The 72,089-nt window shown below is 36.4% G+C and overlaps 5 protein-coding genes across 5 annotated transcripts; 3 read left to right on the forward strand and 2 right to left on the reverse strand.

The window, feature by feature from the left end:
• Positions 1–7,682: 7,682 nt before the first annotated feature.
• Positions 7,683–8,918, reverse strand: LOC140876455 (uncharacterized). The gene is made up of 2 exons (XM_073280424.1): positions 8,802–8,918; positions 7,683–8,396 (listed from the first exon to the last, which is right to left on the reverse strand). The coding sequence occupies exons 1-2, from the start codon at positions 8,914–8,916 to the stop codon at positions 7,855–7,857; spliced, it is 657 nt and encodes a 218-aa protein (XP_073136525.1). The 5' UTR covers positions 8,917–8,918; the 3' UTR covers positions 7,683–7,854.
• An 11,923-nt stretch (positions 8,919–20,841) lies between these two features.
• LOC140890508 (butanoate--CoA ligase AAE1) lies at positions 20,842–24,902 on the forward strand. Its single transcript, XM_073298359.1, has 2 exons — positions 20,842–21,229; positions 23,302–24,902. Exons 1-2 carry the CDS (start codon positions 21,023–21,025, stop codon positions 24,766–24,768), a joined length of 1,674 nt encoding a protein of 557 aa, XP_073154460.1. The 5' UTR covers positions 20,842–21,022; the 3' UTR covers positions 24,769–24,902.
• Positions 24,903–25,851: 949 nt separating this feature from the next.
• LOC140876488 (protein GIGANTEA) lies at positions 25,852–44,668 on the reverse strand. The gene is made up of 16 exons (XM_073280470.1): positions 44,452–44,668; positions 43,867–43,909; positions 43,670–43,760; positions 41,980–42,051; positions 41,747–41,801; positions 41,496–41,638; positions 41,058–41,320; positions 38,015–38,070; positions 31,962–32,199; positions 31,738–31,888; positions 30,351–30,557; positions 28,740–30,269; positions 27,514–27,582; positions 27,087–27,305; positions 26,897–26,989; positions 25,852–26,526 (listed from the first exon to the last, which is right to left on the reverse strand). The coding sequence occupies exons 3-16, from the start codon at positions 43,754–43,756 to the stop codon at positions 26,233–26,235; spliced, it is 3,477 nt and encodes a 1,158-aa protein (XP_073136571.1). The 5' UTR covers positions 43,757–43,760; positions 43,867–43,909; positions 44,452–44,668; the 3' UTR covers positions 25,852–26,232.
• A 2,965-nt stretch (positions 44,669–47,633) lies between these two features.
• LOC140865131 (uncharacterized) lies at positions 47,634–48,864 on the forward strand. Its single transcript, XM_073269656.1, has 3 exons — positions 47,634–47,977; positions 48,082–48,358; positions 48,574–48,864. Exons 1-3 carry the CDS (start codon positions 47,634–47,636, stop codon positions 48,862–48,864), a joined length of 912 nt encoding a protein of 303 aa, XP_073125757.1.
• Positions 48,865–48,882: 18 nt separating this feature from the next.
• Positions 48,883–51,484, forward strand: LOC140865141 (uncharacterized). Its single transcript, XM_073269668.1, has 5 exons — positions 48,883–49,620; positions 49,821–50,330; positions 50,409–50,555; positions 50,946–51,037; positions 51,121–51,484. The coding sequence occupies exons 1-5, from the start codon at positions 48,883–48,885 to the stop codon at positions 51,482–51,484; spliced, it is 1,851 nt and encodes a 616-aa protein (XP_073125769.1).
• Positions 51,485–72,089: the final 20,605 nt, after the last annotated feature.

Consider the following 72,089-nt stretch of genomic DNA (forward strand, 5'->3'; position numbering starts at 1 on the left):
GGGTCCGTGCATGTCGCAGAATAAGAAAAAATAGAATTTTTGGGAATTAAAACTTTCAAGTTTCCGGGCTTTATTTCTTGGGCTTTCAAAGACATATAAATAGGAGATTGTCAGACGTGAAAGGGGGTTGGAATCGCATAAGAGAGACGGCGGCTAGGAGGCTTGGAGATTGAAGAACGCTCCATTCGAGTTTTTTTTCTTTTCTTCTTTAGATTATTAAACTTTTGTTTGAACTATATTTTCATTTATTGATTAGTTTTCTTCAACCAAGACCGCGAAATTGGGCCAGACAGTTTTATGTTTAATATTTGGATGTTTATTTAGGATTTTTGGATTTTTGTTAATATTATTGATTGTTGGATTTAAATTCTGTCTTGTGAATAACCTGATCAACTATTTAATTGTTTGTTAATTGATTTCAAGTCGACAGAGAAGGAATTGATTTCGATCACTCCAATAATTGACATATGGTTAAACCGACTAGAAATAGTATTCGGTTTCAATATGCGGCTTTAGGTAAAAACTGAATTATCACAAATATTGAATGCATTCATGTTTGATTAGAATTATGAAAATTAATCCGTCATAACTTGAATAGGTTTAACATGTTCTAGAAATAGACTGTTAAACAAGATAGGATAATTCGCCGTGATTTAAGATTAAATCTGGATCCTGGATTTGCCACTTGTTTGCATGATTTGTTTGGTACCCGCGTGTGTCTTGGTTGTCTCTATTTAATTGAATTTATTCTTCTTCTAGTTTAATTCTTATTTTATTTTAGTAATTAAATTTTAGTTAATTCTTAGCACTTGTTTTATTATTTTGTCTAGATTAAGTAAAATAATTAATTCTTGAGAATTGACAACAGTCCCTGTGGGATCGATACTTGGACTCTCTGTCCACTTTACTATTACTTGACCTAGTGCACTTACTAGTTGATACCGAATTAAGCGGTCAAGTTTTTGGAGCCGTTGCCGGGGACTGTTTAGTTAATATTAGGATAGATTATTTGCTTGAGACTAGATATTTTTTTTCTTGCATTATTTTTTTATTTTTAATTATTAATTATTTTTTTCTTACTTGTGAGGTACTTGGAGATGGATCATCGACAGGTGTTCACAAGGTTTGGACAACAATACTCGGAGCCCTTCTATGCTGCTTGGGGGAGATTCAATGATTTGGCTAACAGGTTTAGAGGTCATGATTTTTCGAACTACACTTTAGTTCAAATTTTTTATGGTTGTTTGGATGAGCTAACAAGATGTTGGGTAGATTATGGAACTTTGGCCACTGGCAGTCACTTGTTCAGCAGAGATGAAAATAGTGCGATGCACTTGTTAAATGATATGACAGATTTCGACTACCATTGGCATTGTGATCCTTCACTGCAGGGTTGGAGTCACCAATATCCTCCAGATATCGACTCTAAAATTTTTTCGAACCAACCACCGGAGCGTCAAGAAGAGTGTGTAGGGTATTTTGAGGATCATGTGGCTCAGTTGGAGAATCTTTTGCGGCAACAGACAGAGACAAATCAATTCTTAGAAAGCCGTATCAAGTCTTGAGGTTTTTTGGATGAACAGATTGCGCTTCTTAGAGAACCAAATTTGGAGATCTGCCAAGAGAGTGAAGTAACTGAGCCAGCACATGAAGAAATAATTTTTGAGGAATTTTCTTGTGAAGAAGAGCCAATAGTGGACTTGGAGGAGGAAGAAACATACAAGGCTACATATTTTACCTCGTCAATGGTCGTTCCATGTACACCGTTAGAAGATTTTTTCTTGCCATTGACGCCACCTCCAGCATATTCCATCCTCTATGAGCTTCAGCCTAGATTCGGAGTCTCCTTCCAAAAGAAAAATTTCAGACCAAGTGTTGTTGGACCGACGAGCTTACAAAATATATATCACGAGGGCGAAGGAAATCAAGACCCATACGTAGAGTCGTATGATTCTTACTATGGGTGGCAGCCGCTCTTTGATGGTGGCTTCTGCATAGTCGGGCTATAGACTATAAATTTAGCGCTGAATGGGAGGCAACCCAGTGTTTTTGTTTTTGTTTTTGCTTTTTATTTTGTTTTTGTTTTGTTTTTATTTGATTTTTGTTTCTTTCCAATGCCAGTTTGCCGTGCCCGCCGATAAATCTAGACTGCTGATACCGTCCCAGCGGATACTGTCAAGAAGGAAGAGGATGAATAAAAAATCAGGGGAGTGTTATTTTTGTTTTCATTGTGTTTTTGTTTGTCTTGCATTCTGTTTATTGTTCTGGAGCATTGAGGGCAATGTTTTGGATAAGTAGGGGGGGTGTTAGATTAGTTATTGCATTATTATCTATGTTTTTGTGTTGCATCTGTCATGTTTCGTGTTTGTTTTTGTTCGTTTGTGTTGTCTTGCATGAGTTGGATGAGTCATAATAGCCAATGATGATGAAGTTTATTTGAAAAAAAAAATGGTTTTTTGAAAATTTTTGCTCTTGACTGGACATGAGAAACTGTAGGTTGAACCGTGAATATTTTTAAGCACTAATGTTAGACCAGTGAAGTGTTGCAAAAGATTTGATGAAGTTTCTGTCTGTTTGACCATTGCACGACAATATGTGGTTTGTGGATCTTAATTGTGTTCTATGAATTTTGATGAGGTTCTAGTAAGACACTTATGATCTTGGGCGCACCTAGAAAAAAAAATTATTCAATTCCATCCGGGCCTTGAAAGGATTAAAATCCTATAAAAAATTAAATTTAAGGCTAAGTATGCTGGTTAAATGGGATTGATGCTCCATCCGGGCTATAGACGAGGGGATTATAAAGAAAAAATAGAATGATTTTTCGTATCCTAGCAAGTTATAGCTAAGTCAGCGGGTAATTATTGGGGCTAAAGCAATACCGGGTGCAAAATCCGAAGGTGTGTAATTCATTATCTCAAGGGAGGTGGGTTTAGTCTAGAGGTCTTTGGAAGGAATGGACCCTAGATTGTGATACTTGCACTGATTTGTCATAGGTCCCTAAATAGATTTGAGACGAATTCGATCTAAGTTGCATGAAACCGAAATGACATTTCACACACACACGTTCATGTTAAACCGAAAGCGTATTATGAAAAGTTGAGAGCATGTCTGTGTTTTTGGTTTTGTGATTGAACTTCTCGGAGGCTGTGCACATTTATGAATCATCCTTACTTATGTTTTTGTTTGCATATTATTTTTGCATGTCTTGCTCGAGGGCGAGCAAGATTTAAGTATGGGGGTGTTGATGAGTGCATTTTTTATGCATTAGTTTGTGATATTTTTAAATCTATTTTGTGTGCATTCATATTATTTTTTTGTGTTTTTATGTGTTTTAGTGCATGTGTGTGTATTTCACTCTCTCGGTTAATTTTGTAGGAAAATAAATTTTTGAAGAATAAATTACAGAGCAGCCTTTGTCAAAAATTAATTTTTAATTTTATAGAGCTCCAAATCCAATCTTTACCGTTCAAATGAAGTTCCAGATGTTTTGAAGCTGCTTTCCAAATTTCAGCTCGATCTGATGGCTAGAACTGAAGATATGAATTTTTCAAGAAAACTGCGCGCAGTCAAGGATGTATGAACGGACCCCGTGCATGGGTCCGGATAAGGGTCCGTGCATCCTCGTAAAAAAATCGGCATTTTCAGTTTAATGCACGGACCTAGACACGGACCCTTATCCAGGGTCCGTTCATGTCGCAGAATAAGAAAAAATAGAATTTTCGGGAATTAAAAATTTCAAGTTTCCGGGCTTTATTTCTTGGGCTTTCAAAGACATATAAATAGGAGATTGTCAGACGTGAAAGGGGGTTGGAATTGCATAAGAGAGACGGCGGCTAGGAGGCTTGGAGATTGAAGAACGCTCCATTCGAGTTTTTCTTCTTTTCTTCTTTAGATTATTAAACTTTTGTTTGAACTATATTTCCGTTTATTGATTAGTTTTTCTTCAACCAAGACCGCGAGATTGGGCCAGATAGTTTTATGTTTAATATTTGGATGTTTATTTAGGATTTTTGGATTTTTGTTAATATTATTGATTGTTGGATTTAAATTCTGTCTTGTGAATAACCTGATCAACTATTTACTTACTTGTTAATTGATTCCAAGTCGACAGAGGAGGAATTGATTTCGATCACTCCAATAATTGACATATGGTTAAACCAACTAGAAATAGTATTCGGTTTCAATATGCGGCTTTAGGTGAAAACTGAATTATCACAAATATTGAATGCATTCATGTTTGATTAGAATTATGAAAATTAATCCGTCATAACTTGAATAAGTTTAACATGTTCTAGAAATAGACTGTTAAACAAGATAGGATAATTCGCCGTGATTTAAGATTAAATCTGGATCCTAGATTTGCCACTTGTTTGCATAATTTGTTTGGTACCTGCGTGTGTCTTGGTTACCTCTATTTAATTGAATTTATTCTTCTTCTAGTTTAATTCTTATTTTATTTTAGTAATTAAATTTTAGTTAATTCTTAGCACTTGTTTTATTATTTTATCTAGATTAAGTAAAATAATTAATTCTTGAGAATTGACAACAGTCCCTGTGGGATCGATACTTGGACTCTCTGTCCACTTTACTATTACTTGACCTAGTGCACTTGCTAGTTGATACCGAATTAAGCGGTCATGGACCCTGATGGAGAATAGCCCCTGTGTGAGGATCCTTCACCTGAAAATCAGAGGAAGAGAAAACAACAATGACATCATTAGTTTTACAAAGTTGAGACACAGATAACATATTTTTGTTAATTGAAGGAACGCATAGAGCGTGTGAAAACAAAAGCTTAGAGGAACTAGAGGGTGATATGAGATAACCTGTGTGAGTGATGGGGATACCACTGCCATCACCAACAACAACTCCATCAGAGCCAACATACGGAGTGTGGAGAGATAGGTTGGAGAGAACGGTGGTGACATGATGTGTGGCGCCAGAGTCTAGGAGCCAGTCAGATGACGCAGGTAAGGCAGCAATATAAGCGGCGGCCGAGGAAAATGGCGAACCCGAGGCAGCACGTGGTTGACCACCATGAGGCGTAGAAGACGGAGCTGGCGTGAATTGAAAGTCGGGACATCGCCGAGCAAAGTGACTCTGACGGCTGCAGAGCTGACAGCAGCCCAGATACGGGCGCGAGAAACGCTGGCCTTGCGCTTGGGCGGGCTGGTGGAATGCAGGCCATGGGTTCTAGGCATCGTCGTGACGAGGCTGGGTGGTGGAGGCGCCGACAACATTAGCAGGTGGCGGGCGACGGCCTTGATGGTTGGATCGCTGGGTCGAGTGGGCTGTTGCCGAAAGGGTAAAAAGAGAGCCCCGTCGAGCAACAAGATGAGCCTCATGATTGAGAAGATTTTCATGGAGCTTCTCAAACGAGATGACAGTGTCACGGGCTTGAATGGCGTGAGCAAGCTCCTTATAATCATCATCAAGGCCATGCAGAACTTTGAGTGTAAGATCCTTGCCTTTTTTGAAACTCGTGGCCTGATTGTGGAACATATATTGGACTGAATTTGACAGTTCTTCATAGGGATGACAACGGGGCGGGTTCAGGGCGGGCTTGGGTAAACCCAAGATCCGTCCCGCCTCGCCCCGTGAACCCTGCGGGTCCAATCCGGGTTAGACCCGCTAGACCGGTCAAATTTTTTATAATTAAAATTTTATTAAATAAAAAATTTAAATTAGTTAAAAAATTAACAAAACATTATTAAATTTATTTTTCAAATTTATATTAATAATATTTAGGATAAAAAATATTCTCATAAATTAAAATGTATCATTTTTATTTAATTAATAATTAATAACAAAATAAAAATTATAATAATATATTTTCATATTAAAAATATCATAATATATTAAAATCATTCAATCCAAAAATATTATAAACTCAAGTTATGGATAAAATATTGATTATTTAATATAAAAAATATAATTATATATTATTAATATATATACATATATATATATATATATTTATATTAACATATATATTTTTGACGGGACAGGTCCAACCAAACCCGAGACCCGCCTCAGACCCGCGTGTGGACCCGTTTGGCTGGGTCTAGACCCGCTCCGTCGGGCCGGGTTCAATGCTTTCCATCCCTAATTCTCCACACATGTTATTGAAAATAATTGTGGGGTATGCTCTGGGGGTTGGGTCATGTTACTCTCTCCTTCAGATCCCACTGCTCGTGCACATTCCTCGATTTAACCTCCGCATGAGCCAATAAGCTTTTGACTCATATGGAATAGAGTATCCTTCGGGGTCAACCATTTTGACAAAAAAAAATTTATAAGTACTCTTGTATTCTTTATATGCCTTCATTATCAAATCCTCGTCACTCCATCTGTTGGGTCGATCAATGTATGATTTGCTGTAGATTTTATTGTATCTATTCACAATCTTTTTTACCGAACCCCTATGTGTTTTTGCTTTTTTTAGCACTTTTCTGTTTAGCTCTTTTTTTCTCTCGATTGGTATTGTAATATGCTATAACATATAGGGAAGAACATTATATCGGTTAAACCGAATTAATCGACCGAACCAAATGAATTCAAAATTTCGGTTCTATTAATTTGGAAATTCGATTAAAGTATTAGAAAATTTCAGTTGAATCGATGAATTCGATTCGGTTATCAATTTGCGTAAAAAAAAAAAAAGGCTAACCGAATTATAACCGAGATATCCGATGCTAGTGAAAGCAAGTGACATAGTTATTGTAAAAAGGGAAGGCACGTTGTGATTGACCATATCAATGCTGCTAAAAGCAAAAGGCATGCATAGCCGCTCGATAATTAAATTTTGAATTTTTTTAATTAGGTTTTACATATAACTTATAACATTTGCTTAATAATAATAACAATAATAGTAACCCTCCAAATGTCCCTTATTGTGGATGTTATTATAAAAAAAACTCTTATTTTTATGGGTCATTTTAGTGAGATAAATATATAATTTTTTTTATCTTACTTGATTTATAAAAATATTATTCATGCACAATAACTTTTATGAGACAATTTCACGTATCAATTTTTAAGATGAATCTATAATCCGGTCCGACTTGGTCACTATAAAATAAGTTAAGACGTCGAAAGAAAACCATAATTATGTGTGTATGTGCTCTATTCTGTTCGGAGCTGTAGATGTCCAAACTCTGATTTGATCATTTTTATCTTTAAAATACTAGCGTGCTCATTGAATTGACAATTCACGCTTTTTACTTTGAGATCACGAGGAGCTAAAAGAACCTAGTTAGCTCGATAACTCGGTAAATGAATCATAGAATGATGTATTTATTATCCTTACCGCAAATTCAATATCTATCATTGATCCAAACATTAGATGTTTATGTTTGACCACACGTAAAATAGTTTTGAAACAATGGTGGGTCACCGATGTTAGCGATCAACCGATCAACTCGAGAACTTTGGGGGGATTAGAACTTTATGCATTATGTATCTATGTAATGCATAGATAGTAGTAGCACCATATTTTTTGACAATGAATATACGGTAAAATCTATCCATTTCCAAATAAATTAGCTTTGTATTTGGGCTCCTGGGCATAAAAAATTGAGATCCATTAATAAAAACAAATAAAAAATTTAACATATCAACATGAAAGAACAATAATCAAAATTCAACAACAGAATTTCTACTACTCCCCCTCCCTTCATTGAACACATTCATTACTCGATTCCAAACCAAATCCTTCCTCACCAGAAATTGCAATCACACACATTCATGTCTTTTGATCTATTTCAAAAGGTATCTAAATTTATGGAATGTAAACACATATAAGCGAACAGAAGATCCCCAAAAGCTACACATTTAAGTGTCAGCAGTGCACTAATGCTTTCTACTCCCAACTTTTCTCGTAGTAATCCCAACTGATTTCTCAAAGCTTGCTATAGGCAATGGAGGTTTCTTCTTGTTCTCTTTTCTAGTACTACTCCTTAACGAATACCTTGGCGTCGGCGCCTCCCTGCGCTCCGCCAGAGGCGTGGTGTCTGCCGCCATTGCTAAGGCCTTTCGCCGGCTGTCGAACTTGTTGGCCGACGCCCTTGTCTTTTCTGATTCAACTCGAACACCAAGATCATAAGAAGGCTTCTTGCCACAAGTGTACCCCTCCATTTCACATTTCTTTCTCTTTAGTCTCTCGTTTCTTCTGGCAGAATACACTTCATAGAGTCTTCCCCTCTCAAACAATGGGCTGGTTTTCACGCCGAAAGCGCCACAGTCAGTGGAACTATTGTCAATGGTTTTCAGTTCTTGGTGAACCATTTTGGTCAACGTCCTTAATTCGCAAGAAATTGTGTGGTATTCGGGCCGAAGCTCGGGTTGTTCCGCGTCCCTAGGGCGATTTGGTATCTTAGATTTCGTCAATGAACCTGTATACTCAAATTAACAGAGGAAAGATGAGATAACAAAAAAAATTCAAATTTCCGTATAACGAACCAAGGAAATAAGAAACGTAATCACGAAAAAATGCTATAACAACCAAAACCAAGAAAGTGTGAATTTTTTGGGTCACTGCAATTCAAATAACCTGTTTTGCTCAATCGGATTCAAGAAACAACAAATTTTGACCATGAAGCCACAACAAATCACAACAAAAACAAACATTAAAAACGTTATTTTGAAATTCTCTTTTCCATTATACCGAGCTTGCATTGCTAAATCTTACAAATTTAAACACGATGAATCTTAAATCTCGATAAAAATGAAAAATAAAGCAATCCCACACACACGAAGACATGGAACAAGATCAATTCGCCGTCGAATCATGAAAATACCTGGTGGAGTGCGAATGATATTATCAGTAAGAGTGGGCTGAAGGGCGGCGCCCCGCCGCGGCCGGAGCCGAGTGGGAGATTTGGCGAGAGGGGGTTTGCCTTTGGATCTTAACATCATTCTTCAGGGATTTTGGGACTAATTAGGGCAAATGAGATTTATTTTATTTGAAAATCTTTGAATTTTTGCGTTTGAATTTGCAAAGAGAGGAGCCTCTCCACAACGGTCAGATTCAAATTAAAGTGATTTTTAAGTTTTTATATTATATTATTATATTGTATTTTATGTGGGGTATTGATGAGTAAGATTCTATTAATTAATTACTGTAAAATATAGAAATCAATTATTATTATGATTTTTCATTTTTTAACGTAATACCATGACAATTAACAATATCTCGACATTATAAATTTTAACGTATTTATTTGGAGAAAATCAATTATGATATGTTTGCTAATAGTATATCTTAATCGAAAATGCTTAAAAACATTATTTCACAAATTTTATTGATGGTAATTTATCTATAAATTATAAATTGGAAAAAAACACACTAATTTTGGTGGAAATTATTAATTTAAAATTAATATAAAACAAATGAAATATTACATGGAGAAGTCATTTAGCTTTTGTCAAAAATTGAAAGCCACTTTTTGAAATGGACACAAATATATCAAGCCTAAAGTTGAAAACATCCAATTTAGTTTCTACCTTTCCTTCCCTCCTCCCTCCCTTTTATTATCAAAATTATATTTTAGTCATGTTAATTTGTTTTGTGTTGATTTTAACCTTATTTCGTAGAAATACTGGTGTGGAGCCGGCAGGCCGAACACATCAATTTTTCGATGCTATGTTAGAGTATGTTAAAGGGTGTAATGAAGTTGATGTAGTGAAGTTGATAATCTGATCGCATGATGATGTCAATGTTGGTAACTTCATTGTATGTGTTTTACAGTGAAGTGATGATGTTGTAGTGATAATGTTGAAATATTAATTTTTTGGGTAATGCTACATATACACTGAGGGTTACACGTTGAGTTACACACTTACACATTACACTTGAAATTACATTATTATCCTACATGCATTTTTGAAAGATTTTTTTCAAATAAAGTGCAAAGGTTATCATGTAATTTCAAGTGCAATGTGTAACCCAACGTGTAGCCCTCCGTGTACATGTAGCATTACCCTTTTTTTTTTATTCAACTCAATAACTTTGTATTTTTAAATTAAAAAATAGTAAAATTACACATAATTGAGAAAAAAAACAATTAAACATAATTAAATATTAAGACTTACACTTAATTTTTAAAAACATAACATAATTGAATTAAAAAAACACACATAATTAAAAATGACATATAATTAAAAAAAATACAAATAATTAAAAATGAAATGTTGGTAATTTTTTAATATATTTTTAAAAAATTTATACAATTTTTTTCAAGTTTTTGATATTTTTAATTTAAATTATTTTAAATAATATTTATAACGCTTAATGTGGTTGTTCATGATTTATTTTTCTAAAAAAATAAAAATTAAGAGATGGTGGGCTTCACCGCGAGACCCACCAACTTTATTTCACACGAAAACTTTCGCGTGCAGTTTTCTCGTCCATTGGAGGGGGCGAGGATAATATATATGGGACAAGGGAGTTGAGTTTCCTCGCCCATTGTACGTGTTCTTAGTATTTGACTATTTTCTAGTGTACTTCAATGAAATTGGATTGAAAATCAACAAAACTCAAAGATATAGGACTAAAACATAATTTTACAAGTTAGACCAAAAAAAACATGACAAAAAACTTGAAAATTTATATTGATGGGTTTAATATCATATTTAGAGTCAAATCTATATTAACATAGGCTTATATTTGTTTGTTAATTTTGTTTATAGTTTTATCGTGTTGAATCTACATTAGCCCAATGAGTTTTAGTTTATTTGGAAACGTCGATAAACTTCTGAAAAAAAATTCATTGAGCTAAACAATTATGTGGTAGTATTTTTAGGTAAAAATAAAATTTTATAAATCACCAAAAGAAGTGTTTACAAGCCAAGTAGGAAAGACAACTTCAATCCAAGACATCGAATACCGCTAACAAACACAGCTCGAACAAATCCTTCATGGTCCCTAACCACTGCATCGACACCTAAAGCGACCGAGTACTTCATCAAAACCTAAAGCGACTAAAGCAAGACGCGAGAGGGGTAAGTTGGCCATCTGAGTTTTACGGAATTCCTCCAAAAAGGGACAAATCAATCAATATTAAGAGGTAATTGACAAGACGAATGAGAATAATGCTTCCATCGACAAATCTCCTTTCAAATAGCCCAAACATACATAGCAAAGTCCTCAAACTAAAGGTTTAGTTAATAATTAAAGCAGCCAACCTAATCCCACAATCCAAGAAAGACATCTCACGATATGTGATGGTTCGTTAGAACTCATACACTATAGATATTAATTAATTTATCTTCCTACATATATTTAAATTAGAGCACAATAAAATGATAAATTTTATCACAATTTAATTTTCAGTATCATTAATAGGGAGATTACATTCAAAAAGAAAAATAACACACAAAAGATATTGAAATGTTGGTATATAAATTAATAGAATAAAATATTAATATAAAAATATGAGATTTTTAATTACCTATTTTTTTTATCAACGAATAATTTCACCTAAAATTTAGCTACCTAAACTCGTAAGTTTGGTTCCGTCCCTATTTATATTGTGTCCTGACTCCTGATCAAAATATTTAATTTAGTAGGACTGATTTAATTTGAAAATTGATATATCTTATTATTATATTATTATAATAGAGATTATTTTATTAATCAATTTTCAATCAATTAGTGAAACTTAAGATAAAATTACGATTATATCTAACTTAATTTACAGTAAAACCAAAATGATAAGGAAAATTAGTCATTGTAATATTGGTTCCCCCAAGAATGGCTCCTCCGTGTATACAAAAGCATCTGACTCGTCGTCCACACAATTGAGTTCAGCAATAATTGGTGTGAATATATATTGGTGTGAATATATATGCCTATGATTACTCTAGGTGTGGATTTATACTGCGATTGGATGAGTCCTTCAAATATCAGGAGATTAATATTAGCATACGCCAAATATCATGACTTTTTACCTTGTTTGGAAGCTTCATTTTCCACATCTTGCGTAGGTAATATTTGAGAGAGTTGTTGGTCCTAGATGCGGCATCACGAGATAGAAACTATGGATATTAAAGAATAAAATAGACCAAGATTTACGTAAAAAACCCTCAAAAAATTATTAGGGTAAAAACCACGGGTAAGACCAAAAGATTCCACTATAATATTTGAAAAATTACAACCTCTCTCTGTGTTTCCAAAGAGACACTCACTCTCTTAATGCATGAGAAAACCTATCTTACAAATATATATAGAAATACACTCAAAATATTTGAATGTTTAAAACGAGAGAAAAAAACTGAAGATGGGATGGATTATTCTGATGGAGGAATAGAGCTCCCTCTGCTCGTAAACATGAGAATGAAAATTCTCAATAGAATTTTCTTTTGTTGTCATACGTACAAGTGTAATGAGTGTTGTCTCATTTTCCAACACTTGCTGCCACCCATCAATTAATTCTGTCAGCTTACCCCATTTGACAATTCAAACCAACATTTCTCCCACTTGGAGATTTGATTGAGAATCAAACAAATCTCCACACATTCTTTCAATCTTGTCATTTCCGCTACTTACGTTCCTGCTAGGCCACTTGAGGATCTACATCATTCGAACTTGTCTGTGCTCACTGGCTTGGTCAGAATATCAGCTATGTTATCCTTTGTATGGATTTTCAGTATGTCCACACTTCCTTCCTCTACTACTTTCCGAACAAAGTAAAATTGTACTCCAATGTGTTTAGTCCTCGAATGAAAGGCTGGATTTCTTGCAATGTGTAAGGCACTCTCACTGTCACAAAACAGAGGAATCTTTTCTTGTTTGTGCCCAAACTCTTCCAATAACCTTTTAATCCATATTGTCTTTTTGCAAGCTTGAGTAGATGCCATGTATTCTGTCTCAATTGTAGATAATGCCACAACTGTTTGCAGTTTTGAAACCCAACTGACTGCACCTCCTGCAACTGTAAACACATTACCAGTAGTAGATTTTTTTTATCTGGATCACCCGCATAATCTGAATCCATATAGCCCCTGAGTGTAAAATCTGATCCTCCAAAATATAATGCAGCATCCGAGGTACCCTTAATGTGTTTAAGGATCCTCTTAACTGTGCTCCAATGCTCTTGTCCAGGATTCGCCATATACCGATGACTGCTCCCACTGCTTGTTCAATGTTTGATCTTGTACAAATCATGGCGAACATCAAACTCCCCACTGCTGATGCATACGGAACTCGAGACATCTCCATCTTCTCTGCTTCACTGCTAGGACACATCTCAGAAGATAACTTGAAGTTAATAGGAAGAGGGGTTGACACTGGCTTACTATCTTGCATGTTGAAGCGCTGCAAGATTTTTTTCAAATAATTTTTTTGGGAAAACCAAATCTTTCTATTACTTCTGTCTCGGTGAACTTGTATCCCTAAAATCTTGTTTGCTGTTCCCAAGTCCTTCATATCAAATTCCCTAGCCAACTGTGCCTTAAATTCTTGGATCTGATCTTTGTTGGGGCTTGCTACCAACATGTCGTCCGCTACAACAGCAAAATAATATAATTATCATCACCAGACCTTCTGAAATACGTACAAGGGTCTGCACTGAGTCTGTTGTACCCAAGGCTCATGATATAGGAATCAAATCTCTTTTACCAACACCTCGGCGCCTGTTTGAGAATGTACAGAGATTTGTTCAACCTGCAAACCAAGTTCTATTTGCTTTTCTCTGCAAAACCTTTTGGCTGGAGCATATAGATTTCTTCTTCAAGTTCGCAATGAAAAAATGCCGTTTTCACATCTAACTGTTCCAGATGTAGGTCAAACACCGCACACAATACCAATACTACTCTGACTGTTGAAAGTCGAACCACAAGAAAAAATATCTCATTGAAGTCAATACCTTCTTTATAAGCGTACCCTTTGACAACTAATCTTGCACGATACTGCTCCACTTGGTTATTGCCATCACGCTTGATCTTATAGACCCATCTGTTACCGATAGATTTTCTCCCTCGTGGTAGTGTAACAAGATCTCAAGTCTTGTTCCTGTCCAGTGCTTCCAATTCTTACTGGATCGCTGTCATCAACAGGGATACATCCGAGCTTTGAGTAGCCTCATGGAAACTCGATGGCTCATCATCCTCTGTTAATAGACAATATGCAATGTTGCTTTCAGTGACATAATCTGAAAGCCAACCTGGTGGTCTTCTCTCTCGAGTTGACTGCCTCACTTTGGAAACCTCTGAATCAACTGGTTCTTGTATCTCGTGTTCTGGTACTGCTTCACAAGAAACTTGATCTTCGTCTGTATTATTTTCCACTTGAATGATAGTAGTTTTTGAATTCAGTGTGCTTTTGTCTCTCTTCACTTTATCTTTCTCGAAGATAACATCTCTGCTGATGATAAGCTTGTGGACAGTAGGATCCCACAAGCGAAACACCTTTACTCCATCAGCATAGCCTAAGAAGATACATTTTTTGGATTTGAATCCAACTTCGATCTTTCTTGTTCATTGTACATAACGTACACCGAACTTCCAAATGTATGTAACCGAGAATAATCAGTTGGCTTGCCAGTCCACACCTCCATCGGAGTCTTCAAATCAATCGCCATTGAAGGAGAATGATTGATGATATAAAAAGCGGTTTTGACTGCTTTTGCCCAAAACGACTTGGCTAGACCTGCAATACTCAACATGACCCTTGTTCTGTCCAACAAAGTTCTGTTCATCCGCTCTGCCACTCCATTTTGCTGAGGCGTGTAAGCCGTCATGAACTGTCTTTTGATGTCCTCATGCTGACAGAATGCATCAAATTCATCACTGGTATATTCTTCTCTATTGTCAGTCCTCAGACACTTGATTTTTTTGTCAGAATCAAGTTCAACCCGCGCTTTGAAAACTTTGTAGACTTTTAAAACATCTGACTTTTTTTTTATTGGATACACCCAACATCTTCTAGAGAAATCATCAATAAACGAGACAAAATATATCGCTCCTCCTAGGGATACCACCGGTGCTTGCCAAACATCAAAATGAATCAGCTCCAATATGCCTTTGCTTTTGGCAGTAGATGTGCCAAACTTTAATCTGTGTTGTTTACTGGTAAAACAATGCTCACAAAAGGGTAGAGTCACTTTTGTAAGCCCCGACAACAGCTTCCGTTCTGAAAGAATCTTCATTCCTTGTCCTGACATATGCCCGAGCTTTCTATGCTACAACACTGTTGATTCTTCTTCCGAACCAATTGATGCAACAACTAGTTCTTCCTCTTTGTGTGTTTCTCTCAACAGTACATACAGATTTGCAGCAACCTTTTCCGCATTCATAACCACAAGCGCGCTTTCACAATCTTCATGATCTCGTTATCGACACGAGTTTTGCATCCAATATCATCCAATTGCCCCAAAAACAAAAGATTCTTTGTCAGGCCTTTCACATATCGTACCTCCTGTATGGTGCAAATAGTACCATCAAACATTTTAATTTTGATGGTATCGACCCCAGCGATTTTCAAGGCATGATCATTTCTCATGAATACAGATCCATCTGAGACTAGTTCATACTGATCGAACCATTCTCTCCTTGATGTCATATGTCACGTCGCTCCTGAATCCAAAATCCATGCATCACAAAATTTGTGTCTGCCTTCCGCAACTGTTGCTGCTTCCCTGAATAATATTTCACCACCTCCTGAAGTACTGACCACATTTCCTTGAGATTCCTTTTCGATGCTCTTCGTACACTCTCTCTTGAAGTGCCCTTTACCGCCACATTTAAAGCAGTAAATATTTTTCTTCTTACTTCTTGACTTGGATCTACCATATCTGTGGATCCCACTAGATTCACGCTCCATCAATCTTCCTCTCATCATCGGTAAAGCCTCTTCTTGCCTCGACGTTGCCAACCTATCTTTCTTGTTCCTTCGACGACTATCTTCTCCAATAACTGCAGTTAAGAATTCGTCAAAATTTAAATTATCCGAAATAACATTGTTGGTAACGTTGATGATGAGTTGATCATATGAATCTGGTAGACTCTGAAGTAGAAGCTCCGCACGTTCTTTTTCCTCTATTTTATGCCCCATAGAGTTGAGCCGGGAAAATAGAGTATTCAGTGAGTTGATATGGTCGGTCATCGATGAGGAGTCCACTATCCGAAGAGTAAAAAGCTTTCTCTTTAGGAAAATTTTGTTGTGTAGTGACTTGACCTTGTATAGTTTTGTCAAAGTATCCCAAATAACTTTTGCGCTTTTTATTTCAGATATACTTGACAAAACTTCATCCGCTATAGCCAAGTGCAAATTGGCAACATCATTGTGATTCATCTCATTCCACTTTTGATCATCTGTGATGTCCGCCGGTCTATCTCCAATAGCTGCCAAACAACGCTCCTTTGTTAGAATTGCTTGCACCTTCAATTTCCACGACAAAAAATTGCTCCTATTGAACTTTTCTATCTCGTATTTTGCCGACATCTTGAATACAAGAATCCTGCCTTGTAAAATCTTCAAAAAATCTTTTCTGATGTGGAAGATCAGTCAAAACTGCAACCACAGAGAATACTCAGAATTTTAAGAAATTTTATGTCAAGGCTCTGATACCACTTGTTGGTCTCAGGTGCGGCATCACGAGATATAAAATATTGAAATTGAAGAATAAAATAGATACCAAGATTTACGTGGAAAACCCCCCGAAAAATTATTAGGATAAAAACCACGGGCAAGACCAAAAGATTCCACTATAATATTTGGAGAATTACAACCTCTCTCTGTGTTTCCAAAGAGACACTCACTCTCTTAATACAGGAGAAAACATATCTCACAAATATATATAGAAATACACTCAAAATATTTGAATGTTTAAAACGTGAGAAAAAAACTGAAGATGGGATGGATTATTCTGATGGAGGGGAGCTCTATTTATAGAGCTCTCTCTGCTCGTAAACATGAGAATGAAAATTCTCAATAGAATTTTTTTTTGTTGTCGTACATACAAGTGTAATGAGTGTTGTATCATTTTCCAACATTTGCTGCCACCCACCAATTAATTCTGCCAGCTTACCCCATTTGACAATTCAAACCAACAAGAGTTTCTAGAAATCACGTCTCAGCATTTTCTTCACAAAATTTTGAAATTTTGTGAGTAAAAAGCTAATAAGTGCTTTATAGAAATTTTCCCAAATACTACCGTAGACTGCTTGTAAGACCACAGCTTATCCCTTGACTAGTGCCTTCCTCGCACATCATAGCAAATTGGTAGCCCGATTTGACCATGTACTCACCATTTTTTGAGTAATGCCAAGTTGTTTTATCAGCTCCTTCATTTCTATCAACCGGTATTCGTTTTACCTCCTCCTGATCCACCTCCCATAGCGAATTAGCTAGTCACCTTAGTTCAATCCCATTCACCTCCTACAGTCATCAACTCTCCTACTTTTAGATGCAAGAGATTATGGTTAGGGGTTGTTATGGGCTTGAAAAGGATAATCACATCAGAGTCCCATGTGTTAAAAAAAAAAATGGAAAGAAAAAATTCAATCACACGTACCCATGATGTAAGGGTGGTTATGTGTAATTTTTAAAAACACGAGGTTTTAGTCGCAATAAACTTTAAAACATGGGGTTTTCGGGGTTTATGAATTTGTACAGGGGTACTAATGCAATTTGCCCTAAATAAAACTAATAATTAATATAGATCGTTTAAGATTGTTCAGTTATTTTTCCACTCTAACTTCTTATTCAATAATGCTATTTGCTAAAATATATAATTAATTGAGTACGTTTTTACTTTCTCGGAATATTTCACGCTACATAAAAAATGGAACAAAAGATCAACCATTGAAAGAATAAAATCAAATAAATATTATAAAAATAAACACGTGATGGATATGAAGATATTAATATATGATACGCGGTACCCTATTATAAGGAGAAACCTAATTTTAAATGTGTAAATACTAAGCAAAGTGAAAGAAAATAAATGGAGTAGGTGTAATAATCAGTATCCTAAAAAAGCATGATACAAGTGCAAAACGTGAAGAAAAAGCTCCACTTAGACAAAAATGTAAAAAAATATCAATATTTATGTTGACCATTAAGAACATAAAAATCTCGAAAAAAACGCAATTAATTTAGATAAAATTAAGTTGTGTTTATATATATATATATATTATTTTATATAAATTGTAACATTTAAATTTTATTTTATTTAAATACTAAATAGCTAGTAATATGATTTTAAACTTGATCACTGATAAGTGCATTTTGCGTGCATTATTTTGTATCATTTTATGTCTATTTTGCATGTGTTCATATTGTTTTATGTGTGTTTTTATGTGTTTAATTTCATGCGTATACATTTCACTCTCCGGGTTTTATTTGTAGGAATTAATGAAGAAATCATGATTTTGGGGCAAGAGAAGAGCCACAAGAAGAATTGCGGAGCGGCAATGGTCCAAAAATTATTTTTGATGTTATAAAGATCCAAATACGATGTCCACCGTTCAAAATAAATTCAAGATGTTTTGAAGCTACTGTCCAAATTTCAACTCGATCTGATGGCTAGATCTCGAGATATGAATTGTTCGAGAATGTTGCGCGTTGGAAAGGACACATGAACGGACCCCGGACATAGGTCCGGATAAGGGTCCGTGCATCTTCATAAACTTTTGGCAACGGAAATTTAATACACGGACCTATGCACAGACCCATGTCCAGGGTCCGTTCATGTCGCAAAATCAGAAAAAATAGAATTTTCAAAAATTAAAATTCTTAACTTGTCGGATTTTATTTTATGGGCTTTCAAAGACATATAAATAGAAGATTAACAGACGTGAGAAGGGGTTCGAATCGCACGCAGAGATCGTGAGGCGGCTAGGGCGGAGATTGAAGATTTGAAGAACACTTCATTCTAGTTTCTTCTTCTTATTTATTTATTTTATTTTTGAATTATTGTTTTCAATTATTGAGTAGTTTTTCTTCAACCAAAATGGCGAGATTGGGCCGAACAATTTTATGTCGAACATGTGGATTTTGATTTGAGATTTTTAGATTTCTATCAAAATTATTAATTGTTGGATTTATATTTTGTTCTTATGAATAACCTGATCAATTATTTACTTGCATGTTAATTGATTTCGAGTCGAAAGGTTAGGAATTGATTTCGATCACTCCAATAATTGACATATGGTTAAACCGACTAGAAATAATATTCGATTTCAGTATGCGGTTTTAGGTGAAAACTGAATTCTCATAATTCCTAATGCATTTGAATTTGATTTGAATTACAAAAGATTGATCCGTCAATATTTTAATAGGTTTAATTGTTCTAAAAATATACTGTTAAATAAGATATGAGAATTCGCCGTGATTTAAGATTAAATCTGGATACTAAATTTGTCACTTGTTTGCATAATTTGTTTAGTACCTGCGTGTGTCTTGGTTGTCTTATTTTAATTAAATTTACCTTTTAGCTATTTTAATTCTTATTTCTTAAGCAGTCTTATTTTAAATTCTTATTTTATTTCATTCAATTCACTCTTTATTATTTTTTGTCTAGATTAAGTAAAATAATTAATTCTTGAGAATTGACTACAGTCTCTATGAGATCGATACTTGGACTCTCTATCCACTTACTATTATCTAACCTAATATACTTGCTAGATAACCAAATTAAGCGGTCAATCACATAGACGGATCCATGTAGAGCTCACGGGGCATTAGCCCACTCGATTTTTTATATGAATTATTATTGTATGTTTATATTATTTATCTAATAAAATAAAAGAACTAAAATGTCAATTGTAAATCACATGACTCACATTGACGTTATATACTAGGAAAAAAAAATATTGCTTTCAAGAGGCTGTTCAAGTTGATGAGTAAGTATATTTTTGGCAAGAGATCGGGAATTGATCAATTCCCCATATCTTTTTGGACTAGCCTGTCACGCAGGGCTTGCCTAGTGTGGTTTACCTGACTAGTGTAGTTTGCAGGCTATTGCATTAGTCCGGGGGTTTACCCAGTGTGCACTAAAAGTAGCGACTGCGAATTCCCACAATATATAAAAAAATATGTTTAATAACTTATCAAATAATTGTTTCATATACTATTATGAATTGATGATAAGTTTGAACTTTTTTTCAAGTCTTTTAGTTGTTATAAATTATACATTTGTGATTTTATATAAATTTTGTCCAATAACGGGGTCGGATTTTTATTTCTATTCGAACTAAAATTTTCAAAATTCTCTATTTTTTGTGTTGACATTATAACTTTTTATTTTTAAAATTATTCGTGGGACGATCGAAAATTAAACTGTTCGTGCTTAATCGTGACCTTCATCATACTTACGGGACCGTTTAGTTACCTGTATTATTAATCTATGCATAATTTATTTCATCCAGTTCTACGTTCTTCTCGTTATATTATTTATCCATCTATTAATTATTTATATTACATCAATCAAATCATTGAATTTAAATTACTATATTACCCTTTATAAATAATATTATTTATATTTTATTAATTTATTAAAAAGACGAAATGGTCATTTTATATAAAATTTAATGAATCAAATCAAACAAACTATAATCTATCAATCAAATCAATTAATACTATACCAACAATCATTTCTTATTTATTTTTTTATCACATTATATTACTTATCTCTGTATTATTTATTCTATCATCCAAACCAAATGGTACCATGTACGCGTCTTGAAACCTTGATGATACCCATGACCACAAAGAGTTGACATGAATATTGACTAATATCTCAAATATTAACTCCGACTCAGAAATCATGAACTAAAATACAATAAGAATAAATAAATAATTTAGATTTATATATTATTTGGAATCGGATGCGGACATTTTATTGTTGCTCCACCATTTATTTCTTCCTCTGCAGGTTGCAGGGTAAAGTGTCTACTCACTCAATAAACTTCGTTTTTGTCACCTTTCTGACTCCGTTTTTGCTTCTCCGAGATAGATCTTCGAATCGAGCTCGAATCCGAATATTTCTTGTAAGTTGAGATCTGAAATCCGAATAAGATGGAAAGAAAGGGAATGGTGAAAAGTTCAGCAAACTATGTTCCACTGAGTCCCATAAGTTTCTTGGAAAGATCAGCAGAAATTTACAGAGAGAGATTGTCAATTGTTTATGGAGATTTGAAGTTCACATGGAAGCAAACTCATGAGAGATGCGTGAGGCTTGCTTCTGCTCTCGCCACTCATCTCTCCATCTCCACTCTTCATGTTGTAAGTTTAATTCTTCCTTCATTCATAGTTAGCTTTCTGGATTTTTTTTTTTTTTAATCTCTATACTTTTGATCTGATCTATTTTTTTTTTTAAAAATGACAATTTGTGTGATTCTAATTCCTTGGTTTTTGAATGTTGCCAGGAAAAATGGTAAATGTACAATGTATGTTACGTGTATAAATTATAAAATTATCTCGACAAAGAAATCTTTCCATCAATTTTAAAACTAACTTATAACTGTATGTAATTCTCATGGTAAATTAAAGTAGCATAACTCAAAGATTAATTTGAGTAACATGTGTTTTGGAATGTTTCTTCTTAGTTCAAAAGTGTTTCATAAAAACATTTCAAAACACTAGCTTAGTCTGATTGATTAAGTTTAGTTATATTTATATTGAAAAGTAGAATTATGTAGTTGTCAATTTAAGGGAATAAAATAATAAATAAAAAGTTTGATGATTTATTTATTGATTTTATTTATTTAGGTAAGATTCAAGAGAAAGGGAAAGTATTTATTTTCATATATTTTGGGCAAAACTATTTTGGGTGGTCCGCGATTGCAATTATTTTAGAACTTTTCTTGTCTGCAAGTGTACTGCCTTTAATAAACCAGTATACCGGGTAGGTGGCTAGGCTTGACCGGTATAGTTTGAAAAACCAGGGAAATTTGTATTCATCTCTTTTTGCATTTTTTTTGTTTGTGGTATTCAAATATCCTCTCATCATTTTTGCGCTTGATAAATGGGGTAAGTGTCAAAAGCATAAAATGTAAGAAAAGTGAAAAGACCAGTTGCATCGACACATCTTGTGAAAAATCAAAAAAGCTAAAGACACCTTATGTAAAATTAATATCATTCTAGATCTTATGTTTTCAAAAATTTAGTATAAAATTGTCTATCAGAGGGGTAAATGTGCCTGAATTTGTATAATGTAGGGGTGAGATGTGCTATATTTTTTTTAAAAAAGTGAAGGATTCATTAACCTATTAATATTTCTTAAGAAATTTTATGTCTTTTAGACTTTTCACAAGAAAGATTAATGCAATTAGCCCCGAAAAATGAATATAAAAGACTCGAAAAATTACATTCGTCAAACTTTTTTTTTTTATTTTTAATCTAAACTTCTTCAGTGTGTTGCAAAATTTTTTTTTGACTGAGATCATTTATAAAAATATTTTGACCCTCAAAATTCCATATAAAAATAAAGGATTACTGTTACTCTATTAAAATAATACATATAAAACCATTTTTTTCATAAAAAAAAAACAAGCATGTACATCCACTTAACTTTAGAGAAATTTTTTTAAAAAAAATTTATAGAGAAAATTATTATTTTTTTTGAAAAAGGACTTTAAACACATAAAAATAATATCAGAAAGAGCCACAAGATCATAACCTAATTTTGATAAAAAAAAAAAAAAAAAAAGTTGATAGAATTATATTTTGATATTATTTAAAATGTCATTTATTTATTAATCAGACACATATTTTATGTTCTTATTATTTTACTTTATGTTTCCACGCAATGGTAAAAGTATCTACAAGATTATATAACATTTTTTTAGAATTAGAAATATCTTTAAACGTATATATAATCTTTATTTAGATAAAAATTGGCTAAAATTAATGTATTGATTATATTATCTTCACTTGACAACTAGCTAGTAGCAATTAGAACAAATATATCTTTAATTATGTTTGAACTCCTAAATCTTTAATATTTTTTTGGTTGCTAGGATAATCAATGTAAAATCGAAATTTTGGAGGAAAAGTGAAGCACCTTTTTTATTTACAAATTTCTTTCTTGCACTAATATCATATTATACTTAGTTATGAGATGATATATATATGCTATATTTGCATGATGTATTATGACTTTAATACAGATAATTTTTCTTGTGAATTTTTTGAATAAAAGATGATTTCAAGCACAAAAATTGTTGTATAATATATCATGATGATCAGTAAATTGTGTATGTGTGTGTATCCTTAAGAAGACAATATATGGATTCTTAGTATTTATTTTCCCTAGCTAGCAAGAAACAAATGATATAGTATATATATATGACCAGGTTGCAGCCTTAGCCCCAAATATACCAGCAATGTATGAGCTACATTTTGCTGTTCCAATGGCAGGAGCTGTTCTCTGCACACTTAACACGAGACATGATTCCGCGATGGTATCGGTTTTGCTTGAACATTCTGAAGCCAAAGTCATATTTGTTGATTACCAACTTCTTGATATTGCTCAGGGTGCATTGAAAATACTATCAAAAAAAGGCACCAAAGTGCCTTATTTGATCTTGATTCAGGAATCCTATGACTCGGTTTCTCGTACAAACAGCAAGATTCCTGTGCCTGAAACGTTAGAATATGAGTCTTTCTTGCTGACAGGGCGATCTGATTTTGAAATAGTAAGGCCTAATGATGAGTGTGACCCCATCTCCCTGAACTACACTTCAGGCACGACATCGAATCCAAAAGGCGTTGTTTATAGCCATCGAGGAGCATATCTCAATTCTTTAGCTGCTGCTCTACTAAATGAGATGAAATCTATGCCAGTTTATTTGTGGACCGTCCCTATGTTTCACTGCAATGGATGGTGCCTTACGTGGGCCGTGGCGGCTCAAGGTGGTACGAATATTTGCCTCCGAAGTGTCACTGCGAAGGCAACATTTGACAGCATAGCCGCACATCATGTGTCACACATGGGAGGTGCACCGACTGTGCTGAACATGATAGTGAATTCACTGGAAAACGAGAGAAGGCCAGTACGAGAAAAGGTGACGGTGATGACCGGCGGTGCACCGCCCCCTCCTCATGTACTCTTTAAGATGGAAGAATTGGGGTTCAAAGTACAGCATTCATATGGTTTGACAGAAACTTATGGTCCTGCAACAATCTGCGCTTGGAAACCGGAGTGGGACTCGTTACCCCCCGAAACACGAGCAAAAATCAAGGCTAGACAAGGGCTGCAGCATCTTGGAATGGAAGAGGTTGATGTCAAGAATCCTGATACAATGGTGAGTGTGCCACTTGATGGAAAAACAATGGGAGAGGTCATGTTTAGAGGGAACACAGTGATGAATGGTTACTTGAAAGACGAAAAGGCGACTGGGGAAGCTTTTAAAGGAGGTTGGTTTAGGAGTGGGGATCTTGGAGTGAAGCATCCTGATGGCTATATCGAGCTAAAGGATCGATCAAAGGATATTATAATCTCCGGAGGAGAGAATATAAGCACGATTGAAGTGGAATCGGTTATTTTCAGTCATCCATCGGTTCTTGAGGCTGCTGTTGTGGGGAGGCCTGATGATCATTGGGGAGAGACACCTTGTGCCTTTGTGAAACTTAAGGATGGCCGCGAGGCGACGGCGGCTGACATTATCAACTTCTGTCGGGACCGTTTGCCTCATTACATGGCTCCAAAAACTGTTCTTTTTCAAGATCTGCCTAAAACTTCAACAGGGAAGACACAGAAGTTTGTTCTCAGGCAAAAGGCTAAAGATTTGGGCATTCTTTCAAAAGGTAGTAAATTGTAGGATTAGGATTCATCCAAAAATCTCACCATGTATTCACAAATATTGGTTTGATTTCATCTTTCTTGGTATCAGGATTTGTGTGAAAAACTTTGCTGTTATCGTATTATTATTATTATGTAAGTTGGGTTCTGCTATGTTTTCATCTTTGCTTGCAATATTTTCCACATCTTAACATCATATTAAATTATCGGAAAACAAATGGCAAATTAATGCATAATTAAATGAAAAGTTTTTTTTATTTGATGTTCTTGAAACAATAAACTAAATTTAAGTGTCTACATTGGTTATATCATTTCATTTGATTTCAGTTATGGTTCGAGTTTTGTAATACTTTAGAAAAATATTTGTTCATTTTCAGAATTTTTATAGATAAAATAATATATATAACAATTTCACTTAGCCAAACTATCGCATGCAATGATAAATAAGTCAATTTAACAGCAAAGATTGTTATCCTTTGAACGTCATCTCAAATGACATAAATATTTTCGATATAGTAATTTCTTTAAAATTTAAATATATTCCTTAAATTATATCAATAATTTTAAATAATTATTGAAACGCTTGTACTTACTGATTAACTACATAAAATAAACGGGTTCGATAATAGTTATACTTGCGATGAAATTACAGCGTTTGGATTGGTGTGAGACCAACACAAAACATGTGGACTTAACCCCTTGTATATATATATATATATATATTTTTTATATTTTGGTTTTTCGGAACAGGACTTATCCCCTTGTTTTGCCAAATCAAAGGTGAAATGCCTACCACACACACACACACACACACACACACACATATATATATATACATGTGTGTGTGTGTGTGTGTGTGTGTGTGTGTGTGTGTGTGTGTGTGTGTCACAAGATGGACTATATCTACCACCCATATAACATTGTTGATATACTTGCATTTCATGGATATATATGCTCGATCTATTTCCATTCGCTTTTCAACTTATATTTATTGATTAAGAAACTTAGGTTTAATTCATATTTTCAACTACTGATATTTTTCGTACGTGTCAAAACATTTACTGGACCACATGGTTTTCAATAAACATATCACTACAGAACATATTGTGAACAGATGGCCATAAATAACCAAAATGTATAATGTTGAAAAATTTACACTGCTCCGTTTCAGGCAGTCCAGGACCATACAAAAAGCACTTCGAAATCATGTTAACATTTAGAATTATTACACAAAATGCAGGTTAGGGAATACTAGCATCCATTACTGTTAATCAAAGACTAGCAAAGTTCAATACCTTTTTACATCCGTCCTTCGGCCCAAAGGGTTATCAAAACCGAGAGTTCGGATCCCGGAGACGTTATGAACCTGTCCACATCTTTGAAGCGAATTCTGCAGCCTTCTGTATGCATATCTCGAGTGGCTGAATGGAATAGAGTAGTAGTACAGAAAGAATATGAAAAAGCCATCACGATTTTGGAGAGTTCAGAATCTGATGTTACATCCGAGTTCTTTTGCAGCAGCACCGACAAAATCAATGGGCAAGCCACTTGCAATTCGGCTATGTGCTTCCCATGTCAAACATTTCTCAATATCAGATAGCCAGTTGGTGTCACCTATGTTTAAGTATTCATGACAATTGTCCTTGTGGATGCCATTAGCATCCACTTGTTTAATACTAGAACCAACATTTAGAATAGCACGAAGAACTGACGTACTAAGAGCCCGAACATGAGCACTAGGATGAGAAACACAGCGAACTGTAGCGGGGAGGCGACACTGCATTTCACAACCGATATTTAATATGATGTAATTTTCAAGAATGAGATGCAAGCGAAGAAGGCATTCTGTGAGTGGTAACTAAAAGCATGCAAGTATGATACGAGATTAAATTTCTAACATGCATGGATGCATGTTTGCGTGTACTAGGAGAGAAATTGCTGAATGAGCCTCGGCAGATTTCGATCTTGGAAAAATGAAATCCGCATTGTACAATGGACGTGTTTTTCAGGCAAAAAAGGTTATCAATTATAAAAAAAAAAATTGAGCATGGTCACATTATAGATAATAGTATGTAGCATGAGAGAAATTCCTTTTCCAGAAACATCTGGATACAAGTAACATCGATGATGTTGGAGAATTTTCATACCTTCAACAGGTTTGAAAGGCCATCCACCACTGAAGATCCCGATTCTCCCCATTTAAGCACCGGTTGAACTGCTCGAGCTGTAACTTCCAACAGCTATATTTTGAGGTGCAAGCGAGTAAATACTTGTTAAACTCACAAGGATTCACTCGATAGAAGCAAAACCCAGAAAAATAAGATCTGAAAATGTTACCTCCAGCTGTGGTAAAGTGCATGCTTCTCCATCAACAAGCATCCCATCTGTCGCACGAAGAAGGACGTCTGACGCGCTAGCCAGAATTACCAATGATTCAGGGGCCTCATGGTTTCTCATTAGCTCAACAATCACTTTCACAATTCTCTGATTAATTCTCCACATCTTTTGGCCAAGGTCATCGTCTTTTGCAATCCAAGGCTTCAATTCTCGCTCCGCCTGACAAAAATACACATACAGAAAAGATATTGCGCCAATCAAATTACAACATTTCTGACAAAAGTATACCTGAATTCGAATTGTGGTTCAGACTCACATAACAGCTTAATGAAGTCTTTGACCAGAAAGTAACTTGCAATTAAAATAGAAGTTCATAACGGGAACAACAATTTTCAAAGTAAAAATTCAAGAATAACAAAATCTTGACCTGAAGAACAACAGCCGCTGTAGCTTTAGCAGGGGATGCTAATACAACATTGCAAAGCGCATCAACAACCTGCATAATTGAATGGAAACCATAAGGGTCGTTTTACCTTTGAAAGATTACAGCCTTTCAAAGCATGCGGTTACTAAAGAATGTCAAATTCGGGGAAACATTGAAGAAAATTACATGCATATAAATCGTATGAGCAGACATCACATGTTCACTAAATTTTAAGAAGATAAAAAAATAAAATGTCAAGTTAAAATAATTATGATTTTTCTTCTTTTACACTAAAGTTGCCAAAATTTTCAGAGTAAAAGAACATATTTTGTTTCTATTATATTAAAAAATATATTTTTTCACTTTGAATGCTTAATCTTTGGCATAGTTTCTACAGGCACATAATTAGCATGTGTACCACAAAAAAGTTTGTTGGCATGACAGTTTTAGCTACAAATTCACACGAGGTTTTATCTTGCTGATTTTTCATAACAAGTTTTTAGTTATGAATTTAATAAGGGATTACAGCCCGTTCTGTTTTCATAGGAAAGCTTTAGCTATAAATTTGAAAACTGGCGGGTTGTGGCTAATAAACCTTTTGCATGATGGTTTTAGCAATTTCAAAGTAACACTGGGAAACGTTTTACAACCCAACCCACAATGCAAATGATGGTATCTAATCACTGGGTAAGACTATAGAAAATCATCTAACCCAAAAGATGTTACTTGTGATGAACTCTATGGCCCCTAACCTAAAACTACCCCAATTTAGCTGAATTGTAATGAGAAAAATATGTAAAACTTTCTCATGCACCAAAATCAATCCTCCCCCTAAATGACGTAATCCTGTAGCACATGCCTATGCCTCCAGTTGAGAGTATGAGGAATGAAAAGTTTAAAACAATTAATTCAAAGTTTAACAGAATTACATTTAAGACTAACAAAAACAAAGTCTGTCCACCCTCATCTGTTCTTGCACTAACCATAAAATTGAGCAATGGATTTCTGGAAGAAAACTTGATGTACGGACAACATAATCGATCAAAGCTCTTTGAACACAATTTAATGATCCAAAATATGTCACTACAGAATATTCACAATTTAACTACGGCTGTAGGAGACACATTCCTGTAGAACAAATCATATGCATGATGACCATGATTCTAACCTCCAGTATGCTACAAAAAAGATCATAAAGACACATGAAAGATTGAATTCTATCATATTACCTGTCTCCATCCTTGTTGCGCAGATGTGCTTACAGCACTTGGCTGGGTTTCTGGCGATACAATCAATTTGTGCAAGAGTAATGAAACAACAGAAAAACATAATTCTTGGTTTTCTGCGAGGACAGACCTAAGAAGAACTTTAGCATTGCAGTTAAATCCTATATGCCTGTCCATTGTCAAAAAGTTGGCCAAATCTGAAGCATCTGTGGGGAAAGTTGATATTCCTTTCCCAATAATACACCTTTCCGCCTCAATAGAATCATTTTCCACACAATTGAGAGAAGTCTTCGAACAATTTTCACAAGGCAATGTAAATGGATGACCTGACCCAGAGGGGAAACAATGGGTACATGTAATAGATTTATTTCCACGAAAACATGAAGGCATTTCCTTTGACAATGGCACATGGTGAAGGTGTGCTTCCAATGGCTCTGCTTTATCCACAATGGATGCAACAGCTTTGCTATGAATATCAATTAGATTGAAAAGTGAAGAAGCCCTGGTGTAAATTTCATTGTCCCACTTGCATCTCATCAAGATGGACAGAGCTCTCATGCAAGCCTTTGATCGTCTGAACACATCAGAAACATGTGCTGCGACCATAGCAGCAGCGACTATTTCAATTGAACTGTAACTCCATGATGCTCCAATAGCAGAAGGCTTCAAAGAAAATAGTGCCTCTAGGATTGCTAATATTCGGCAAGTATGATAAACCGCTGAGTCAGTACCATTCCGTAACTCACTAGAAGGGTCATTCACTTTTGCAGGCTTAGGCACTCTACCATTATTTAGGGAATCCAAGTGATTACCTCCTTTTGAGATGAAGGTGAAGAGCTGAAGTTCACAGGATAATGCACAAATGGCGGCAATAACATAAGAATCAAATGTTGCAACAGGCCCTTGTTTCTTTCCCTGTTTACCACCCAATTCTCTCTGGTTTCTATTGGCTCCTTGTAACTCCTCACTTGATTTTCCAGGAAAAGAATTCGGACCTTTTGGTTGCTTGCTACCATTGGACTGTGCTTCATGACTAACACATACTGTTAACACGACAAAAAGAAGGCGTGAGGAAAGTTCTACTGATGCACATGAATCTAAGAATAGCGAGTGGACCATCGTTCGGAGTTCAGCCACAGCAAGGTTTTTGGATGCAGATCCAAAAACATATTGATTTTTTCTTATCTGTTCTCTAGAGTGCTCAGGTGGAAATGTCCTCTGAAGAATTGCTTCGACAGTAGCAACAAATATCTTCATCAGACAGGTTTCAGATGGACTTCCACGAGGAAGATACTCGAGGACTTTAAGAAGAGGAATGTATAAGTTCCATGATAATACAGGGGGCTGCAAAGGTGTTGCAACAATGATTTCAGGAAGATCGACCACAGAGGAACTCAAAGGAATCAAACCATAAGCAGCTTCCCATATTGTGCATATTCTCCATTCGACCTCTGGACCATGTGCGCAAAGCATGGATGCAATCCCTTGGGCGGTAGCTTCTACGGTAGCTTCCGCTGTAGGCACTTCCCTTTGCTGAAAATAACTTGCAGATGCTAGTTAAAAGGAATGAGTCATAGTAAGGACAGTGTTCAGAGACTAGTGTCGATGAAGTACCTGCTTTCGGTCCGATGAAATGTTACCACCTAAAGATTCGTGTTTTCCTGTACCATCAACTTGACTCAGAGGAGGAAAGAGTAAAGCGGGTTGGGAAAGTATACGAAAAAGCAAAGCAGCCGCAGCATCTGCAGAAATCCCGGCTCTCATAGACATTGCAATTCCTATTGCACGCAAGAAATGCAATTGCATCCAGTTTCTAGGAAGCTTCATCAATAAATGCAAGCAATCAGGATTTCCAAAGGGAATTTGATACATGCTTCATGTAAAAGATACGTAACAAATTAGCTAACAATGTTCTGCATTTGTATAATGTTCTGTAGCCTTATGCTTTGAGTATACTGAGGTAAAGCATGCTCTGATATTTAATCATGAATTCAAGATACAAGTGACCAATAACCAGAACACCCATTAAAGAAGCCCTCGGAAACCTCACAAATCAATTACCAAGAAATAAAAATTGCAAAGCAAGAGAGCTAATACGTTTCTTTTCCTTGTTCTTGAAGATAGGTATCCATGTAAGAAACAGGTAAATTTAAATCAAATCTTATCAAATGAGTCCAAGGAAAGCGAAGACTCTATTACAACTATATAACGAACAGTTGAAACTTACGGTTACACATGATTGATGTTGAGATAACATGGCAAAATAGATGTATTTATTAATTGACCTTACACCTTAAAAAATAGATGTAAATGACCCCACACACCAAAAAATAGATGTAAATGACTCCACACATTAAAAAAAGTACACTCAACGAAAAACATTGTAAGTTTTTTTCTGGTTTTGCCACTAAATGTAAACAAAGACACTGAAGTCACGACTCCATAAATTAAACTCAAAAGTGTACAATAGATTATACACATTATATAGCATTTCTTCCATGAGACGCATGTCATGCCTTGCTAGCATCACTAGGTAAAACAATGCATCAGATGAAGCTAATGAAACTTGATCACCTGTTAAACATTTGATATGAATCTAAATATGACGAAACTATTACTAGATAATAAGGCATTTGTGATACCTATAGGCAAGGCAGTATAATTGATAATTGAAATATTGACACTAAAAATAGATAACTGAGTCGACGAAATATATGAGGAAATTTCATCATTTGAGAGAGGTCATTTTTTGAAAAAGTCAAGAGGCAGAAAATAAGAAATTTCCAGAGATTTATATTGAAAATGAGAGAAGTGACAGCAGAAAAATGGAAAAAAAAAAAAAAAAAAAAAAAGAGAAACTTTTAGAGTATTATGATATGCATAGGACATCAAGCTCTGAGACCAGTATCATAAACGGTGTTGATTTCCTTTCTTTCTCAAGGGTTTATTTTGTTCCTTTTACCATAATATTTTTCATCATTTGCATGTGAATATAGCTTACCCTCATGCCTGAGGCATAATCTTCCGCTGCCCGAAGAAGCTCCACTAATTGTACAGCAGCATCAAGTGCATCTGGAGCCCAGGATGGCGGAGCTTCAAGCAGACCAAGAAGCAGTCTCTGCGTGGCACTTGGAGTAGCGATTGCATAATATCTAAGCCAGATGAAAAAAATCAACAAAATGATTGAAAAGTGTATAGCTTAGGAAATCCATGTCAAAATTCTACCGATGAAATAGGCGTGCATAGGGCTCAAGAGCTGGTAGACCAGCCACTAGATGCTCATCCATAGGTGTTGTTGGAGGAGGAAGTAAGAGTGCAGGAACAGCTGCTGCTGTTAGAGTAGCAGTCTCGTAACGAGCTACTTCTTCATCGCATACACTAAGTATAACTCCAGCACCATTAGCAACAGCCCATCTTGGAGTTGAAGGCATAAGCTGAGGATGCTTTCCAGAGCCACGAGATGCTGAGATAAGATAATTAAATAATACTCGTCCTCGTCCCAAAGCTAAAGATTATTCTAAGTTGTGATAGAAACTAAGAATGTAGAGGAAAGAGAGCCCACCAAATAAAACTAACATCACATATCTTTGTTTCAAGGGAACTTAGCAGTGAAAATTTAAGATTCCATTAAAGGGAGAAGTTATAAGATTTGGTCCCGTCACAAACAATTTTAGTAGTGTTGAATTCAGAAGATTTTCATACAATCAGGACCTGCTGAAATGACAACTGCCGTAAAATCAACATACAAAGACTAGTTAAAATAATAAACCTATACTTAAATCTTCATTGGAGTTTGTGATTAATATTTATACAAGTAAGATCAACAAGTTTTATCCATAATTATCACATATGATCTCGTACTTCCACTGCAGTGATTATATTTTGATGGAAAAGATATTATGGTTTGGTAACATTTTGGTTCTATTTAGTTGGATTGTACTAATTGACAAAGAATCTACCTTTCCACCAAAAATAATGAGTAGGCCTACAGAGGCAGTGACAGAAAACAATTACAGCCAAAAAAAACACTTAACATGGACACTAAACATCTATTTAGAAAAATATTTCACTTTGCATTTTATGAATTGGCCATTTTGAAACAAAAAATCAGCATTGCAAAAATTAGTGATAAGTTTAATTTTTCTTCCAAAAGTTTGTTTCCTTTAAAAAATAAAGAAGGCACAGTTTAATTTTTCTTCCAAAAGTTTGTTTCCTTTAAAAAATAAAGAAGGCACAGGTTGGAAGGCTACATTAGTTATACAACTGTAAACATATTTCTATTTATTAGCAGATCTTTTGTTGCCTTAATTCTAATAGTTAGTCTCTCACATACCTGAGTGTAGTGGGACTGGTTAGTCTATAAATTATGATTGTAATCATTGTTGTAAATATATCAGAAATAACAATTCAGAATTTCTCCTCTCCGGTGTTTTTCATCATTCTGTCGATTGTTAACATGGCATCAAAGAGTGTTTTTCCATAAACCCTAGGACCCAATTTTTTACTGCGATGCCAGTATACCAACGCTTCTTCTGCAGCAAAGTCCTTTCCAAAGCGACTGATTGTTGCGACCCTCTGTAGCAATATCCCATTAAGCCCAAGCCCAGAGAAAGATCCAGAGAAAGAGGATGTCAGAGACAAACAAGACCAGTGACTCTGAGTTACCGCCTAAAGCTTCAGAGTCAGCCCTTAAAATTGCTCCGGCTGCTGGTGCTGAGAATCTAACCCTACAAATCACGACTCACGAATTGAATGGAAAGAATTTTCTTCAATGGTCGTGTTCCATTCAATTGATAATTCGTGGTAAGGGAAAAATGAGTTATCTCGATGGTACAATCGAACAGCAAAAAATTGACGATCTCTTGTTCTCAAATTGGGATGCTCAGAACTCGATGGTGATGGCTTGGCTAATACACTCCATGGATGACAAGATTGGAAAAACGTACCTGTTCGACTGCCAAAGCAATCTGGGATGATGTGAATTTGGCGTATTCGGATCGGGAAAATTCGTTGCAAATGTTAAGTTACGAAATCGAGTCCCTGACCTCAGTCAAGGTGATCACGATCTGACTCAATATTTTAATTCTCTGACCAAACTATGGCAGGAATTAGATTTTTCAGCAACCGTAAGTGGCGTGATGCTGAGGATGCTGATATGTACACCAGGAAAAAGGTTTTTTTTTTCAAAAAGAATGAGATGAGGAGTTGAAGTATATACTGACGCAGACTCGGAAGGATCAGTTAGTGGTAGAAGATCTACCTCCGGGCATTGCACTTTTTGTATGGGGTAACTTAGTTACTTGGAGAATTACGAAGCAAAGTGTTGTCTCCCGATATAGTGCAGAGGCTGAACTACAATCAATTACCGAGGGAGTTTAAATAGACAATTAGTATGTTGTAGGTGTTAAGGGGGTTTTCACCCCAAAATATATCTCAAATGTGGATCCCTGCAACGATAGAAAGCATGTTGGTTGCCAAAGGCTTTACCCAAACACATGGAGTCGACTACACAAACTTTTTCACCTGTGGCAAAACTCAATACAATTCGAGTTATTCTTTCTGTTGTTGCAAATCAGGTTAGCGTTTTTCTAAATGTTGATTAAAAAGAAGTTTACATGGAACCACCGCCTGGATTCACTAATCAATTTGGATTAAAAAAATGCAGGTTAAAGAAAACCCCTTTATGGACTCAAGCAATCTCTCAGGCATGGTTGGAATGATTCACAAAATTTGCGAAGAGCCAGGGCTATCATCAAGGACAAATCTGATCATTCTCTTCACAAAAAGATTCAATATTGAAAAAAACTCTGTACTGAATGAGTGAATGTTTATGTTGATGATATAATACTGACAGGAGATGACACAGAAGAGATGAGCAGATTAAAGGAAAGCTTGGCAAAAGAATTTGAGATGAAAAACTTGGGCCAGCTAAGTATTTTCTTGGAATGGAGAAAGCAAGGTCAAAAAATGGGAATCGTCGTGTCCCAAAGAAAATACATACTTGATCTCTTGAATGACATAGGAATGAGTGGATGTAAACCATCAAGATACTCTTATAGAAGCTGTCAGATTCTGTAGATAATATATGATTTGAATTAATCTTGTATTATGGTAGATAAATCCTGCAGGTTATTTTGTAGTATAGTGAATATTCTATCCCAGATTTGTAGGGATCTTATTACAAGATTTAGAGATTAGGCTCTTATTTATATGTTACATTGTAATCAGTTGTAAAAAGACAAAAAAGTCGGTTGTTAAGAAATGAGACTAGGACCTAACTCACCTCAAAAGCTAGATCTAGAAAGGAGGTTTGCCCTTGTCTATATGAAAGGCTCCCAGCTTATTTAGCCAACCGATGTGGGACACAAACTAAGACACCAGCACACCCCTCTCACGCCCAGGAATGAAGCGACTGGAGCGTTGAGATAGTAACGGGTGACCAACTATGGGACGGGTGAGGCCGACTATGGGCCGTCCAACACATAACGATGGAACCCAGACTCTGATACCATGTTAAGAAATGAGACTAGGATCTAACTCACCTCAAAAGCTAGCTCTAAAAGAGAGGTTTGCCCTTGTCTATATGAAAAGCTCTAAGGTTATTTATATTTTAGCCAACCGATGTGGGACACAAACTAACACACCAAGAATCAGTTGGCAAACATATTCACAAAGGCACTATCCAGTAGTTTGTTCACAGATATTGTTAGCAAGCTTGGAATGGGCGATATCCATTCACCAGCTTGAGGGGGAGTGTCAGATTCTGTAGATAATATATGATTTGAATTAATCTTGTACTATGGTAGATAAATCCTGCAGGTTATTTTGTTGTATAGTGAATATTCTAGATTTAGAAGATTAGGCTCTTATTTATATATTACATTGTAATCAGTTGTAAAAAGACAAGAAACTTTGTTCTTTCTGCGCTTTGTTTGAAGCAAATGCTAAACTAGGAGATATCAAAGATGGAACTCCAGTGGATCCAGTGAGGAATCAAATACTGGTTGGGAAGCTAAGTTATCTATCTCACACACGCCCTGACCATGCCTTTGTAGTAAGTTTGGTCAGCCAGTTTATGCACTCACCATGTGCAAAACAACTTGAAGCTGTGGATCAAATTTTGAGTTATCTCAAAGGAACTCCAGGGAAGGGATTGCTCTTTAAAAAAGGTGAAAAAAGAGAAATTGAAGTATATACGGATGCTGATTGGGCAGGATCTAGCGCTAATTGAAGATCAACCTTTGGTTATTGCATATTCGTGTAGGTAACTTGGTAACATGGAGAAGCAAGAAGTAGTTGCAAGAAGCGGTGCGGGGGCAGAGCCTAGGGCCTTAAAAAAAGGAGTATGTGAACTACTGTGGCTCAAGAAAGTTATGGAGGAACTGAAAACGGCTGGGAGTTTTCCAGTGAAATTTTACTGTGATAACTAGGCAGCCATTAGTATTGTTCACAATCTTGTTCTTCATGAGAGAACCAAACACATCGAGGTTGAGCACTTTATAAAAGAGAAGCTTGAAGAAGAGTAATTTGATTTCATTTGTCCCAAGCTTATCACAAGTTGCTGATATCCTAACCAACAGCTTATCCAAACAAGCCTTTGAAGATGTAGTAAGCAAGTTGGGCATGATGGATATCTTCGCACCAACTTAAGGGGGAGTGTCAAGTAGTTAGGATTTGATACGTTTAAATTAGATAAAGATTTTATATTATTGGTAAGATGGGATATTTCTCAAAATTAGTAGGATTTGATGGGATTTGATTCTGATTTGATTTTGTGTACTTGATCTATTAAGGTGTATCATTCTGCACTTAGGAAATAAGGAAAAAGAAAAACAAAAAGAAAAAAAGAGGAACGTCTTCCCTCTCATGTCGACGACCTAAGTTAAATTCTGCATCATTTTTTTCTTTTATTTTAAGGAACTATAATAAAATAGGAGCAATCACAGTTCTTTACATTTATATATGATTTTATTGGGTAAAAATTTATTCCATAAATTACTCCTTTTATTTTCAATTTATTGTACCACTTTACCAAAGGAATAAAATAAGTCTTTATCTGTGTTCTAGTCTTCTCTATGGGCCTCCCTCTTTTGCGATAAAATCATTGTGGAAAAGGGGTTTTTCCGCAATCAAGTGGAAAATAGCGTGTCTAAGTATTTTAAACATATTTAGTCTGCAATTGTCGCGATCAAGCGGAAAGGAGTGTGACTAAGTAGTTTTTGGACCTATTTAGTCTGCAGTTGTTGAGTGGTGGCAATCAATGGTGAAAAAGTTCATTGACTAGTTATACAGGTTAGTTGATCGAAGGAATAGATGTTGGCATATTTGTGTAAGGCACATGTTTCTATAAATTATTGTAAGTTGAGACTGAATTCATAGTATCTGTTCAAATTTGAAACACGACATTCTTCACTTCCAAGTAAAGAGAGAACTTGAAAAATATATATTCTTTTAATTTCATCATAAGAATAGGCATTTTAACCTAACAACACACACACACACACATATATATATACATATGTATTTTTCCATCCGCGCATGAAAAGTTACACTCGCCCAAATTCCTCTTTTTCCACCCATTTGCCCATAGGTCCATGTTATCAATCAAGTGTTGGTTCAAAAATAGTCAATTGAGATATATAGATTTTTCTTTTGCATTACTGTTTGTGGGATGATAAAATTTAATTCTCAAATAACTCATGTCATTCTGGCTGGTTTCACACCAAAATTTTTTTTTGGATCCCCTATCATTTTCTTTAGTCTACTTTCTACATCACATCCCACACTCTCATGGATGCCTCCAACAATTGATGTTGAATGTGCTCAAATCATTTTAGACATCCTAATTTATTCTAGAAGCACTCTGCGGCCGCATTTAACTACTGTAAGAACATAAATGTCTTCAATTTGAAATATAAGTTAGATAAACTTAATTAAGATAATGATAAACATTTTTTTTTTGAAGTTAAGATAATAATAAACATTGAATAGTTTAGATTGGATCACTTTCTTATAGATATGGATATCACAGCTAATATTCAAGGGAATTAAAATTATCAAAACGTTGGAACACAATACTCAAATTTTAGAACCTAAATAAAACTACCGATAAGACAAAAGTTCAATGCCAAGGACTCTAAATCACATGCACAGTAAGCTCATGGGTACACAGAATAGTCTTGATGCCAAGAATGTGTTATCGTGCATGCTTTCTGAAGCATAACACACTTGTGTCACATAAGTAACATGTATAATGCTGAATAGATAAGTTGACTGACCCGTAGAAGGTGGTTTCAGTTCTCCAGCAGCATATTTTCCCATGACTCCTCCACACCTGCACACATGCATTAGGATAAGAAAAGGTGGCTTAGATCCCAACTGTTTGATTCTAATTTGTCAACAAGAACTAGATATCTTCTTATCAAAAAAACAAGAACTAGATATCACAGCTCCGAAACTTTGTGCCACTGTACTGAACACTCTATGACATTGGCAAATACTATATATCTATTACTAAACTAAAACTCTGTAGATGTTGGGATTAAAGTCGAGCAACCTCATCCTCATTGAAACCCAGAACTTCGGCAAGCTAACATAGAACAAATCATTGACAACAAAAATGACCTAACATAAATATTAGAAATGGTTTGTATTTTGTTGGCAGTTTATGCAAATCCTCATGTGGCAGAAAGACCTTCTTGGATACATATGAATTATGATGCATCTTCCATTATCCCCAAATGTCCTATCTGAAATCATGTTTGAAACTCTTAATACGTAAACTTATTTCAGAATTTTAGAAGTAATTTTTTGGAGTGCCACAGAGTCAAGCATTGACCGTCTTTGTGACCCCACATGTTGGCATCCAGTATACCTTTGTCTTTGCCATGAATTAGGGCACGGACCTGCCCACCTGTTCTGTTGTTAGCATGTCACATGGTTGAGTACACATGGACATGTGCATATCCGTGCGCTAGGCAGTAAACCTAGGGCCGCACAGACTATGGCACAAAATTGCTGTGGATCTGAGTAAGCATTTAAGAGTTGTATATGTATTGTAGCACACGGACACACGAACGGGGTGGTGCACATTTGGGAAATGGCTAGTGAGCTTCTGGCACGGACCCAACCACAGACCGACAATGGAGTTTATGGTAGAGTCTATAGATGTTTTTAAGAAACTTTTCCAAAAGCTACATTTTGGTAGATGTGTTATAATATATAGACCAGTCTATATCTTTTTTTTTTGATAGAAAACGAGAATATTATATATATATATATAAATTTTCAGCTGCCCAACCAATGATGTTCAACTCGTCCCCGACCACTAAACCTGGTACCGTGTTTTAGTTATGCGAAAAATAAAAAAAACAATTAAAACCCGGTACCGGGTTTTAGTGGTCGGGGACGAGGTGGGAAAATATTGTTGGGCAGCTGAAAAATACTCTATATATATATATAATTTAGTATAACATACACAAAAAGCGATTCTTATCCTTACACGGAGCCCGTAAAAGTCAAGTCAATATCTACAATACATTAAGCTTCAATATATGACTAAGTCTAAAACCGTAAAAGTAGAAAACTCCTTGTGATTCCTAATCCACGTAGAATCTCGTAGCTTGATCTTGTCCTAACCCGTTTCACCCGAGTCCACTATATCTACAAAAATTCTCCTATTCCTTTCCAACCAGACAGACCAACAAACACAATGAACCGCTACCGTCCAAAGCAATCTCCCCCTCTTACCAAGGTCGCGTACTAGATCAGCAACAAATAAATCCTTCGTTGATCTCAGAGCTACCCAAACCAGCCCTAGTTCCCCCGAACTCTATGCCAAATGCACATCTCATGAACATGCAACGAATAAAGATGTGGTCCTGGGTCTCCTCCTCTCGCCGACATAGCACACACCAACTGGGGCTAAGTTGACAAGTTGGCCAACGTTATTGCAATGTCTCATAGGTTGGAAGCTTCCCTTGCACTGCAACCCACGAGAAAACTTGTACCTTCGATGGGATAGGCATAGACCAGTCTATATCAGTCATTATTCATCACTTTTCACCATACAATCTCAACGAAAAAGGTAAGCAGAAGTCAAAAGACAACCTCCTGGTATTTTGTCTCTATGATGTAAGCTTTGAAACCTCTCATGCCGCCGATCCATATTCAAATTTCTGCTCCTCGCAAAAACTCCGTGGCGACGTAAGTTTTTCCTTAGTTGCTTGACTTCCATATGGAAGCTAGCTTATTTCTGGCTTCATAAGCCCTTGGTTATAGTAGTGCAACTTTTTCAAAACCATTTAACACGAGATTTACAGAAGGAACAAGTGTTTTTATTAAGTTATGATTTCGTTATTTACGATTTTTAGTTGTTTGTTGTTTCTTGAGTTTCCATGAGACTTTAAAGCACAACTGAGATTGTTTGCTACAGAATTTCTAGATATGACAAATAGTTAAGTTGACATCACTTTGGAAGTTCTGAAAAGAGAACAAATCTCACCCTGCTTTGATAAATTACCTCTCCTTAAGCTTGAGCTTGTGAATGTTGTTGTTGTGTAGTTGATTGATGTTTGTCGTTTAGAATGATCCCTTGCACCATACCAATCATTCTAGTAAGTCATTTGATACAATAATGTATGTTACAATTGTGTAACATACAACACTTGTATTGGATGTCATAGACCTACATTACATAATGTGCTTAAGTGATCGCAGTCGTTATGTTCTTATGTGAACTCATCCATTGCACTTTATGTAATTAATCAGTGCATAAAAATCAAAATATGTTTTGTTAACACACACTTTTATTTATATCGATACATGGTAGCATTTTACACGTTGAACTTTAATCCTTATTTAAGGTTATACATATTCTTTTGGATAAAAGAGTATTAGGGATTTTATGTAGTTGTGACTGGCCTGTGACCTAGATATTTATCGACAAGGCACAGTCAATACAAGAACACTGCAGCATAGATCGGAATAATTCCAATGTCACTGGATGCATTGTATTTTGGGCCGACAAGAACCCTGCAGCAGAGATCGGAAGATGCAAGTGGTATGTTTATTGTGAACTGTTGGTAATTGCATTGACTTAAAAATTATGCTATTGGCTGCAACAACTAGTCATGTATAGAGGCAAAGACTGCTGGGTGCAAAAGTGAATAAATTTAAAATCCATAAACCTTGTGGTTCAAAACATAAAATGGAAGTTAACACCTGAATATGTGAACATGGATATAACTTTGTGTGTACATTGATTCCGGATGCTATAATCTAACATCAATTCAAGATAGAATAGATTTTTCACCCACTTACCAGCGAAAATAATCACTTCTAATACCAAGGGGGGCTGCAAGCAATATATCTGTTATCCAGGGAGATAATGGTCTCAGCGGTTTTCTCTCCGGTTGTATGGGAGGCAAAGAATGTTCTCTATTACTAGCTGAAGCATTGTTCCCACTGCTACTTCTATCTGCTTCATTTTCGTGACGTTCAATCTTGAAGATGGGTCTGTTATAGTGAGTCAAAATTCTTAATATCTCCCCACATGCAAGAGCCCATTGTTCAGAATAATCGTTCTGCAATTAAAGATTCAATCAATTCGGTTAAGCGTTTTTTTAACAAATCAAATGTTCTTGAAGTGTTGAACTGACAACACAAAAGAGGTAAAGCATGTTCCAAAAACATTAGCCCCAAGTACAATATAGATGAAGAAAATCAAACAAGCTTTAAATAGGGATAGAGTCTGCATACCTCGCTGTTGGGATAAAACAGGGTAATGAAAGAGGCAAATGGGGGACCAGTCCTATCATATTCCAGACTGCTATCAAGAACACATGAAATAATGGGAAGAATAACAGCGTGACCATGCTCTGGATGATGAAGAACGAATGTGGCTGGAAAACAAACCCAGAAGTTATCATGCAGTGCAATCTAGCCTGGAAGAAGTATACAGTGGGACAATCACAGTCACAATCAATTGTGCTACTAGAAACAGAAAGTACCTAAAACATCGTCAAAGAGTCTATTCTCCTTGGATGGATATTGGCTACGGATAAGCTGCAAAACCAGTATATGTTACAAGTTAGAAATACTTCTATCGAGATATGCATTTTTGACAATTCACTAAACACCCAGGCAAAGGTTCTAAATACCGTAGAAACAGAAACAACATTCCTGGTACAAATGATCCAGCGGGAAAAAAATCTTACTCGTAGTAATAGGGGAAAGGAAATACCTCTTCTATATCATCAGGAAATTGTTCTGATGTGAACTGGCCAAAGTACTCAACATATGCAGTAGTTTGAGCCTGCAATAAGTACAAATTGTGTTTTGTGATAACAAGATTGGCAATAGGCTAGCATGCATTATTTAAAGCCCAAGAACATAGAACAGAGAAGTGAGAATAAATGGACGTTCCATACTGCTTGATCACGAAATCAGTCCATATTCCACATTTCCACTGAGCAGAAATAGGCATTCAAAACACAATCACACCCAAACCATTTGAGTTTTTTTATATCAAGAACCATTCTTTAGCCTAACCACAATTTTCTCCATGGACTCCTCTATTTTTTTCCATTCAGTCGACTATCACTTCTTAATCATTAAAGGGCCCTCGTGAGATGAAAAGCTAAAGCACATCCCTGACAGCAAGATTTTTCCTTAAGTCTCTCATAATATTTTTGCAGGAGATAGGCTTTTGTTCAAAAAACCAAAGCTGACAATTTATTTCCTTTTGTTGCCTTTTCTTAGCTAATTCCGCAGGAACTCAGGTTTGGTAGTGCCGCAGCGATGCAAAGGTTAAACACTTATGTAGGTAACCTTTATAGGCTGAAATGCTTTAAGTTATAAGAAAATTAATTAATCTAAAATCTAAGCATATTTATGAATTTACTTCAAGACTAACTAAAATAGCATCACGTTACGCTAAAAATCTAAAATAAATTTGCACCAAGACAGGGCAATAGGAAGCCTGAATTTTACAGTCAACGGTAGCGAAAGAGCTCAAGGCAATTTGTCCGTATAACCTCAAAAAGTTTCACCTCACATCTCAGTCATCACTTGCCTAAGAGACAACTGGCCGATCTATCTCCAAACCCTGGCAGTCGGCTGCCGTATACACAGATAAAATTTAATAACATGAACATCCTGGTGACATAAACATTGGTCAAAACTCAAAAGCACACAGGCTGAACACACATTCATAGAGACAAAGTCCCGGCTACATATTGCATCATGTCTACAAGTGCTTGGAAAAATAGTTTTGAAAGCGGAGGGAGACAGATAGAAGATTATAGATTTAAAGAGATTGGCTGTTTCTGTTGGTACTATGGTTGTTTTATTATATCACTCTTCTCTTTTATCCTAGACTGGAATGTGGTACACACCTCATTCCCTCAGTCAAACACTGTCTGCATGTGTTTTATTCACTCAATTGTTAAGCATGCATCAGATTTAGATCAACATATATCGGGGGCACTGTGACGAGTGGGGACGAAACACAAATTTCTATCAGGATACGGAAAGAAGTACTTGAATTGAGAAGGCTTCTGTATTTCCTTCTAATAAAAGTTATCCACTATAATCTCTTCAAATTCTTCACTGAAGTTCTTTTAGAGAAATGCAACAACAAAAGACAACACAAGCAACCATATCAAATTTCCACTTGAGGAAAAAAAAATTCAGAAGGTCCACACGACATAATTACTAAATGATATAGAAGCAAAAATTTCCATCTCCCCACTGTTCTCTGGAATTGTAGATAACCTAAATCACAAATCCTTTATAGCTAAGAAATGAATTATATCGCATACATCCAGTAGAACTAAAAATGTCAGCTGCTATCTTAAGGAGACAGTAAGTTATGAAGAAGAATGCATGTATTTGGACACAACAATCACAAGACATCAACAGAGAAATCACACCTTTCGTTGTTCTGCATCATGTGGTGGAGGCCAAAACAATGAGGAAAACTGCAGGCTGTCGATCCACCTCTCATTTGACGTTGCCATAAGCCTTTATATCCAAACAAGATGGACGCATTACAACATCCAGTATCAGAAGACAATAATTAACCTCATATCCAAACACAATACTACAATATGAAACACTAATTTATCGCCTGTAGACTTCTGGATGAAATTATCCAAGATACCGCAACAGCCCTGCAAATATAACAGAAAAGATCACAGTCTTATTTTTTGTAAACAGAAACAACGAACTAACTTGTGGATATATTCAACAACTTATCAGATCTTATTCCAGCATTCGATGGATAAAAACACTAACTTTGATAGCTCCACATACCACACATCTAATACAAGGCACAAATGAAAAGAAGTCACAACATAAATCTACCACCCCTCATGTTCAGCCAACCAAAAACGGCACAAAGAAAAGCATAGCAAATCACCTCTCCTTCCAACATATTCCATATTTAAAGTAAAATAAAATAAAATAAAATAACACTATCAGACCAAAAACATCATCAACATGTATACATCAATTCCTTGAGAAGTAAATTACGAAAACAAAATTCAGACTTCTCTGAGGCTGCTAAGTAGAAAAATTCCATAGTCTTCTAAATCATCCACAAAAACACAAAATTTAACACTGACAGCACCCTTCTCTAATCTCTATCCATTAAACATGCGAACAATTAAAGCACATAGCCCAAAAACACAAAACAAAAGAGCAAAAATCGTACCCTGTATCAGCTTCGACGGAGAGATTAACTGCAGTTAATCGACAGATTATTAGAGTAATAGCAACAACAAATATCAAGAACCGAAAGAAAATAAAAGAAAAGAAAAAGATTTGATTCGGAAAAATGAAGATTTTTTTGGGAGGCTGGATTTGGGTTTGGTGGAGAGAGAATAGAGAGAAGATAGAGAGGAGGAGATCTTTAGCTGCTCTCTCTCAAATGCATACGTGGATATGATATTTTCCGCTTGCCTAATGAGGCCATGTGGCATCCCCCATATCATCATGTGCATGCATCCTTTTACCACCATCATCATCATCATCACCATCCCATGTCCCATCATCGACCATCTTTTTCTTTTCTTTTCTTTTCTTTTCTTTTCTTTTATTCTGCCAATTTTGTTTTGTTGATTGATTTGATTTCTTTTTTCAGATTTGATATGTAAAATATATGTGTGTGTGTGTTTATGTGTTTTTTGAAATTTTAAATGAAATATAGAATACATTGCAAGGCAAACACGTATATAATATATACTCAACCAATTATAGTTAAAAATGTATGCATACGTATGTCCATAAATAATGTGGATTTATTATTCTTTTACGATGTGAGAATATGCAGCAAATAACACAATGTGAAACAAATTTTCTATTTGGATCAACCATAAAAAAATATTAGTTCTATGTCAAAAATATTATTTTTAAATATTATTATAAATATAAACAAAGTTTATTTGTTTCACAAGATATCTACTAATGAAAAAACATGGATTCATTGCTCAATATTGGATGGTATTTAGAAGATTTATCTTAAAATATTTGTAACATAATGAATTCGAAATTAACTATCCCATTAATCATCAAATTGGGCCAGTTTGGATACATAAGCATTTTACTTTAAAAAATATTTTTTAAGTTGGCTTTTAAAAGTATTTTTTTAAAAGTAAAAGCTGTAATAATTTTGTGTTTGGATAAATAGATTGAAAGCACTTTTTTAAGTTGAGTTTTAAAAAAAAACATTTGAAAATCTATAAATATGAGCTTTTAAAAAAGTACTTATTTTGATTTAATTATGTGCTATTAAAAGCACTTCAAATATATTCAAACACATTTGAAACAATAAAAGCGCTTATTTTTAAAAAAAATATTTTTTTTTCTTTTTTGACTTCTTAATCCAAACGCACTCTAACTTACTGTATCATCCATCAATTGGCAATCCTCACATCTAATACTGAAATAAGATTTATATTTATGTTACCCCGAAAAAATATTTCAACCCGAGCCCGGTTATAATGGGTCTACCCGATATAGCCAGACATGTCAAGGTTTAGCCCAGTTCGAGTTATGTTGGACTTTGACCAGGGCTGGTTATAATGGGCCGAGCTGGGCTTGAAGAATAATGGGCCGAGCTGGGTTAGAGTATAACAAGCTGCGTACAATCCTCTTCTAATTCACGTGGGATTCTGATATATGCGTGATAAGCGAGGATCTTTTCAAATATTCACAAGATCGAGATAAGCTTAAGACGGGACCAATGGGTGAAGAGTCCTAATCCAGGACATGTTATAATTCGACTAGGTAGTTTACTCTGTTTTTCCATATAAATACATGTATTGTTATGGTTGTATTCATTATTCATTACTCACTATTCATTATTCATCACACATTCACTCTCACTTTTACCTTCACGCACTCATATCTCTCAGTTTTCGCATTCATCATACTCTCTGCCTTCAAGACACTGACTTAGGCATCGGAGGGGTCACGCCAAAAACACCTTCGGCGCCCCTTGACCTAACTGTTGCGTGTGCAGATTTTGGTGGTGCCCGACCCGACCTGTTTCATAAAGGATTTGAAGGATCCATTCTATCAGATCGAACCCGAGGTAAAAAATCGACATCATCAATTGGCGTCTTCTGTGAGAAATTGAAGAAAAAAGAGTTTTGATGGCTAATCAGAACGGATATCACCCAAATTTACAAGAATTAGTAGCTCAAGCTGTTCAGAGGGCTTTGGCAGAAAGGGCTGAGGCCAATCCATTGCATCCCGATCAGAATGCCCACCTGGAAGAGATCAAAAAGTTGAAAGAAGAGATGGAGCAACTTAAGAAGAAGTAGGTCGGGTACCTAGCTACCACAACCAGAAACATCCCTTTCACCCAGGAGATATTAGATGCCGATCTTCCGAACCATTTTAAGTTGCCTCATGCCGGGGAGTATGATGGTAAAGGAGATCCAGAAGAACATCTAGCACGCTTTGAGAATGCAGCACTGTTGCATAAATATTTCGATCAGGTTAAGTGCAGGGCTTTCCTTACTACCCTTATAGGACCAGCCCAGCAATGGTTCAATCTGCTACGCCCAGGGGTGATCAGGGAATTCAAGGATTTTAGTAAATCCTTTTTGCATCACTTTGCTAGTAGCAAAAAGCATCCTACCACTACTTCCAGCCTCTTCGCAATCAAGCAACGAGAACATGAAAATTTGAGAGCATACATTCGCAGGTTTAGTGACTTGGTTCTCGAGGTGCCCGTGGCTACGGCAGACCTGCTCATTAGTGCCTTCATGCAGGGACTGAATACAAAAGATTTTCTCAAATCTTTAATAAAGAGGCCACCTGAAACATATGAGGAATTACTCGCTCGAGCTGAGAAATATATCAACATGGAAGAAATACAGGCCTCGCGAGCAACTGTAAAGAGGGATCGGCCCAAAAGTCCCAAGAGTGGTAGGGTTCCGGGCAGCAGTTCAGGGATGGGACAACCATTCTGACCTGCGTTGTTGGGAGAATTCACATCTTTCACTCCTTTACGCATGAGCAAAGCCCAAGATCTACAAATTTGTGACGATCAAAAACTCACACAAAGGCCACCATGGACTGAGAAGGGACCTCGAAATAGGAAATTAGATAAATATTGTCATTTTCACAATGAGTATGGGCATACTACGGAGGAATATCGTCAATTAGATCAAGAGATTGAAAGAATGATACAACAACATTCTGAAATAAAAAAATATATTGACCCATCAAGAGGGGTATCACTCGAATAAAAGACAGCAAGAGAGAACAAGACAAAGAGTCAGGACTGCTCCTCCCCAGGAAGATTTTAACCGCCCAAAGCAAGACCAGCCCAGGGATGACTGAGCTCATCAAAGACCAGCTCCGCCTGCTCGCAGAATTATTAAAATGATTTCTGGAGGCCCCACTGATGGAGATTCCAACCGAGCTAGGAAAACTAGCAGCAGAAAATTAATAAATATAGAGATTGGCAATCAGATTGTCCACACTGGCCCGACCCTCTCTTTTGGGCCGGAAGATTTGAAAAGGATTTCTAGCAACCATAATGATGCGCTGGTAATAAGGGCCAAGGTCGCCAATTATGATGTAGTCAGGATATTCGTGGATTCAGGAAGTTCTGTCAACGTTCTATTTCAGGAGGCAATAAATCAAATGGACTTGGGACAATACAATATGGATCCCGTCGTAACATCACTCTTTGGGTTCACGGGTCATGCAATCCTACCTGTAGGGTTAGTACACCTACCCCTAACCCTTGGAAAGAGCAACGCCCGTAAGACCAAGATTGTGAGCTTCATTATAGTAGACGCTCCATCCGCCTATAGTTTCATACTAGGCAGACCGCCATGACCACTTTCATGGCTGTTGCATCAGCTTTGCATCAGAAGATGAAATTCCTGGTGGGCAATGAGGTCGGTGAGGTACAAGGTGATCAAGTTATTGCTCGCAAGTGTTATGTGGAGGAGGTCAGAATAGAGCAAAAGGTAGCCAGGATTGATAGTGTTGATAGACCTGGACTTTTTGGCTTGGAAAAAGTCAACCTGATAGAGGACACATCTGTCAATGCTGAAGAAGAAATTGAGGAAATCATGATCTCCCCTCCTTTTGGCATGGTAAAAATTGCTCGCACCCTTGAAGCACAATTGAAGCAACCACTATTGGAATGCTTGGAAAAAAAAAAGATGTTTTTGCATGGTCAGTTTCAGACCTGGTAGGGGTATATCGGGAGGTAGCAGAGCACAAGTTCAATGTAATAAAGGGTTGTCACCCTATTATTAAAAAGAAACGGCACTTTGGTCCCGAAAAAGATGCAGTAATAAATGAACAGGTAGATGAATTACTCAGGGCTGGACACATTGAGAAAATTCACTTCCCGACATGGTTGTCTAATATAGTCCTGGTGCCGAAATCCTCCGGTAAATGGCGCATGTGTGTGGATTTTCGGGATCTGAACAAGGCATGCCCAAAGGACTGTTATCCTTTACCCAGAATTGATCAACTTGTCGATTCAACAGCACGTCATGAGCTACTCAGCTTCTTGGATGCCTATCAAGGATATCATCAAATCCCCCTAGCTAAAGAGGACAAAAACAAAGTGAGTTTTGTGACGTTGACATGAACATATTGTTACGTGGTCATGCTATTTGGGCTCAAAAATGTCGGGGCCACATATCAAAGGTTGATGGACAAAGTATTCAAACAGCAAATTGGCAAAAACATCGAGGTCTATGTAGATGATATCCTGGTCAAGACCCGCACTGCTGACCAGTTCATTACCGACCTGACTCAAACTTTCCAGACTCTGAAGCACTGTCAGCTTAAGCTAAACCCTAGCAATTGCACTTTCGGAGTTCGGGCTGGAAAATTTCTTGGCTACATGGTTACAAGAAGGGGAATCGAATCTAATCCCAAAAAGGTCCAAGCCATCATCTCTATGAGATCCCCCAAGAATCTACAGGAAGTACAAAGATTAACAGGAAGAATTACAGCACTGGCCCAATTTATAAGCAGATCGGCAGACAAAAGCCTCCCTTTCTTTAAATCACTACGAAAGACGAAAAATTTTGAGTGGAATGATGAAAGTAAAAAGGCCTTTCAAGATTTGAAAGTCTACTTGAAGCAATTACCTGTACTGAATAAGCCTACTCAAGGGGAAGAGTTGTTCCTCTATCTGGTTGTTACTCCTCGAGCAGTCATTTCGGTCCTTGTCAAAAAAGACGGAATCAATCATCAGCTCGTATACTTTGTGAGTCGTGCCTTGAAGGGAGCCGAGCTCAATTACCTAACTCAGGAAAAGCTTTCTTTAGCTCTGTTCATCACAGCGAGAAAATTGAGGCCTTACTTCTCTCGCACCCTATCACCGTTCTCACTAATAGTGCTTTGGGAAAAATTGCAGCTAACCCATATGTATCGGGAAGATTGGTCATATGGATCACGGAGTTGAGTGAGTACGATATTAAATTTCAACCCCGAACAGCTATAAAAGCTCAAGCCCTAGCTGATTTCTTGGCAGAGACAGTTCAGCTAGAACAAGAAGAGCTATGAAAGATTTTTGTAGATGGGTCATCATGTCAGTCCGGGAGCAGAGCTGGAATCGTGATCATCTCACCTTGGGGTGAAGAAACTAATATTTCAATCATATTGGAATTCAGAGCCTCTAACAATGAAGCTGAATATGAGGCATTATTACTTGGACTCAAAGCATCAAGAAACTTGGGTATCTCGCGAGCTATTCTGTATTCCGATTTCCAATTGGCCATTCAACAGAGTAACGGGAAGTTTGAGTGCAAAGATGAGAAGATGCTGAGGTATGCCAAAGCATTAGACAAAGCCAAAGAAGGTTTCACCGAGTTGAACTTGGAGCTCATCCCTCAAGCTGAAAATACTAAGGCAGACCACTTGGCTCGCCTAGACAGTGCCCTCAGCGACCGACCTGATCCCATTGTTCCAGGTCGGGAACTTGTTTCTCAGTTGGAAACTCTGGATGATATTATAGCTCAGATACCAGAAGAAGATTGGCGATATGATATACACAAATATCTAACCAAGAAAGAATTACCAAGCGATAATAAGAAAGCTAAGGAGGTAAAAAGAATGGCTCTCCGCTTTGTCATGATCGATCAAATTCTGTTCAAAAGATCTTTCTCTTAACCTTTGTTAAAGTGTTTGGGTCCTGACGAGGCTAATTATGTGTTACGAGAAATTCATGAAGGGTCTTGTGGCAGTCACCTGGGCAGTCTTGCCCTAGCTCAAAAAGCCCTTCTTGCTGGTTTCTTCTGGCCTACTATGCGGAAAGACTCATCATATCTGGTTAATTCATGTTACAATTGTCAGAGACATGCTAACCTACAGTGGATAATGGCAGAATACATGAAGGAAGTTGTGGCCGCTTGTCCTTTTTTATCAGTGGGGGATGGATATTGTAGGGTCATTCCCTGTTAGCATGGGCAGAGAAAATTCTTGTTGGTCGCGGTCGATTATTTTTCCAAATGGGTGGAGGCCGAGCCCCTAGCTAAAATTACAGAGAACGAAGTGTTCAATTTTCTATGGAAAAATATAGTGTGCTGCTTCGGGATCCCGCGCAGGTTGGCATCAGACAATGGGAGACAGTTCTATGGATCTAAAGTTCGAGCGTGGTGTCAAGAAATGAAGATCGATCAAGTTTTCACATCTGTCGCATACCCGCAAGGGAATTGACAGGTCGAAGTCACCAACAAAACGATAGTTCAAGCCCTTAAGACACGACTGGATGCGGCTAAGGATAAGTGGGCAGATGAGCTCCCTTCCGTGCTGTGTTCCTATCGAACTACAACTCGATCCGGTACAGGTGAAACTCTTTTTAGCATGGTGTACGGGACTGAGGCTGTCCTTCCAGGATAAATAGGGCAAGAAAGTGCAAGGATAATGGCGTATGGGGAAACAATCAAGATTTACGAGCAATGGATCTAGATTTACTTGAAGAGAACAGGTCCCGAGCAGCAATAAGGCTCGCAGCTTATCGCAAAAGAATGACTCAGACCTACAATAAAAGAGTTCATCCTAAGGTTTTTCATGAAGGCAACTTGGTCATGAGAAAGATAAAACATCCAGGAGAAAGAGGAAAGCTTGAGGCCAAGTATGAAGGCCCATTCAAGGTGATAGGAAAGGCTGGAATAGCCGTTTATTACTTGGAAGACGCTCAAGGCAAGACGGGTAAAAGACCATGGAATGCTCAACACTTGAAAAAATACTGTCCATAGCATTTCAGCTCGGGCCTCTTCATGTTATTTATAGCTCAATAAGTCGGTCCTTAACCAGTTAGTCATTCTTTTTGCACTATTTATTACTTGCTTAGACAATATTTTGCAATAGTCAGTCCTGTTTTGTTTTCATTAGAGTCAGTCCTGTTTTGTTTTCATTAAAGTCAGTCCTTTTCGGTACTTTTGTCGAGAGGATCGGTCCTGTTTTATGAAATCCGATTTACAATTTTTGAATAGCACTATTTTCCAAGTAAATGTCCATATTTAAAAGTCCACTTCAGTGGCCCACATCAGTGATATTCAAAGCCCATACAGGTTTGACACCCAAAGTCCATTTCAGTGGCCCATATCAGTGGTATTCAATGCCCAGGCAGGTCTGGCACTCAAAAGTCCACTTCAGTGGCCCACGTCAGTGGTATTCAAAGCCCATGCAGGTCTGGCACCCAAAGTTCACTTCAATGGCCCACATCAGTGGTATTCAATGCCCAGGCAGGTCTGACACTCAAAAGTCCACTTCAGTGGCCCACATCAGTGGTATTCAAAGTCCAGGCAGGTCTGGCACCCAAAGTCCACTTCAGTGGCCCACATCAGTGGTATTCAATGCCCAGGCAGATCTGTCACTCAAAGTCCACTTCAGTGGCCCACCTCAGTGGTATTCAAAGCCCAGGAAGGTCTGTCACTCAAAGTCCACTTCAGTGGCCCACATCAGTGGTATTCAATGCCCAGACAGGTCTAGCACTCAAAGTCCACTTCAGTGGCCCACCTCAGTGGTATTCAAAGCGCAGACATGTCTGGCACTCAAAGTCCACTTCAGTGGTCCACATCAGTGGTACTCAAAGTCCAGGTAAGATTGGAACCTCAAATCCCACCTCAGGGGTATTCACAAATTCACGTATGGTGTTAACATTCCAGACAGGGCTGGAACTATAGGTCCGCATCCCTGGTATTTAATTTCCAAGTCTAACACAGAGTTGTTGTCACAAGACAGCTCTGACAAAAAGCAACTCGAGCAGGTTAAAAGAGATTGACTTGAAAATGGGGGCATTATGATCCAAATATGATAGCATTGTTTGATTCAAGCACAGAACCCGTATTTTACAAAATGGTGAATTTTGATAAACAGTTTTACGGCTCGATAGATAAAAAAAGTTGGAAATAATTAGCTCGGGTGTTTGGTTCAAATTTGGTCCGAGTAATGCCCAAGTTCAACTGTGTTTAATTTCTTGTTCAGAATCATTAAGCATTTATCATATGGGATAGGGTATGGACGAAACAACTATAAATGTGACCCGGGTTTTCTCATACTTAGAAAGTTTTTCCTTATCAGTTATAACCTAAGCTCTTGAAGGTCATACATTATACATATGAGACAAAAATCATTATTACACTGGTTTCATAAACCCGAGCTAGGAAAACACCCAAAATTGGGCGAACATAATCATTCATGAAAAATAGTAACAAGAATTGTATCAGCCCTTACTGTGCAACAAAACCATAATTCAAAATGACCACACAGGGTCCTTAATGTGCAACATGCTCAATGAAAAAACATAAAAGATGACAAAAAGTCATGGGACGGAGGCATCGAGTTGCTTGGAGCCCTGCTCGGGGTCAGTGGCCTTCATTAGCTCCTCTGGATTGGCCTCTTCATCTTCATCAGGCATGTCATCTAAAGCCTTGGCATAGTCCTGGAAGAGGGCAGGGTGCTCAGTATCCAAGTACCCATTAGCCCTGAACTGGGCTAAACACCCTTTGAAGCCTTCGTCAAAGAAGACAGCCATCTTCTCTGCTACCAGATTAGAAAACTCAGAGGAGTTCAGGTACTCCTTTTTCCCGACCTCCTTGGCAGCCTCGAGTTCTTTGGTCAGGGCCCGCACTTGACTCTCGAGCTCAATCTTGTCCACCTCCAGTTCGGCATTCTTTTTGTTAGCAGCCTCAAGAGCATATCGCCCAGACTCAATCTCCAATACTTCAAACCATTGTTTACCCTTAGCGGTTAGTCGGGCTTCGTCCGATCTAAGTTTGTGAAGTCGCCTTAATTTTTCCGCTCGAGTTTCAGACAAATCTGGCTCTGTGCTTGGATTACCAGAGTCAGAGGGCTCGGGTTTATCATGGGGAGAATTAGGCGCTTCAACAAAATCCACTATTTCTCTAACAGAAGTCTCATCTGGAGAAGACATATTAACTAACCTAACGAAAGGAAGACTTACAGGTAGCAGAGCTGCAGCTCGATAATGATATAAGTAGGACGGGAGCGGCAGGCCAGGTCGGGATCGCTCTCAAAATTTTGACAGCATGACAGTACAAAGGAAAGGTGCAAATGGAAATTTTTTACTGCCTATTTATAGGAGGAGTAAAGTGGTCTAGGCTGTTGATCTCGGTGTAAATCTATGGTGGGGATCGGGACACATCACCCTGTTGGGTCCTCGAGAGTTGTACCGTCGGAGGCATCTGGACCGTCCAAAAGAAACACATCACGCGGATTCAAATTTGGAGGGTCCGAAAGAAGCTTGAGGAGTTTGGAGTTTGGTCTGCATTATTGGTCTAAACTCATTCTTCTTTTAGACCAGTTTGGGAGGTACTATTGTTACCCTGAGAAAATATTTCAATACGAGCCCAATTATAATGGGTCTACCCGATATAGCCTGACATGTCAAGGTTCAGCCCAGTTCGAGTTATGTTGGACTTTGACCAGGGCTGGTTATAATGGGCCGAGCTGGGCTTGAAGCATAATGGGCCGAGCTGGGTTAGAGTATAACAAGCTGCGTACAATCCTCTTCTAATTCACGTGGGATTCTGATATATGCGTGATAAGCGAGGATCTTTTCAAATATTCACAAGATCGAGATAAGCTTAAGACGGGACCAATGGGTGAAGAGTCCTAATCCAGAACATGTTATAATTCGACTAGGTAGCTTACTCTATTTTCTCCTATAAATACATGTATTGTTATGGTTGTACTCATTATTCATTATTCATCACACATTCACTCTCACTTTTACCTTCACGCACTCATATCTCTCAGTTTTCGCATTTATCATACTCTCTGCCTTCAAGACACTGACTTAGGCATCGGAGGGGTCACACCGAAAACACCTTCGGCGCCCCTTGACCTAGCTGTTGCGTGTGCAGATTTTGGTGGTGCCCGACCCTACTTGTTTCATAAAGAATTTGGAGGATCCATTCTACCAGACTGAACCCGAGGTAAAAAATCGACATCATCAATATATTTATTCATGCAATGCATCAAAATACACACACAGATCATTTATGCGTGGTCACTAGTAATGAAGTACAATATATACAAGGGTGAATAATAATTGTCAAAAGCTTTCACGCATCTCTAAGCACATTTTCTCGTCTTCATTCTTTGAAATTCTGATGGTTGGATGTTAGATTTCAGTGACCCAAAAACTTCGCGGTGCGACAAAGTGACGTAAGAACTTTTTGACTCGGATTTTTATTTCTAACGCTGGATTCGACCCATGCTTCTCATGTAAATAATTACTTATCTACTTACTTCCTTCACTTCATTTTCCTTCTCCCTTACTCTCGCATTTTGCCCTCACCTAACCTGTCACCTGGCCTTCACCCTAAGATTCTAGCCTATACCCTCGCCCACCCCTTGAGCTTCAGCCTCTCATTACTCTTTCCCCAATGCACCTCGCCCCTTCACTCGAGCTCTCCCCACCTCACCTTGCGCAGCCTCGCCTCTAGCTCCCGCAACCTTGCCCAAATCACCTATCTTGCCTCGCCAACACTAGCTAAGCTCGCCAACCATCTCACACCCTCGCCCTTACACTACCTCTCCTTAGCTCAAAAACTTACACGCCACCTGCTTGGCATATTACCCATCTCAGTTTAACATCTTTCTCGCCCTCCTTCACTCCCAACTCACTACTTACTCGACCCAAGGCTTAATTATCTTTGGTCTCGCCCAATCATCTTCCTCAACACATAGCAACTGAAGCTCACTTGCTACCCGCAAGCTTGTCCTCACTCCACCACCTACCAAGTGTTCCATCAGCCGCCAAGTCCAAACTCGTCAACTTTGATTTGATCATTAGTCAAGTTCAATTTGTTTTGTCTCAGTTAGCCCTCGCCTCAACTTGTCCGGTTCATCTATTCGTTCCTTAGCTTATGTTTATTAAATATCACTCAACATACCTTAACATATTTCAAATATTATAGCCACTGGTGTATAATCACAACTTTTCCATCAGAAGAACTTATATATATTAAACAACTAACCCTTCTAAAATTTTGGCACATTCTCCTAGTTTGCTTTATCAAAACAAGCCTTAGTAAGAAAAACATCCTCCCTTAACTTCTCTCATAGGGCGAGGTAAACCATAGTAGAAAAAAATATGAACTTCTAATTTATTCACTTCAAGCTCCTCTACTTATGTCAATACTTAGTAGAAAAATATAAATCCTCACCCTCCTCACATTAAGATCCTCACTCAAGCTCCTCTACCTAGGACAAGCCTTGGTAGAAAAAATACAAGTTTTATTCTCACCAACTTTGTCCTAGGTAGAAAAAATACAAGTTTTATTCTCACCAACTCAAGCTCCTCTACTAGGTTCCAACTTTAGTAGGAAAAATACAAACTTCACACTACGTTTACTCAATTGATTTACAAATTTTTATTCAAATATAACATCTTCAAAATAACAATGCCCTAACACAATACTTATAATAGTAGAAAAAAAAAACACAAAACTTACCATTTTGGTCATAATAAAATGTCATATTGCCATTCCAATTCTCCGATTTCTTCTCCCAATCAATTTTGGGTTTGTATATATACTCCTTCGGTCTCAATTATATAGTCCACGTTTCCTTTTTTGTTTGTCCCAAATATATAGTCATATACCATATTTAGTAATATTTTTTATACTCCTTTACTAATATACTCCTATTAACTACACCTTGAAAATTGTGCAATCATTTTTTAATACATTAAATAGGGATAAAACAGGAAGTTTGTATAAAATTTACTTTTTCAATCATTTTTTTTAATCTGTGTGAAAAAAAAGTAGAACTATGTATTTGAAACAGATGGAGTAATTTTTTTAACTTTCTATCATTGAATGCACTCACGTTTGGTTTTTAGGTTGTAAATTAAAATACTATACTAACTCTATTTACTAAATGACTCGTATATTATTCGCAACTTACAAATCTTCATTCGGATGATAATGAAATAAATGAAAAGGAATATATTAACATTTGGGGTGGAAGAGATTAAAAATTTATGAAACTTGGAATCATTTAGTAATTGAATTTGGATAGTTATATCAAACTAAATTTACACATCCAACCTTTTCAATTGACCTAAAACCGAAAACCTAAAACCAAGAGTGACATAAAACTTCTAATTTTCAGTTGACATATTCTTAATTTCCAACCATCGTGCATAACATTTAACTTGCACAACGATTGGAGTGAATCATCCATTAGTTATTATATTTTTAAGGAAAAATATCACATAGTACTCACATTTGTCTCTTGGTATGTTTTTGTGTGTTACTCATACAATACCTCCTATATTTATAATCGAGTATGTTGTGTATTTATCTTTAAAAACAATTGTGTTATGTATTTATATTGTAGTATTATGAGAAAAAACATGACAAATATTTAGATCATATAGATCAAATTACACTAACACAATATACATAATAAAATATACATGTTTTAGGTTAAATTTAATATACATGCACATATCACGTGCTAAAAATCATCGATTTTTTTTAATTTAACTAAACTTCACTCTTGAAATATCTTATTTAGGTCTAAGTCTATATGATTGAACGTTTGTCGTTTTACTAAAAGCTATAACTGATGGTAATTGTACAAATTAAATCTTTTAAACCGCATAACAGCACGAACATCATGGTTCGATCGATCTACGTTTGTAGTTTTACTAAAAGATATAACTGATGGTAATTGTACAATTCAAATCTTTTAAATCGCATAACAGCACGATCATCATGGTTCGATCGATCTACCCAGTAGGGACAATTATTACACCTCCAACAATATTTATCTCAATAATTGTACTCCTTATAATTAATGAAAATCGAACCGACGACCTTGGCTCTGATACCAATTAAATGACCGAACGCTTGTCGCTTTACCAAAAGTTATAATTGGTGGTAATGGTGCAACTCAAATCTTTTAAACTGCACAACAGCTCAAGCATCATGATCTGATCGATCAATCCGGCAAAGACAATTATTGGGCCCCAACAATCTCTCTCCCAACAATTGCAATTCTTACAATCAATGAGAATAGAATACATGACATTGACTTTGATACCAACTGTAGGACCGAGTGCTTGCCACTTTGCCAATAATTATAGCCGGTGGTAATAGTGCAACACAAATCTTTTAAACCGCGCATTAACCCAAGCGACGTGATTCGATCACTCTACCCAACAAGAATAATTATTGTACCCCAACAAAGTTAAAATATTTAATTTGATTTTCGGTTTTTAGTCGTTAGAAACTTTTGGGTCGGCACTCGACAGGGTAATACCGTTAAATTCTTGGGACGGTCAATATATGATGAGGCTAACAATTTTAGGCAAACCATGATAAATCAAATTTTATCCAAAAATTAGTCAGACGATCAATTGATAGAATCTACCCGATTAATAGTTAATAAGAGTGCAAACCTTGATCAGGGGCGACCCTGGCCCTGGGCAGCCAGGGCACGCGCGGCCCCAAAACTTTTTTTTAATAAAATATTATATATATATATATATATATTTATTTATTTATTTATATATAAATTATATATTATGCTCTCACACAAAATACATTAACATAAAAAAAGGGTTTGAGTTTTTAATTTTGAGAGTTTCGATAATACTTTGTTCTTTTGTTAGTTTGTGGCTGCGTGCGATTACGTGAATTGACTATCAATAGTTTAAGAATTCAAAAAATAGAGAAGTATAAAATTTACGAAAATACACAAATGCGTTCAACAAAACGATCCAATGTATGAATTACAAGACTCTTGTTCAATTTTATTTTATTTTCAAATTTTGATATATTGTTTAATCTTATTTTGATTTAATGTTTTGTTCACATTATTTTGGTTTAAGGTAAAATGTTAATATTTGTTGTAATTTCACATAGATTTTGAGAATTTGAGGATTACATGTCTAAAAATGAATATTTTTCCTATGATCGTGGTTGCGTATCAAATTTTATTGACTATTTCTGTAAATGTAGCATCAGTTGAGAAAAAATTTTCCAAGTTAAAATTATTGAAATCTTATTTGAGAATCACAATGAGTCAAGAAAAACTGAATGATTTGGCGATTCTCTGCTTAAAAAAAACATATTAGAAGATATATCTTATGACGAGATAATTGATGATTTTGTTTCAAAAAAACATAAGAAGAGCCAATTTTAAATAATATTTTTTGTTGATTAAATTATTTTGAAGAATTATGTAAACTTTCTTTCATTTGTGTACTTTATTGATTTATGTATTTTGGTTTATTTTAATTATGTTATTCGAAAGGGTTTATAGTTTAAAATTTGTCCAGTAAAGTTAATATGAAAGAGCTCATAGTTTAAACTTTGCTCAGTGCCTCGTTTTTCTTAGGACCGCCCCTGACCTTGACTTGCACGTTCAAACACAGGAGGGAAGGGGATAGTTTGAACAATTGGGGAGCTAGAAATCTATCAGCATGCAAAAAAAGCACAAATCAACACTCAAAAACTTTGGGAAGCAGTCGAATTTCAATAGCTCAAGTCTAAATATTCTAGTCATTTTAGTCCATTTCCAAGCATTTTATGTCATTTTCATTCCATATTTCAACAAATATTTATTGCATTTTTTTATGGTTTGTGCATCCATAGTAGTTTATAGACACGTAATCATGTCAAGCCGACTCAAGAGTCTATTCATCTTATTACAGTACTTTGTCTATCATTTCTTTTTGTTTTTATGAGTATAATAATTTAGGAGACTATAGCTAACAATCAAGTTTGAAATTCACATAGCTTGATTTGTGGGATTCAGAATTTTATTGTTTTTAACATAATTAGTTGGTGTTTTACATATGTCACACGACTCACACCCACACATCTGCAAACTCTGTGCAAACAAAAACATTTAAATATATGAATTGAAAAAAAAAACATTTAAACATATGGATAAAATTTGGTTCAAGTTCCTGTACTTGGATGCTTTAATATTCTTGCGACCTTTATTCTTGATTCTCGATAATGTTACCGGTGTTTATTCGTATCCGGAGGTCTGGGATTCCGGGGGCATGATAATATTAACTTTAAAAAAAATTGGAGTAATTATCAAGAATAATATATTATCTAAATTTGGCCTCATCGTTTTTTCTAGTACAAAAATGTGAATGAGACTGTTTCAAAAGTTAATTTTGAGATACTGATATTTTATTTAACTCCATATATTCATGAAAAATTATTTAATTTTAATGCCAAAAATATTATTTTTCATTGTAGATATAGACCGAATCGATCTGTCTTATCGATATAAACCCGTAAAAACGTTTCACTAGTGACATACTCGAGAGCTTCATGTAATTATTTATCTAAGGAAGTAAAGATTTGTTTTCCATATCATTATTTTTTTTAACAAAACTTTTTTAAGTTCAATGATTCATTATTAATTAAATTTAAAATCAAAAGAATAAATAAGTAATTCTTGGAGAATTGGCATTTTTAGGCAAGAAGAGAAGAAATACATTTACTGCTAAATAGTCAGCTGTCAAGCACAGTAGGCAATAATTTTAAGGAATATATAAAAAGAGTGCAGCTCACTGAAAGTGACGAGAGAAATTGAGACATTTTAGCTGTAAAAATGTAAAAAGGAAAGGGGATGAACGCGAGTGAGAAGAGAAAAAGAAGGAACTGAAAATAAAAGAGAATCCCTCCCAATCCGTTGTACCGTAGGTGCGGTGATTTACTTCACGAACGAGTTTTCTGGTACAAGTCCATGACAACCCAACTTCATAAGACGAACGTAATTTTTTGTTAATGTAAATTTATTTTTTTTATATCTCTCTTAACTAAATTTTGGAAAGACATTCAATAATTTATTGGATGAATTAAATAACGACAAACAATCTAGTTTTTATATGTAGTAACAATTTTTTTTTTTACTAAAATATCGCTCTTAAACTAAATTTTGAAAAGACAGTGCAATAACTTATAGAATGACTAAATGATGAAATAGGAAAGTTGTTTGTAAAACTTATTTTTCCCAATTATGTTCGTTAAGAGACAAACAAATCTATATATTTGAGAGGTCGAAGGCGAAGAAATATAATAATTTGATATAAAAAAATTTATCTGGATACAGTCCAATCAATTTTGAACACCAATGACCGAACACGGGAAGGAAAAAATATTTAAAAGCCAACCACCAATTTCTCCGAAATGGAAACGGGCAGAAGCTGCCCGAAGAGGCATCAATCCTGAAGGAGACTAAATTCAGTGGTGAAGAATGAAGGGGCAGCATCACGGGCAGCGTGGGCAATAAATATCTTATTAATAAACCTTGAGATATTTTCATGCCACTCCACCCAACTTGTGTCCAATAGCAAAAAAGCATTGGATATATATATATTATAATATAAAATTAACCAATAATAATTCATACATACTTTGGATATTAATTAAATCGTGCCTAACGAGGAAACGTGGCCCAATCATATTCAAGATTAATATTAACGATATTATTCGACTTCGCCATGTGATGCGTGTGGGGCCCATGTCTTTATGGGTATCTTTTGTAGTGATCCCTATTCCCATATATTACATGAATACATGACATGGCATGGCATGGCATGGCATGGTATCATACAATCTTTTTTTTTTTCTCTCTAAATAAAATAATTCTAAAGATATCAAAATTAAAAAAACATAGAAGATCCTCTATTTGGTGAGTTTTTGCTTGTTGTGAGCTACCATGGCTACCTCGGGCGAAGCCCCGTTTTCACGGTTTAGGCTGCTCAAAAACATGGTATATTGATATTTACATCAGTTAATACGTTGTGAGATTTTGCAGTAATATTATTTTGTATTCAACGTATTATGAGATTTTGATAAATAAAATATTTATATTAAATTTTTATGATATAAAATATTAATATATAATTATTGATGTATATATTATATCCTTTTTTTGTTAGTGATACACGGGCTTTAGATAAGATTCATTGAATATTGACAAATTTGTATCATAGGAATTTTTTAAAATTAAATAGGTCATTTATTTTTATGAATATAATAATAAGTATAATAAAGAAAATACGTTGAAAATGGCACGGATAAATTCATTAGATTCATTTTTTTAAAACTGATTTTTTTTATTTTTAATAATTAATACGTTAAATTTCATGTTTTCAAAATCGGAACGAACCGACGATCGGTTCGATCGGGAATCGTTTACTGGTCCAGTCCGAATTACTCCTAAAAATCGCTCTAGAGGTCAGAACCGGTCACGAACCGGTTGAAAACCGGTCAAGAACCGGTTCAACCGGTTTTTCGATTTTTTTTTACTTTTTTTTTTTAGAAAAACTAGTTTTTAAAATTTTAAAACCTTAATTTGATATTTTATTATATATAATATTATTTGGAATTTTTATTTCATTAAAAATATTATTTTAGTAATATTAGAGTTTTTTTAAATTTTTTTTAATTAATTAATTAATTTTTTGAAAATATATAACTACAATTAATATTTTGAATATAATTTATATGGTTATTTAGTTGCCAAAATATGATAAATACATATTTTTTTCTATTTATATACATTTTTTAGGTTTTTAAAATTTTAAAATATATTATTAATTATATTATATTATATTATATTATATTATATTATATTATATTATATAAACGGTTTTTTGTTCCGACCGTCCGGTTAAAACGGTCCGATCGGTAGGATCGTTTTTTGAAGCCAACCAGTTCAATCACCGATCCGATTATGAAAACACTGGTTAAACTTGAAATTTTAATCATCTATGTTTTTAAAAAACATTTACTTGGCTATAATTGCTATCTATATATATTCGGGGCATGATAGGTATGAAAAAATGAGGTAAGAATGAAATGATCATTCATATCTCATTTCCTACATTCATGTTTGGATTTACTTTAGAGTTTAGAATATAATGTTCATTCCAATTGAAATGGCTATTTCATCATCCATTTTGGATAAGAATGGTCATTCTCATTCCTAATTTTTTTCAATTTATAAAATCCTTCCCTTATTTAGTTTAATAAAATACTTAAAATAATAATCATAAAAATAATAATGTTATCAAATTAAATCACTATAATTTATAAATATAAAATTATGACAATTGAATAATGATGATAATATTAATAATTAAATAAATAAAACAATAATTTAATAATCACATATATTTAAAAAATGTATAATATAATAAAATAATTGTTAAATAATAACTATCATAATATTTTATTAAAAGACACTTATTTTATTAAATAAAATACTTATTATAATAATTACTAAATTAAAACTAATAATTATATTAGTTTTACTATAAAGATAATTTTATCATGATTAATAGAATATTAATAATTATAATTTTTTTATTTTTTTAAATAATAATTATAATAAATATTTTTTAATCTATAATACATATTTTTGAGTAGTTATTATTTTGAATTTTAGTGAATAAATTATTTGATAGTAAAAAATAATTTTATTTTATTCATGTTTTATTTTCTGATACCAATCATTTGAATGGAATAGTCAATAGACTTATTATTTTATTCTTATTCTTATTTTATTCCAAAGCTGATTTTATTTCAACTCTATTACATTCAAGCGTACTAATCATCCCCTAGCTCTTTAGAGTAAACTAGGAGCAACGTACACACATTGTATGTGTAACGTTATATACAAATATTGTGTTTTGTATGTAATAATATTGTAGTGATCCTATCCGGATCCACTACCTAATCAGAGTTTAGAGCATAATTAAGCATGCATTTAAATAAATCGCTTTGGAAGACTTAAATAAAATCAGACCGGCAGAATACAACCGGTTAAACAAATTCGATTATACAACCAAATCGAATAAACTTAATAAAAACCTACAGCTAATCCCGCTGTCTCCAAGGTCACTGGCCTCTCCTAGCTCCTGGTGCTCAACCCTGCATCTACACCTGCCCCGTCGAATAGGATGTTCAGATACACAGAAAAGACTGGACGTGAGCTCTAAGCTCAATACGCAAATACGGGTAAACATACAAACATGATGCATGCAATCATGCAAATGACAGAATATCCATATCTGGAATAACTGTATACAAACTGCTCAGACTGGTGCCTTGGACATGAGCTCGTCACATCGGGGTCGCTAACCACTGTGCGCGACCACTAACTCCCGAATCTCGGACGCGGACCACAGAGTCCTCTAGATACCAGTACCTGGCTAAGCCCGTCGGTCGCAAGGGTACTCGACATCAAAACGTCCCAACAGGGCTGAGCAACCCTAACTGGATCATCTCAAAAGATGTACAAGCACAATATGATATGCACATTCCAAATAACAATAACATGCAAACACATAAATGCAACATACAAGCATGCATACCCGCTGGAAATCTCAGTCAGTACTTACGTACCTTACGACAAGCAGTCATAGCAGTCCAAATCTAGGTTCCAAGTCTAGTATCAACTCTACAAATGAAAATTACCCATGCATCATTATATAAGCTCTAAAAGCCTTAACTAAGCTATTACATACTCCTGAATATTTTTAGAAAGCAAAAGATATACCTGCGTCCGTTGTCAGCCCGCTGATGACATTTGCCTCATAACTAGGCCACAGCTCCGCTACGACGTCTGGATCGCTATGCCACTTCCGGTATCCAAAAAGGACGCCTAGAATTCCCTAGATCTAAGATATAAGGCTAAGGAATTGAGAGGAGAGAGGAATTTGGTGCGCTCAAAATGAAATCTCGGCACCTCTATTTATAGACGGAGTTCGGAGCCTCCGATCTTGACTTCGGATCCTCCGTTCCCTACTTCGGATCCTCCAAAGTTCTATCAGTGATGTCACCAATGACGAATTTCTCTCGGATAGCTGGTCATGCAAGTTCGGAGCCTCCGGTCCCTCCGAACCCTCGGAACCTTCCCGGCCATTTTGAGTGTCCTGAATCCATTTTTGAACTCCTTAGACTTGTTAGGAAATCCCTTAATCGTGTTTTACTAAATTTAAACATGATCCTATGATTAATTACTCAATAAACATTAATTTTGGATATGGGTCACTACATTTCCCCCACCCCCCCCCCCCCCCTTAAAAGATTTCGTCCTCGAAATCTAGGGTAAAAACTCGAGAACATTTTAAAACCCCAAGGCTAGGTTCTGAAAGTTTCTGCGCTATTAGTCGAATCTCCTTGGCACTAATGTATCACAACACTGATACATTTTCTGTCCTAACCACGATTATCACTGACCGCAAAGGATACAAACACCCACTTGATCGAGATCATCGTCCCAAGGAAATCTTCAACCGACGAAGACCAAGTCCTAACCTGACCGGCTTACGACATTCGTCGAATCACTAACTGCATCTAACCTTCCAATGGTTCCAAAAGTTCTTGGTGCACAACACCTCTAGTCAGGTAACACCATTCCCCACATTGTGTTGACGCATCAAATCCTGAATTTCTCCTAAAGATAATTCAGTCAACACAAATTCATACTTCAACATAATTTCTTCACATGATTCCCTAGACTGATTATCTTTCCCATGCTATCTGAAGCAAAACAAGCTTCCCAAAGCAATTACTGGGAACTTAGACCATCCAGTCTTGTACTAATCACAGTTCATGTTTTCTTGGTATAACTCAATCATTGTGTCATGATGAGAATTATCATCGTACCCACGATGAACTTCATTGCTCTACTGCCGGCTACCCCGGGAGTCTCAATCACTGATCTATTTCAATCGCTCCACAAGACTCAGATGTCATTGTGCATTCCCGTATGGTTATACAAACTTTGCAACCACTGTACACACGTCAAGTCTAAGGCAAGCTCCCGCCAATATGCTCGACTGGGACATTTCATAGTGCACATGTATATGAAAACACTTCTTATCCTGTCTCGAAACTTGACAGTCATTGCACCTGATATAACTCACTTCGGAGTCTCTGCTGACACCATCATCACTAGATACCTATCATGCACCCGACCATTGTCCATTTCTAGAACGCAATATCCTTGACAAACAGTCTGCACGGATGTGACTCACTGACTGGAAAGAACGAATTCAATTCGTCACGATCTTGCAAAGTCTTCAATCCCAAAGGCAAACCTTGTTGGCCACTAAGTCGATCATTGACTATCTCGATCACCTCAACAGCATCACGCATCTCATGATGGAATACTAGTGACATAACATGCTAGATATTGAGAATTAGATCCTAGCTAATGTCACTTATCACGATCAGACAACTGATGTCCCTTTGCTAATGTCCATTAGCTTTTCCAACACTCGTCGGATCCAACATAATGGTTCAACACAAGAACACTCCGTCGAAATGTTCTGTTGACACCATTGATATCGTTGTTAGTGCACAATTCTCACACGAAGCAGAAATCTTGATCCCTTCCGTTACTCAAGCCGAGTACACTTTTGCTTAACACGAAACAATTGCTTGGATCAATTCCGGCTTCTTATTAACAAGAAGGCACTATACTGGAAACTACTAATTCCCTTGTTTGTATCTACTGCCAAGTTATCGCTTAACTTAACCATACAAGTCCAATTGCAATCGTCCCTGATTACAGCCATCCCAAAAGATTCATCTCTAGCAACCCTAGAGATTCTAAATTACTCAAATCGCCAACTGTTCTGAAATTGTATGAGATACAAATCCCATTAAGCACTACACGATAAAATACTATCCCAATTATTTCTTAATTGCTTTACCCTGATAATCACAAATTGGGCTCAACTAATCGATCTCGTCGATTCTACTGTGGCTCACACTTAGCTCTACAGTGAAACTCAAAGCATACTATCTATGTGGCTCGATCAACAGTCTTGACTCAGCTGCCACAAGTCTATTATTCCCAAACACTTGGAATAACCAAATCGCTCCGGTTTCAACACACTCATACTCTATAGCCATAAAATAGCTATTAGTAGTCTATTGGCACCAACTCGCGCCTTACTACTGACAGTTGCCTCTTATATTCAGAATGAACGCCACGGCTCGTCGAGTCCAAGAATTATAACTAATGAATCCCAAAGATTCCCAAAATCTCCGTACACGCTCCTGATTATATCTCTCGCTAAGATTGTGTAACAATTCAAGACTGAGGTAGCTTACCTCGATAACCCTCCTGGACAACCACCAAGGCTTTACTGGTATAGGTCACGCTTCCCTCACGCCTCAAATAGTTCTGTACAATCCTTAGCATCTGATATAATCCATTACTGACGAAATTACTCATCATGGAGTAATTATCCTATTCGAGTCAAAGTCTCAAAACAAAATTACATCCAGTATCTCGGATAACTCCTATTACCCTAATATCATAACTTTAATGACAATCCCTAGTCATTGCTGGTATAAATCCGGCTACCGTCTAGATCGATCCATCTAGCAGTATCTCATATGTCAAAACCTATCTGCTCAGAGTATACACTCGTCAAGGAAATCCCTCCAAAACTGGTCCTCACAGCATAAAACCCTAACCAATTGTAGTGACCGGCACCGTGATCACCTACTAATCAGAATCTTAAGCATGCATTTAACTTAAATAATAAATCATCAGAATTAACAGCGGAAACTATAAAAGATATACAACCCCAAGATAATTAAATCTTGAATACAACCAAATCGAATAAATACCAGTTAAAATCTTAATCTAAAACTCTTCTGAAAACTCCTGCTACCAAGCCCTGGTCACCGACCAATTACATCTCTCGCTCCTGATCCTCCTGCAAACCTGCCCCGTCGAATGGGGTGTCCGAGATAAAAGCAGGAACGTGAGCGCTAACGCCCAGTACGTAAGGTATTGAATATAAAGGTCTATATGATGCATGCACCATGAACTATGTATGCTCTGGGTAACTGGGATCAATTCTGTAAAATCATGCTCAGTACACAGGCGCCTCCAATATGTGCACGCTGCTCCAAAGATCCAGTGGGTGCCACACATACTGAACCCGATCTTGGACTATCACCGTCCTGGGTTAACCGCACACGCTGCCCCGTCGGTCCAGTGGGTGTCACACGGTACCCGATCGTATAATAACAATAACCCTAGGGCTGAGCGACCCTAAAACAACTGGCTATCTCAAAAGGATAACAGGCTCAACATGGTATGTAAATGCCGCATACAAATCATGAACAGTAAATCATGCATATCATGACAGATAATAATGCAACACATAATTATGCAACACATAAACATGTATATTCAGCTGGCTATCTCAGTCTGTACTTACATACCTTAGTTCTACTAGGCAAGTTATACCAGCACTATGTCCAAGCCTATAATCCGCACTACAATGCAAAGTACTCATGCATTATAATTTTATTCTAAAAGCCTTAACTACGCTATAGCATACTCCCTATTTACTATAAGGAGCCAGAGCTATACCTGCGCCCGTCGTCCGCCCGCTGATGAAGACTGCCCCAGAACTTTGGCACCGCTCCGCCGCAACCCTGGAGCACTTGGCCAACCTCCGGACCAAGCCTAGGAAGGCTGGAAACACCCCAAAACCCCTAGAATACACTAAATACCGAGAGAGAAGTGATGATTTTGGTGTAAAATTCTTCCTATTTATAGGCGGAGTTCGGACGGTCCGAACTGCCACTTGTCCGAGCTATTTAGACATCTGGACCCTGCGGAGTTCGGACGATCCGAACTCGGGTTCGGATGGCCTGAACTAGTTCGGAGGGCCCGAAGTGGTTCGGAGGGCCCGAACTGGTCCGTATGCTCCGAACTGTTTTGGTCATTCCGAAGTCATTTTTGGACCCCCGGGACCTACTCTACCATTTTCGGACGTTTCGGATCTGATTTTCCACTTATTTTTACCAAATAAAGACTCCTTAAACATGTTTTGACACTTTTAAAATTATATGTCATTTTTTAACATGTTTAAAATCACTTAATCTTGTAAAATGGAACCGGACTACTACACCAATACCCCTGACAACAGCCAGACGATATCTAAACCACTAATATCAAACTCGATATCTAATCCAAGGTCATACCACGTCGTGACTGTTTTCAAAACTCTAGACTGAGTAACCTTCCCATCGCCATTCCCTGAAGCACAAAGGCTCTCAAGTAATCCTCTGAAGTATAAAGACTCCCAGAGCAACACTGGCATAGGGTCGCGCCTCCTCACGTCAAATCATGGTCATAGTACACAACTCTCGGCATATACTAGACCTGACATCCTGATGAAAACCCATCATCATAAATCTCAACCTATGAAGGTCGTCATACTACTGTTCTAAGGAAACAACCTGGAACAAACTCATGTCCACTGATGGATCAACTCATCACTGACAATAATTTAGTCAACTGACTAACTAGTCAATCCTAGGAAAAACCTAGACTAACCACAAGTCAAACAGTTACATCTGGCTTACTCAAAACCCATGAGCTAAAATAGTTGAACACTAATCAACTAGAACCAAGCCAAACTTAGCTACTCATACAATCATTCACAATTGCTGGATAAATAATATACATATAATTTCTTCAAGTTATGTACAATTCCTTTATTACAATCCCAAGTAATAAAATCACAGTATTCCAAAAATACAACGAAAACGTACCATCAATAACTTGAAATGATACAACCAGATTCTGATGATTCGTTACAACTGAAATACTGTTTACAATTACAACAATAAAGTATTTAAAATCATCGTACTCGTCTTTATTCCTTGAGCATGAAGCTTCTAATAGACACACACATTAATGCAAACATACTCCTGACCAAATCTCTCTACCCGTCCTCCTGCAAAGACATTCGGAGAAATGATCCGTGCTCGCTAACCAGCAATGCTCTGCATTAGTGCTTGTCAGTCGACCTCTTCTGCTCAGTATCTATCGTCAGCGTTCTTCTTGTAACTTATTCATGATTTTGAACATGAAGTTTCTCGTGTGCCTAAAGAACGCATCGATACTTGCATACAAATAAAATCATGTCCTGCATGAATTTAATGACCTCACGCTCAAACCCAGTCATGCCTTAGCTACTTGAGGCATTCCCTGGTGAAGGTCTTTATGAAAATCTCTCCAAATACGAGTGGAGAATCTCTTCGGATTGGAACCACATGGGTTGTTACACACCATTCGTTCCAAAAATTCCTCAGAGGTATCTGACGCGATATACTCGTTCTTCTCTTCTAGTCTTCTCCGGCTGGAATCCATGTGTTCTTCGATCAGCATCCCAATGCATCGAATGATGAACCGTCCACAACAGTCAGCCTATCTATCGATATGCTACTACTGGTGTTCTCAACACTGTTGCATTCCTTATAGTAAAGACTTCTGCCTCAAATCTCGGCAATGAAGAACCAAATCATCCTTCGTTAGGTCTCACCAATCCTACAAGGATAATCCAAAGTCTCAGTACTATATCCCAAGTCTCTTTGCATGCCGCTCTGATACCAATAAATGTAGTGACCCTATCCGGATCCATTACCTAATCATATTTTAGAGCAAAATTAAGCATGAATTTAAATAAATCGCTGCGGAAGACTTAAATAAAAGCAGATCGACAGAATATAACTGGTTAAACAAATTCGATTATACAACCAAATCGAATAAACTTAATAAAACTATACAGCTAATCACGTTGTCTCCAAGGTCATTGGCCTCTCCTAGCTCCTGGTGCTCAACCCTGCACCTACACCTGCCCCGTCGAATGGGGTGTCCAGATAGGCAGATACACAGAAAAGACTAGACATGAGCTCTAAGCTCAATATGCAAATACGGGTAAACATACAAACATGATGCATAAAAATGACAGGGTATCCATATCTAGAATAACTGTATACAAACTGCTCAGACTGGCACCTGAGACATGAGCTCGTCACATCGGGTTCTCTAACCACTGTGCGCGACCACTCACTCCCGAATCTCGGACGCAGACCACGGAATCCTCTAGATACCAGTACCTGGCTAAGACTGTCGACCGCAAGGGTACTCGACATAAATACGTCCCAACAGGGCTGAGCAACCCTAACTGGATCATCTCAAAAGATGTACAGGCACAATATGATATGCACAAGCCACATAACAATAACATACAAACACATAAATGCAACTCAGTCAGTACTTACATACCTTACGACAAGCAGTCCTAGGAGTCCAACTCTACAAATGCAAATTACCCATGCATCATTATTTAAGATCTAAAAGCCTTAACTAAGCTATTACATACTCCTGAATATTTCTAGAAAGCAAAAGATATACCTGCGTTCGTCGTCAGCCCGCTGATGACATTTACCTCAAAACTAGGCCACAGCTCCGCTACGACGCCTGGACTGCTATGTCACTTCCGAAATCCCAAAAGGACGCCTAAAATTCCCTAAATATAAGCTAGAAGGATAATGAATTGAGAGGAGAGAGGAATTTGGTGCGCTCAAAATGAAATCTCGGTACCTCTATTTATAGACGAAGTTCGGAGCCTACGATCCTGATTTCGGATCCTTCGATCCAGTTCGGATCCTCCGTTCCCGACTTTGGATCCTCCGAAGTCCCATCAGTGATGTCACCAATGACGAATTTCTCTCGAAAAGCTGGCCATGCAAGTTTGGAGCCTCCGATCCGAGGTTCGGATCCTCCGATCTCAGGTTCGGAGCCTCCGATCCCTTCGAACCTTTGGAACCTTACCAGCCATTTTGAATGTCCTGAATCTATTTTTGAACTCCTTAGAATTGTTAGGAACTAAATCTAAACAGGATCTTATGATTAATTACTCATTAAACGTTAATTCTGGATATGGGTCACTAAAAATATAATATATATTTTTTAAAGTATTTCATTTTAATACGACTTTTATTTGTAATATTATAATTTTGTGGGTTTTTAAAAAAAAAAATAAGGATGAGCATATCAAGAGACCACTAAAGTATTCTTTCTTTATATGTAGTATAGATGACCTTGGTTATTCGAAGTAACAGAAAGAAAAACAACGACGGGATGCTTTCTTTTAATTTAAAAAAATTATTTTAAGAACCTATTCTTTTTAAATTTTAAAAACAACTAAATTATTTGTTAATCATAATTAAGAACTTAAATATATTCAAATAATCAATAACTTACATATTTTTAAAAACAATTTATTATTTTAAAAATCCATGCATTAGAATCATCATGTGCAGAACTCGTTAGTTACTCATTATTGTACCGAGAGAGTGATCGATTAAGCATACAAGTTTGTGAGAAACAATAACCATTGTTCATGTGTGAAAACGAAGTTTCAATATTCTAACATAAGTTCTTACAAATTTTATTGATCAAATATCTTCTTTTTTTTTTAATGACAACGAAAAAAACATCTTCGATGACTGAGCG

Source organism: Henckelia pumila, chromosome 1, assembly GCF_033568475.1.
Source record: "Henckelia pumila isolate YLH828 chromosome 1, ASM3356847v2, whole genome shotgun sequence".
NCBI lineage: Eukaryota > Viridiplantae > Streptophyta > Magnoliopsida > Lamiales > Gesneriaceae > Henckelia > Henckelia pumila.

What these genes read in the sequence shown, in the direction of transcription:
- LOC140890508 (XM_073298359.1), top strand. Translation starts at nt 21,023, where the DNA reads ATGGAAAGAAAGGGAATGGTGAAAAGTTCAGCAAACTATGTTCCACTG. An exon ending in CCATCTCCACTCTTCATGTT is followed by an intron (nt 21,230 to 23,301) that starts GTAAGTTTAATT and finishes ATATATGACCAG; the next exon opens with GTTGCAGCCTTAGCCCCAAA.
- LOC140865141 (XM_073269668.1), top strand. Translation starts at nt 48,883, where the DNA reads ATGCTATTTGGGCTCAAAAATGTCGGGGCCACATATCAAAGGTTGATG. An exon ending in TATCACCGTTCTCACTAATA is followed by an intron (nt 49,621 to 49,820) that starts GTGCTTTGGGAA and finishes TCATCATGTCAG; the next exon opens with TCCGGGAGCAGAGCTGGAAT. An exon ending in GATGAGCTCCCTTCCGTGCT is followed by an intron (nt 51,038 to 51,120) that starts GTGTTCCTATCG and finishes CTGTCCTTCCAG; the next exon opens with GATAAATAGGGCAAGAAAGT.
- LOC140865131 (XM_073269656.1), top strand. Translation starts at nt 47,634, where the DNA reads ATGATTTCTGGAGGCCCCACTGATGGAGATTCCAACCGAGCTAGGAAA. An exon ending in CATGCAATCCTACCTGTAGG is followed by an intron (nt 47,978 to 48,081) that starts GTTAGTACACCT and finishes GTTTCATACTAG; the next exon opens with GCAGACCGCCATGACCACTT. An exon ending in TCTCCCCTCCTTTTGGCATG is followed by an intron (nt 48,359 to 48,573) that starts GTAAAAATTGCT and finishes ATAAATGAACAG; the next exon opens with GTAGATGAATTACTCAGGGC.
- LOC140876488 (XM_073280470.1), bottom strand. Translation starts at nt 43,756, where the DNA reads ATGGCAACGTCAAATGAGAGGTGGATCGACAGCCTGCAGTTTTCCTCA. An exon ending in ATGATGCAGAACAACGAAAG is followed by an intron (nt 42,052 to 43,669) that starts GTGTGATTTCTC and finishes TACTTATTGCAG; the next exon opens with GCTCAAACTACTGCATATGT. An exon ending in CGCAACAAGGATGGAGACAG is followed by an intron (nt 27,583 to 28,739) that starts GTAATATGATAG and finishes TCAATTATGCAG; the next exon opens with GTTGTTGATGCGCTTTGCAA.
- LOC140876455 (XM_073280424.1), bottom strand. Translation starts at nt 8,916, where the DNA reads ATGTTAAGATCCAAAGGCAAACCCCCTCTCGCCAAATCTCCCACTCGG. An exon ending in TATCATTCGCACTCCACCAG is followed by an intron (nt 8,397 to 8,801) that starts GTATTTTCATGA and finishes TTGAGTATACAG; the next exon opens with GTTCATTGACGAAATCTAAG.